The sequence below is a fragment of the Lithobates pipiens genome, unplaced genomic scaffold, assembly GCF_037356315.1.
Source record: "Lithobates pipiens isolate NorthernLeopardFrog02 unplaced genomic scaffold, aLitPip1_a1.2 Scaffold_16, whole genome shotgun sequence".
In the NCBI taxonomy this organism is placed as follows: Eukaryota; Metazoa; Chordata; class Amphibia; order Anura; family Ranidae; genus Lithobates; species Lithobates pipiens.
The window spans coordinates 324,764,080-324,836,168 of record NW_027507748.1 but is presented as its reverse complement, the minus strand read 5'-3'; the positions used below and the strand labels follow the sequence as shown (position 1 = coordinate 324,836,168).

Genomic DNA, 72,089 nt, shown 5'->3' with positions numbered 1-72,089 from the left:
CGAAGTCAGTGCTACAACTGCATTTATCGTCACAGGATTTTTGTACAATCTGTGGTCTTCCCCTTTGTTTTCACAGTGGTTTTGCACAATATTTACTGCACAGTATATTTCTTGCACCGTATTTGGAACTGCCATTTACCTTATAGGAATATATCAGTGGTTTGTTGTGCAAGACCATCACGTTTGGCACAACATTGTTATTCCTCACAGAATCTTTGCAATTGTGCACACATTTGTGGTTTTTGCACAGTATCTATTTGCACATATTTGTTTTTTTTTGCATTGTTAGTGATCCATTTGACCAGCTTATTTTTAGTTGCGCTTCTCTACTCCATTTTACTATTTATTCACATGAGTGCACGGTACACACTCCAGATATAGCTGCAATTACCTAGTTTATCATTTTTTATATAGATAGTGCAAGGGACTACAAGGGTTACTGAAGTGCATAACTTTGTGCTCCGGGAGAACTTTATGTTGCGAGTTTTATTTGCTTTTTTTTTATTAATACAACATATAGTTTGGGAGTTATGCTTTATCTGCATTACTCCCAAAACAGAGAGGGGATTCCAAATGGGGTTGTGATGGAGAGAGTGAGAGTCCAGCAGGAGAAATGTTGTGGATTGGTACTATTGATCGCATGATGACTATTAATATAAGTGGTCCGATCCATTTAGTGAAGGAGTATTTTGTTTGTGAACTTCACTGTACCAGTGTGTTGAAGCGATTCTGGAAGAATTTGAGCACACTGCACTTTATTCACGCATTGTGCACAGAGCATGTGCGATTCACATGCAGTTCCTAGTGTGAATGGGCCCTTACTGTATGTGTATGGACAGTATGTTTTGGGACTAATGATTCTACAGCTTGTATCAAATTTTGTACGTTTACACATGTTGATAAATTACTTCAGCACGATTTGCACATATTTACATTTTGATTGTACTAGAGTTTTTATTCGCTTACCAAGGTATATCATGTATTTTAATTCATTTAGGGAGTGTAGTGTATATTACATATTTATTCATATCTCAATAGCACAGCAGCTTTAGGGGTTTAGTTAGGAGTTCTTATTTTTATTTTTTTGTAATTTTTGAAGCCAGAGACTTCTTACAATCCAGAAAGGATAACAGAACGATGGAAGGTAAGACACAAGAAGTATTCTGAACATTGCAACTTTCGGTCTTACATACAATATTGAAACCAAAATACAGAGATGAAAAGGCTGTAGGTCACTTCCACAGACCTGTGGGGGCGGTGGGGATTTCAATAGGCGAATGAAACCATATAGGGAAAAAGAAAGAGCATACCTATGTTGAATAAAAACTGTTGCACTACAACCCACCCGAACATATTCCAAAAGGTCACCTCTGACAGTGGCTCTGCTATTGCAATGGCTGACAGGAACCTTATGGGGACTGCACGACTATTGTGTAATGGATGCTGACAAAAGAGGCCAGGGGATTGGGGGATGGGCATGAGCAGCTTCAACTGGAGAGTAGGGGAACCTAATAATTCAAGGTATAGGGAAAGGGAAATGGTATATATGAAAAAAAAAATTTTTTAAGTGACCAGGGGTGTGGGGAGAACTTCATCCACTTTCAGGGATCTCAACTCTGATCCTTCTAAATGAGAAGATGACCAGGCGAAGGCTAAGGTGAAGCCCACGTGAATCAGCCACCACCTGCAACTAGATGTCTGTGTATACATAATACCTCCAGGGCCTCCATTTCTCTCTGAATTTATGCTCCGTATTATGTAAGGTGGTGGACAGTTCCTCCATATGGAGGATGTCTATAACAACTTGTGATATTGTGGTACATAATGAAGGGATACAGACTCTTTCCCCATTCAGTAAATTAATAGAGTGGCTTTGTATTTCTCTCTGTCAGGTTGAAAAAGACAGGAAGCTGGGTTCCCGCTCTGATCTAGTGTTTAATCGTGGATGTCAAGTCCTTCCAAAGATATGTTATTTTAGGGTAATACCAGAAGATATGAGCCATCATGCCTACCCCCTCGAGCCATTGCCAACATAGGTCTGAGATGCTAGGATCAATCTTATGGAGTAGGCTAGGGGCCCGGTACCATCTAGCTAAGATCTTGTAACCTGTTTCTTGTTAACTATTTGCTATTGAGGATTTATGAGATAATTGGATTTTCATTGAGAAACATACTTTGGAATCATGGCATCTACAAGGGTGCTCAATAGGCCATAGGTAAGTGAGAACATGTGCCGAGTAGGTTCTCCCTTCCGACAAGTTTTCAATCTCCCCGACGATGTTTGTACCCAAATACCCTTTATCCACCAATCAGAAAGGAAAGTATTTCTGCATGTGCTGTTCGTCTTGTGATGGGATTGTGATGATAAGGACTGTTGACTTCGATAGAATAATCTTGAAGTTGGAAAGGCTTCCGTATGTTTGTAATGCTCCTAAAAGATTGGTACAGGGGGTGAGTACGGGGGTTGTCTGTCAATGGCCTAAGTTTATGGTGGCCAAGGACTTAACATACTGTATCCTGTCATGTCAGGGTTTATCCTTATGGCAAACAAACAAGGCTCTAGAGTTTATATTACAATATTTATTAGGACATTTTTAACGAAGATATTTTTAAGATACAGAATCAATCTATATGACACAGTCTATACATGTGAAACTTATTCACGGAGACGAGTGATCATACAAAATAGTTACATTTATTGGTTGACAGAAAACGAATATTTACATGAAATTAACATACAGATTGCATTACTTGATCATTTGACAATTAATGGAAATACCCTCAAAATGGGAGTGTCGTACTTTGGACTTAATCATCACCATTATCACTTCTCGGTAGAATCAATAACCTTTTGATAATTGACAATTAAACAGAATGTCTGTATTTCACACGCCCAACCGTTACTATACTGCAGGTAAGTAAGTGGTTAACAATGTGAAATAAATTAGACATTAGTTTGTCAATAAAATTGGCATCTATGCAAAAAGAAATTTATAATGAAAAATTTAATTTAGAGAAAAATCTAAAAGGCGGTTATTGATTCGGGAGAAATATTTTCAATAATAGAATATTCAAAAAAATCAATATTTAAGAGAACATAGAATAGATGATAAACATATACTTATCAATATGGTATATTTACCCATTCCGATTGGCTACTAGTGTGGATTGTTGGTTACCAGGAATTTTAAGATGGCTGCCGTGGCTTTCAACCTAGATTCTCTTACAGAGGAATTACTTTGTGTGACCTCCGAGTTCCAAGGAGCAGGGATCTTCATGAATGTAAAAATATGTATTCATGCATGGTGTATGAGTGTCAGTTGTCTGGGAGTCTTCCAGTGTCCCTTCTCAGGGGGGGTCCCTAAGCTTCCCCCTGACTCTCTCCCCCCAGCTCTCTCATCCTAGCTCTTTTTTATGGCCATCTTTCTAGTTTCTTAAATATCCTCTTAAACAAAAAGATCATAAAATTATACTGAGTTCTGCCCAGAGGGTATGTGTTCCCTCCTCATTGGCCAGAAACATGTAATGGTTAGCTTTCCCGGGAGTCTCGTGATTTTAAGGTAATTACACCTTCAACCACCAGGTGTCGCACATGTGTTTTTGTGGTTTATCTCTATAAGTGATATGTTTAATTTTTTTTTTGTACTTTAGTGAAAATAATCTCTCAAACTGGGAATTCTACTAACCACATACTATCAAATACGCTTAGCATAATTATTGATTAATCACTTGCATAAAATGGTGATATATATGATTATCAATGTATATCTATTAATCTTTAGTCCATTTAGAAAGGTCACAGGTTAGATATATATCAAACAATATCACATACAATTATTATCTATATGGATACATGTATAATTCGGGTATCCAATCAATATTTGTTTATCTAAACATAGGTTAAATTCTTATACATTCATATCATGATCATATGTTTGTCTTAATACTAATTTGTTCCTAAAACAATTCTACTAATAACCTTATACTTTCATATATATTTTCTTTATAACCGATTTCATCAACTCATCAGATACTAAAATTATAATGTCTCTGTTGGTGACTTATACATATCACATATAGTTTGAATTACTTGAAATATGTCTGACTTGTATATCCCTCTCACAGCATGTTTTGAGATGAACTCTGAGCTTCCAATAAATTATTAAATGGCTTAGTTGTGTCCTACAATAGGTTTTGTTGGACAAGGTGTCAGCTATTTGCTTGGTTGTATATTGTCCAAACAGTCTTTTACTTACGCACAAGGGGGTTTTCTAGTTAAGGGTTATTTCCATGTGATAAATACTTATGCAAGTTTGGTCTTCTCACTCTAACCGACAAAATAAGTAAACAGCTTTTTGTTTGGTGACAGAAAATACCATTGTTCCAGTCTCTTGTTTCAACACAGGTTTTGTAAAAGTTTAAAAAGAACTAATCCTTTGAATATTTGGAAAAACCTGTGAGATCCTGTACTTTGCTTTAAAGTTCTCCAAGAGGTCACAGTTCAATAATATCAAACTACAGTTCATCCACCTTTTTCTAGGCCTACTGAAATCTCTCATCTCTGCCAGTGAATATTAAATGTATTTCTTCATGAATTCACAACAATTTGAAATGTCAAAGTACTCAGACCTCCATTCCCATTAGGAATGGCAAAGTTCTCAGACCTCCATTCATTTACTCTTACTGCTGCCAAAAGACTGAAGTAGAGGGTAAGAATCCAGCAGAGCATGTATGGGCCTAGGTCTATGTGGCTGAGGGTGGACTGGCTTTTCATTCAGTCCACCCTCAGCCACACAGGCCTTCCCTGTGTCCATCAAAAGTAATAAGAGTGGGCGTTTGGTAGAATAGGCAGCGTGAATGAGGTTCAAGACCCAGATAGTGTTGTCATCTACTTTGTGAGAAGGAACAAAGCCTGCCTAATTGAAATGCACAAGCTGTGATACATATGGCGATAATCTGCTCACTAGAATTTTAGAAAAAAGTTTTAGATCTACATTAACCACTTGCCGACCGCCTAACGCCGATCTACGTCATCAGAATGGCACGGGCAGGCATAAGCACGTAGATGTACGTGTTTTGCCTCCCGCGGGTCGGGGGCCCGATCGGGCCCCCGCCCGGTGCCTGCGGCGGTCGGTTTTCGTTCGGGAGCGATCCCGGACGAGGGGACGGCCATTCATTCATGGCCACCCCCTCGCGATCGCTCCCGACGAATGGAAATCCCCGGTGACATCACTTCCTCTCCTGTAATGTAAACACAGGAGAGGAAGTGATGTATTCTCTCCTCCGTGTCGGTATTTTTCGTTCCGACACGGAGGAGAGCGGATCAGTGAGTTGCACCAACACATCCCACACACAGTAGAACATGCCAGGCACACTCACACCCCCCCTTTACCCCCCGATCACCCCCCCAATTACCCCTGCCCCCCAGTCACAGTGACACCAATGTCATTTTTTTTTTTTTTTTTTTTTTTTTTGCATTGGTGTCATTTGTGACTGTAATAACTGTTAGGGCAGTTAGGGTTAGCCCCCTTTAGTTCTAATGTACCCCCCTAACCCCCCCAATAAAGGTTTAACCCCGTGATCACCCCCCGTCGCCAGTGTCACTAAGGCTGGGTTCACATTGCAGCGGTTTATGAGAACGAATGTGATTCGCACCGCACTGCAGTGCAAATCACATCCGATCTCTGTGCGATTCGAGTTCAGCCATTCGCCGCACCCGCCGCACCCGCCACACCCGCCGCACCCGCCGCAAATTCGCACGGGACCCTTTTTTTGGCCCGCAGCAGAATCGGATCGCATGGGTGTTCACACCATGCGATCCGAGTTTGCAGATCGCACTGCGATATGCGAACTGATCTGGGGGTGTCAGTAACATTTCACTGACACTCCCAGCAGTTCGCATAGGGCAGTGTGAACTGCCGCCGGGAGGCATGCGATGCGGGAACCCGCCGCGGATTCGCGGCGTTTCCGCATCGCTCCAGTGTGAACCCAGCCTAATAAGCGATCATTTTTCTGATCGCCGTATTAGTGTCACAGGTGACGCTAGTTAGGCAGGTAGGTATTTAGGTTCGCCGCAGCTTTTTATAGCGCTAGGGACCCCCATATACTACCGCATAAAGCCCCCTGATTGCCCCCTAGTTAACCCTTTCACCAGTGATCACCATATAACTGTTACAGGTGACGCTGGTTGGTTAGTTATTTTTTTATAGTTTCAGGGCACCCGCCATTTATTACCTAATAAAGGTTTAACCCCCTGATCACCCGGCAGGTGTCATTTGTGACTAATAACTGTTAGGGCAGTTAGGGTTAGCCCCCTTTAGTTCTAAGGTACCCCCCTAACCCCCCCAATAAAGGTTTAACCCCGTGATCACCCCCCGTCGCCAGTGTCACTAAGGCTGGGTTCACATTGCAGCGGTTTATGAGAACGGATGTGATTCGCACCGCACTGCAGTGCAAATCACATCCGATCTCTGTGCGATTCGAGTTCAGCTATACAGATAGTATGGCTGAATTCGTGTCGCACCCGCCGCACCCGCCGCAAACTCGCACGGGACCCTTTTTTTGGTCCGCAGCAGAATCGGATCGCATGGGTGTTCACACCATGCGATCCAAGTTTGCAGATCGCACTGCGATATGCGAACTGATCTGGGGGTGTCATTAACATTTCACTGACACTCCCAGCAGTTCGCATAGGGCAGTGTGAACTGCCGCCGGGAGGCATGCGATGCGGGAACCCGCCGCGCATTCGTGGCGTTCCCGCATCGCTCCAGTGTGAACCCAGCCTAATAAGCGATCGTTTTTCTGATCGCTGTATTAGTGTCACAGGTGACGCTAGTTAGGCAGGTAGGTATTTAGGTTCGCCGCAGCTTTTTATAGCGCCAGGGACCCCCATATACTACCGCATAAAGCCCCCTGATTGCCCCCTAGTTAACCCTTTCACCAGTGATCACCATATAACTGTTACAGGTGACGCTGGTTGGTTAGTTATTTTTTTATAGTTTCAGGGCACCCGCCATTTATTACCTAGTCTCACTAGTGTACCCCTAAATTTAGGGGTGTCTACTTTCTAAAATGGGGTCATTTGGGGGGGGGGGTTTGTGCCATCTTGGCATTTTATGGCCTTCAAAACTGTAACGCCCTTAGAAAGCCTGAAGGCGGTGCTTGGTTTTTGGGGCCCCGTACGCGGCTAGGCTCCCAAAAAGTCCCACATATGTGGTATCCCCGTACTCAGGAGAAGCAGCAGAATTTATTTTGGGGTGTCATTTCACATATGCCCATGGCATGCGTGAGCAATATATCATTTAGTGACAACTTTGTGAAAAAAAAAAAAAGTTTGTAATTTTCCCGCAACTTGTGGCAAAATATAAAATATTCCATGGACTCAACATGCCTCTCAGCAAATAGCTTGGGGTGTCTACTTTCTAAAATGGGGTCATTTGTGGGCGTTTTGTGCCATCTTGGCATTTTATGGCCTTCAAAACTGTAATAGGTAGTGAGAAGTGAACTCAAAAAATTACGCCCTTAGAAAGCCTGAAGGCGGTGCTTGGTTTTCGGGGCCCCGTACGCGGCTAGGCTCCCAAAAAGTCCCACATATGTGGTATCCCCGTACTCAGGAGAAGCAGCAGAATTTATTTTGGGGTGTCATTTCACATATGCCCATGGCATGCATGAGCAATATATCATTTAGTGACAACTTTGTGAAAAAAAAAAAAAAAAAAAAAAAAAAAAAAGTTTGTAATTTTCCCGCAACTTGTGGCAAAATATAAAATATTCCATGGACTCAACATGCCTCTCAGCAAATAGCTTGGGGTGTCTACTTTCTAAAATGGGGTCATTTGTGGGGGTTTTGTGCCATCTTGGCATTTTATGGCCTTCAAAACTGTAATAGGTAGTGAGGCGTGAAATCAAAAATTTACGCCCTTAGAAAGCCTGAAGGCGGTGCTTGGTTTTCGGGGCCCTGTACGCGGCTAGGCTCCCAAAAAGTCCCACATATGTGGTATCCCCGTACTCAGGAGAAGCAGCAGAATTTATTTTGGGGTGTCATTTCACATACGCCCATAGCATGTGTGAGCAATATATCATTTAGTGACAACTTTGTGTAAAAAAAAAAAAAAAATTTTTTTTTTGTCATTATTCAATCGCTTGAGGCAAAAAAATAAAATATTCAATGGGCTCAACATGCCTCTTATCAATTTCCTTAGGGGGTCTACTTTCCAAAATGGGGTCATTTGGGGGGGTTTTGTACTGCCCTGTCATTTTAGCACCTCAAGAAATGAGATAGGCAGTCGTAAACTAAAAGCTGCGTAAATTCCAGAAAACGTACCTTAGTTTGTAGATGTGACAACTTTTGCGCAAACCAATAAATATACAATTATTGACTTTTTTTTTACCAAAGACATGTGGCTGAATACATTTTGTCCTAAATGTATGACTAAAATTGAGTTTATTGGATTTTTCTAATAACAAAAAGTAGAAAATATCATTTTTTTTCAAAATTTGCGGTCTTTTTACGTTTATATCGCAAAAAATAAAAATCGCAGAGGCAATCAAATACCATCAAAAGAAAGCTCTATTTGTGGGAAGAAAAGGACGCAAATTTTGTTTGGGTACAACATTGCATGACCGCGCAATTACCAGTTAAAGCAGCGCAGTGCCAAAGTGTAAAAAGACCTCTGGTCATTTACCAGCAAAATGGTCCGGTCTGAAAGTGGTTAAAAGTAGTGCAATATGTCTGTTTTTTCCACAATTTGCTGGGTCTTTGCCTTCTTTGTGAAAAGGGGAGATATTTTTGTCTTATGTATAATTTATACTGAGGATGTTGGTACCATTAGGGCTCATGCACACTGCAGTTAAAAAAAAAAAATAAAAAAAAAAAAATAAAAGCTGCTTTACAGACATTTGAGCTTTTATTTCTCTGCCTAAAAGCTTGTGTGTTTTTTTTCCCCGTTTTTTTTTTTGTGCCCTTTCGTCCGTTTTTATGGCACATTTGAGCATAAGCCTATTTTCCCACAAACCCTCCCCTCAGCTAATTTTGTGGGGTAAAACTGGAAACATTGGCTAACATGGAGAGCTCAAGAGCTCAAAGCCTGTAGTAACAGCTTCTTTGAGATGTTGTGCCTGAGCCCTTAGACACATTGAATAATTCCGGGTCCTTACATACTCTTTTTGATCAAATCAGGTTTCTACAAACATGCTAGGACAATAAAAAATATAAAAATAAAAATAAAAAAAACAGCTAGAGATCGAGAGAATACAGAGTTCAATATGCCTTGAGAATACCTGTCTTCTATCAACCAGCACCATGTCTTGGCCAAGAAAGGATACATAAATATAGTGTATGTTCTACTTGGATTTATGATCTCAGAACAGCAGCCACCCAAACACAGAGCAAAAGTCTTAGCATTGTGCCACTGCCCGTTTCCCATAAGCATACAAGTTTTAGTCACACAAAGACTTGCCCTTTAAAAGGAGTACAATATGAAACTTTTTGAAAAAATATTGGAAAAAAATATATACAAGGTATAAATTACGCTCACCAAGTGTTTTGAGAATTAATATCTGACACACTTCTGGATCCTGAGTGCCACTCTGCATAGTTGAAATCCCCTCCCATGAAAAAGACTAGTTTAATATCCCCAAATCCAGAAGGCATTTAGGGGTTGATTTAATAAGGCTCCATGCACACTGAAGCTTTTTATGGATGCCAGATTGCTGGCAGAAAAGGCTGGTTGAAAAACGTGCTTTTAACAGAGTTATGTACTAGCGTTTATGAGCGTTAGCGTTTATGGGCGTTTTTAATAACAATACACAGAGGACACTCCAAAAATCCCACAGTGCATTACAATCTCCCACAATGCATTGAAAAAATAGAACGCCGAACACTAATTAATGTGAGTTTATGAGCGTTTATCTGCGTTTGTAGTTTTTTTGGAGGTGAAAAACAGCACTTTGAACGCGAATTTCTGGCGTTCAGAAAAAAGCCCATAAACTCCACTGCTCATTAAAGCTAAAAAACATCCATGTGTGCATGGACACATAGGTTAACATGGAGTGGAGTTTATGGGCTTTTAAAAAAAACACCCAATAAACTGCAGTTTTTGAACTCCAGTGTGCATGGGGCCTAAAACTTGAGAGTGCAAAATCTGGTGCAGCTCTGCATAGAAACCAATCAGCTTCCAGGTGTTTTTGTTAAAGCTGAACTGAACAAGATGAAGTTAGAAACTGGTTGGCTACCATGCACAGCTGTACTAGATTTTGCACTCTACAGTTTTAGTAAATCAACCCCTTAGGGTCTCTGAAAACGCGACAAAATATACTGCACCGAAGACACATTATTAAAGTGCCCAAGCTCTGGAATGCAGTCAGAATTTCTGAATTCAGGTTTTGTCTGTCAAGGATACAGGTAATGTTAACCACTTGGGTACCGCGCTATTGCAAAATGACGGCAATAGCGCGGACCCACATTTCCGGGACTACGTCTATTGACGTCATCCCGGATACGAGCGGCCTGCGCGCCCCCTGAGGGGCGCGCGCGGCGCGCTCTGTGATCGGCGAGTCCGTGAGACTCGCCTGATCACCGATCCGTGTAAGGGGTCGATCCCGACCCCTTATCACGTGATCAGCTGTCAGCCAATGACAGCTGATCATGTGATAAAACGGAGCCGGTAATCGGCTAGTATTCCTCCTCGCGCTGACAGCGCGAGGAGAAAAAAAAAAAGCCGATCGCCGGCGGCCGTGTTCGGGACATCAGTCCCGATCATGGCCAGCAATTTAAACGGACACCTGCCCCCTGCCAGTGCCCACCTGCCACCCGCAGTGCCATCCTGAAATAAAGTAAGTGCCCCCCTGTCAGTGCCACCCAGCAGTGCCCATAGTGCCCACAGTGCCACCCAGCAGTGCCCACAGTGCCACCCAGCAGTGCCCACAGTGCCACCCAGCAGTGCCACCCAGCAGTGCCACCCACAGTGCCACCCAAAATCTGCCTCAAAGGTGCTGCACCCCAGTGCCGCCCATCAGTGCCCAGCAGTGCCGCCCATCAGTGCCCAGCAGTGCCGCCCATCAGTGCCCAGCAGTGCCACCTATCAGAGCCACCTATCAGTGCCACCTATCAGTGCCCATCAGTCCCATCTATCTGTGGTACCTATCAGTGCCCATCCGTGCCACCCATCCGTGCCACTTATCCGTGCCACCCATCCGTGCCATCTTATCTGTGCCCATCTTTGCCCATCAGTGCCGCCTTATCTGTGCCCATCGGTGCCGCCTTATCTGTGCCTATTAGTGCCGCCTTAACTATGCCTATCAGTGCCCACCAGTGCAGCCTATCAGTGCCCACCAATGCAGCCCATCAGTGCCCACCAATGCAGCCCATCAGTGCCCACCAATGCAGCCTATCAGTGCCGCCTAATCAGCGCACTTCAATGAAGGAGAAAAATGACCCGTTTGCAAAATTTTATAACAAACTATTAAAACATGATTTTTTTTTTTTTTGTTTGTTTAGCAAAAAATAAAACTCCGAGCTGTAACTAAATACCACCAAAAGAAAGCTCTATTTGTGGGAAAAAAATGATAAAAATTTCATTTGGGTACAGTGTTGTATGCCCGCGCAATTGTCATTCAAAGTGCATCAGCGCTGAAAGCTGAAAATTGGTCTGGGACTGAGGGGGGTTTAAGTGCCCAGTAAGCAAGTGGTTAAAGCCATGTGAGAATTGTGTGCTTCCCATATTTTGGTTCTTGCATGACTGTGCCCCTGTGCTCAATGCCAGGTCCATAAAGACGTGGCTGATGAATTTGGTATGAAAGAACTAAAGTGGTTAAATATTTTGTGGGAAGCAACTCAATATTAAAAGCAGAACCAATAGCACAGATACTTATCTTAGTTCCACAAGTCCGACACCAACATCTTCTCCGCAGGTTCTTCTGGGTGCATGTTTTCAACCGCTTTGATTGGCTGGTGTCGGAGTGCAGTCATCCTGACACTGGCAGTATACTGGAATACTGGCATGAGTAGCTCAGTGTACATGCCGCAGAGGATTGCGAACAGGCAGGTAAGTGTACTTTATTGCAGAAGAGATATTGCATGTCTGTTCTGCAATAAAACGCCTGCCTGTTTGCTTCCTTTTAGATTTTTACATTTAGTTCCACTTTAAAATCCATAATTTTGGAACAGAATGTCTAAAAAGTTCTGTATAATGGCAGATGTCCAAAAGATTCTGGCTATGCAGTGTTCAAGTGTAATTCTAAACTTACTTAACCAGGGCTTTTTTTCTGGAATGCCTCCCTTTCGAGTCACCCCTTGATCCCGCCCCCTATCCACCTCCAGGCACTGTTCTTGGATTCCATTCTTTACCCACCTCCCAGTACCACCCCTTTTAGAGAATACAGAACCAACTATCATTTTGTGGCGCTAAGTATTTTGTATAGAATTTGTTAATAACAAGGAAGACAGTAAAATAGATCTAGCAACAATAGATACCCAGCGACAATTGATCCACCCCAGCAAGAACGGACTCCCAACAGCTAGCATCAATAGACCCTCCAGCAACATTAGAGCCCCCCTCAACAACAGATCTTTCCCAGCAACGATTGACCCACCCCCAGCAATAACAGAGCACCTTCCAGCAACAATAGAGCCCCCTTGCAAAAATAGATCCCCTCCAGCAGCAATAGATTCCCCAACAGCCAGCATCAATAAATCCTTCAACACACCCCAGCACCACTTGCCATTACATAAATCCAGTTCTGGCGGTGCAGTTCGCGTTTCCACTGAAAAAAAAAAAAAAAAGGCCCTGCACTTACCTACCTGTATGTCAACATGGCATCATGGAGTTGCCCATTAAAAAGGTACACTCTAGTCAAAACTTGGAATATAACTTTAAGATGCATACATGGAGCATAACCATCCACTGATTAGTTCAGTTCTTCATGCAGACTTTGCTGTATGGCACCAGTTTCCTCCACTCCCTATAGTCTACTTTGGAGATGCTGGAACACCATCTTTGCCACCTCTCACTCATGAAAAGGATGTTGGATAAAGTGCCAGTACCAAGGCATTTCCCACAGCCACCAATCAAATTCAAGCCTCCATTGGAAGTTTAAATGTGGCCAGCATTGCAGAAGCAGAGAGAAAAGAAAATACAGTATGTACAGTGGCTAGCACATCTACCTGACAGAACTAGGGCTGTCTGTTCAGATCTTAACTCTACGACACCACTTCCATGGGGTTTGCATGTTCTCCCAGTGCCTGCATGGGTTTCCTCCCACTCCAGAACCGTGCTGGTAGGTTCATTGGCTCCTGCCCAAATTGTCCCTAGTGTGTGTATGAATTTGAGTTAGGGACCTTAGATTGTAAGCTCTTTCATATCCCAGACTGATGTGAATGTACAATATATGTAAACGGCTGCGTAAATTGTTGGTGTTATATAAATATCTCAAATATATGGAGCTGTATGGTTTTTTTTCTGCAGGTGTTTATAAATAACACAGATTAAGTTAAATTGATTAAGCATTCCAAGTATGGTTTCAGTGTACAGCATTAATAGCTCACTGAATGCTTTCAGGTTTTGCCTGGAATTATTTTTAAAGCTGAACCACAGAGAGATTAAAAAGCCCACATTTAATTTAGCAAAAAAAAAAAAAAAATTATATATTTTTATGCATTTATACAGCCGACAAGTACCTGAAACAAATCACGATATCTGTATTCTGCAATACCTTCTACACTAGATCAGGGATGTGTTGCATCTGTAGACAATCAGGTCATGCTGCATCAGTTCTGTCCATTTCACACTGATCCCCCATCAGTGAGAAGAGGAGAGCGTTGTTGCTCCTTCTGTCAAGTTACAGGCTAGGTTTGGGTGCTAGACCCGAGCTACATTATTCAACTGCAGTGTAATCTGCAAGGCGATTGCAGGACAGCAGGACCTGGCTATGGTGCCTGGCAGGAACTGCAACTGAACAGAATTACAAATCTTTTTCCAGGTAAAATGGTTGAAGTATTTCAACTGGGTGTTTAGAGGTTTACCCGAAGTTTGGCTTCCCACTACCGGTTATATATAGCAGTAGGTGGTTGCTAAGCATGTATATAGCTTCATAAAACATCAGAAAAAAATGATCACAAAAAAGGAGGTACAAAGAAGACTTTGTTCAAAAATATGGTTTTATTATCAGATTGATACCCATCATAAAACATAAAACAAACAGAAATTTTAGTTTAAACCCAGTGCAAAATTTGAGACAGTGATAGGTGAAACTCCAAATATTGACAAATAGGAGATCAACACTAGGTGGATAAAACACTGCTGTGTAGACAATGGCAGAGTAATTAATTGTAGAACTAAACGAGAACCAGTCAGGAAAAAAACTGGGTGCTGCAAATGCTGAATTTTTGAGTGTACATACATCTGGGTCGTCATATCCACCCTTTCTTTACTATTTAGTGAACCATAGACACTGAAAATCCAGGACTGCTTGTATCCCCATAGGTGTTTCATTTGGTGACTGAAGACTCAACAAATAGTAAGAAAAGATGAGGATGACAGCCTGGAGCGTGCACATAAAAAGAAAAAAAAAAAAAGAAAATCAACAATGGCAGCTTTCAAATTTCCACCCTGACAGATTCCTTTGAAGTATCTTATCATGTTATTATCAGTGTTATGATGTTTATAGTTAAAAATAAAAAAATTATTGGTGCCATGGGGGACAGATTGACTTCCGAGTCTTTTTATGCAGACTTAGACTTGGATCTCTTGCCTTGCCCACGAATGTTCAGCAACAAGAGAAGCCCAAGGCAGACAGCAGCTGGAGCACACATGGCAATTGGTTCCTGAAGTACTATAAGGGTGTAGATGGCACCTGGAATGGAAATAAAAAGAGATTACACATTAGTATTAAGGCTCCTGCAAAGGAAAGTGTGGTTTGTGATGAGGGGATTAAAAAGGAGTATGAAAGAAAGGGCAGTAAGCATGGTAGTTATCTAACGAAATTGGCTGTTCTGAAAATTTATGTCATTTGCCTACATATTGTATATACACAATTGTGAATGTCCTTGTTTAAAAGGACAGAAAATCATCCACTTGTTTCAATGTTTTTTTTTTTTTTTTTAAATGTGCCATTCTGGTACCCATTTAATCTGTGTAAAGTTCCTAATAGAAATGTACACCTACAAAATATTAAACCGGACAGGCAGTTTAGAAATGTCCTAAAACTAAATTTCACACCTTGTCATACAGTCACATTTAAAAAACTTGTTTTAATTGACATTTGTCCAACATTCTGGATGGCACATGTTAAAAGGCAAACTTAACAATTAGTAAAAAAGATGGAAGAACCGCGCTATTCAGCACCAGGAGTGGGTAAACACAAGCCTAAACCAGCTAGATATAAATCCTATATATATATATATATATATATCTTATATACCTGTATGTGAATGATTCTAGGTTGCTGCCCCCCCACAAAAATAGAATCCCCTTGCAAGGGTTTCTTTCAAGAGTGGAAATAATATAACAACCGGGGAAACTGGCGCTACCTAAAAACAGGTACTCATACCACCTAAAATAATAAATAATAAATATAAATAACACCTAAGGTTTACACCCGAAAAACCCTAAGACTTTCCTGCTCCTATTGCTATTGAGCCCAGGAAGAGATACAAAAAACACAGCTCCGCCCAGAAGATATTAAATCACACAATTTGTATAGTATGTCTCCAAACCAACGCAAATTCTGTAAGAGAAGCTAAATATCAAGAAATAATAATGCTAACTGCGATTAATCGCAAAAACGCATCAGTGCTAAACTTAGCCACCAAACTCCCCACTAGAATATAATGTGACAACCTTAATTTCAAAAAGAAACCATCCAGTGAAAACCAGAGAGAATTATCATAAAGGTACCAAGTGTAACAAGCTTAGTATGTGACTCAATGCGATTATAACTTAAAATCGCATATATGCAAAAATATAATTGTGCCAGTAAATAATTTTACCTATTTACCTAAAATCACATAGGTACAATATTATAATTGTGCCAGTAATTGAATATATATTTAGTGACAAAAATATAGCCCAGTAAGTAAATGTGAAAAAAATGTGCAAATGCTATTATAACTGAAAAAGCATAAACAATACCAGGTGAAAAAAATGTATATATATATATATATACGCAAAAGGTTGTATATAATAAGCAACCTAATCATATAGCACGACCCCTAGTGGTACAAGTGCAAAAATACTCTAAATGATAAAATTAATAACATTCATGAATATTTGAAAAATAAAAATAAAAAATATAAAAATAAAAATAAAATAAAAAATGAAAAATAAAAAATAACTGAAATAAAAAAATATATAATATTAATAAAAAATAATAAAACCAAAAAACAGTCCAAAATAAATGTTCAATAGTGCAAATCCAAAAAAATGTTCATCAAGTGACTTTAGTGCTTCCTGTGCAATCTTCACCGTGACTTCCGTGCTCCCCCACCAGGAACCCCACTCACCAAAAGAAAATACCCCTGCAGGGGTTGTTCACCTTCAGAATCAATCTCCCGATGTCCGGCTCTTTACCTCGTAATTGGTGACTGAACGTATCCAAACGGGAATTCCATATATCCTCATAAGAAAAAAATTGGAGTCTCCATAGTGTAATCCATAAAAAATTAATTTATTTTTACAAAAATGATAAAAAACATAAGAACAGCCATAAAAAACAAAAAGATAAAAGTTCTATATATGACCACAACTCTCATATAATGAGAAAAACTGTGGAAACGCAGTCCACCAAAGGGATTAATATATTAGTTCCTCCGAATATTCCGGTATTGCTCCAGAAAGTAACATATGATTAGACAAAATGAAAGAAAAAACGCTAATTTGCGCTCTGTCCCGGGGAAACCAGAAAAACCTCCTACAAATAGAGACCTCTGAATGGGATAGAGACCTCCCTTCAGGGCAACATACCGGGATTTACCCTTGTGAAGGTGGTAGCTCTAATGCTGCACTCCCCCTTGGGATAGAGTCCTTATCGCGTAATTTTCAAAATCCCCGCGGATGCCGTACGGTGGATACGCAGTTTGCGCTCCACCTGCGTTCCAACCACCGTCGGCGATCCGGAAGTGACGTAATCAGCGTAACTCCGAACGCATCGCCGACGGTGGTTGGAACGCAGGTGGAGCGCAAACTGCGTATCCACCGTACGGCATCCGCGGGGATTTTGAAAATTACGCGATAAGGACTCTATCCCAAGGGGGAGTGCAGCATTAGAGCTACCACCTTCACAAGGGTAAATCCCGGTATGTTGCCCTGAAGGGAGGTCTCTATCCCATTCAGAGGTCTCTATTTGTAGGAGGTTTTTCTGGTTTCCCCGGGACAGAGAGCAAATTAGCGTTTTTTCTTTCATTTTGTCTAATCATATGTTACTTTCTGGAGCAATACCGGAATATTCGGAGGAACTAATATATTAATCCCTTTGGTGGACTGCGTTTCCACAGTTTTTCTCATTATATGAGAGTTGTGGTCATATATAGAACTTTTATCTTTTTGTTTTTTATGGCTGTTCTTATGTTTTTTATCATTTTTGTAAAAATAAATTAATTTTTTATGGATTACACTATGGAGACTCCAATTTTTTTTCTTATGAGGATATATGGAATTCCCGTTTGGATACGTTCAGTCACCAATTACGAGGTAAAGAGCCGGACATCGGGAGATTGATTCTGAAGGCGAACAACCCCTGCAGGGGTATTTTCTTTTGGTGAGTGGGGTTCCTGGTGGGGGAGCACGGAAGTCACGGTGAAGATTGCACAGGAAGCACTAAAGTCACTTGATGAACATTTTTTTGGATTTGCACTATTGAACATTTATTTTGGACTATTTTTTGGTTTTATTACTTTTTATTAATATTATATATTTTTTTATTTCAGTTATTTTTTATTTTAATTTTTATTTTTATTTTTCAAATATTCATGAATGTTATTAATTTTATCATTTAGAGTATTTTTGCACTTGTACCACTAGGGGTCGTGCTATATGATTAGGTTGCTTATTATATATATATATATATATATATATACATACACACACACATACACACACACACACACACACACATATACACATTTTTTTCACCTGGTATTGTTTATGCTTTTTCAGTTATAATAGCATTTGCACATTTTTTTCACATTTACTTACTGGGCTATATTTTTGTCACTAAATATATATTCAATTACTGGCACAATTATAATATTGCACCTATGTGATTTTAGGTAAATAGGTAAAATTATTTACTGGCACAATTATATTTTTGCATATATGCGATTTTAAGTTATAATCGCATTGAGTCACATACTAAGCTTGTTACACTTGGTACCTTTATGATAATTCTCTCTGGTTTTCACTGGATGGTTTCTTTTTGAAATTAAGGTTGTCACATTATATTCTAGTGGGGAGTTTGGTGGCTAAGTTTAGCACTGATGCGTTTTTGCGATTAATCGCAGTTAGCATCATTATTTCTTGATATTCAGCTTCTCTTACAGAATTTGCGTTGGTTTGGAGACATACTATACAAATTGTGTGATTTAATATCTTCTGGGTGGAGCTGTGTTTTTTGTATCTCTTCCTGGGCTCAATAGCAATAGGAGCAGGAAAGTCTTAGGGTTTTTCGGGTGTAAACCTTAGGTGTTATTTATATTTATTATTTATTATTTTAGGTGGTATGAGTACCTGTTTTTAGGTAGCGCCAGTTTCCCCGGTTGTTATATTATTTCCAAACTTAACAATTAGGGTTGCATCTATAACGGTGGCGATACTAAGCATTTGCGCGAGTAGCGATACTCGTGCAAATGTACCGATACCTACTGGCTCGGTTCTTTCAGCTGTCAACAGGTCGAATGTACACAAAAGAATGCTGCAATTATATATGTTGTTAAGGAGCGGGCTGTCATGTTCTTAACAACTGATGACTCATTTATCTGTCAGCGGGCCTCCCCGCTGGCTGACAGATAAATGTAAATAAAACCAGGGGCAGCTGCTATTAGGGCCCCCTGTAGGATCAGAGCGCTCTCCTGCTGGGTCTGCACTCCATCCCCAGCCTGCAGTGCAGCAGGAGCATGAGAGGAGAGAGCCAGGACGAAGAGAAGCCAGCAGCTGGATGTGCAGCATGAGGAAGGGATCCATGAGGTGGGTGCAACCGATGCCCTACATGGAAGTCCTGCTTGCCCCGATATCACCATCCTCCACCTCCTCCCAGACTGTCTGACCTATTGGGGGAGAACAGGCAGCAGTGCTGCTCTTTTTCAGTGAAGGCCACCTCCTCCCAGGTAATGGGAGAACAGTCAGCATGTCTCACATAGACCTTCAGCAGTAGAGCAGTAGGTAGTACAATGGGGAACTGGTGTCCAGGGGGGCGCGGGCACAGTGAAGAACCGGTATGTAGGAGATACAGTGGGGGAGAATGGTGGGTGGGTGTGTGTGTGTGTGTGTGTGTGTGTGTAAGGGGGTGGTATAGTGGGGAAAAGGGGTTAAGGGTGGTACAGCGGGGAATAAATGTGCAGGAAGGGGGAAAACACAGGCATTCAGGGTGGTACAGTGGGAAATACGTGTCGGTAATTGGTATCGGCAAGTACTTAAAAACAAAAAGTATCGGTACTGGTAGCTTAAAAAAATAAAAAACAAAAAGTGGAATCGGTGTATCAATATTTACAATGAAACCCAGGAACAAAAAATGTTATATATTGCATCTTACAGTCCTTTGTTGAAAATGTTCTTAGCTTGGAAAAAGAAACCTAATGCAGACACCATATCAAATCCAGAAATAATCTGTTGATCGTTCAAAAAATGTCAGGTCTTTGTCACTTCCTGTGAGCTACACTGAAGAATAGCTTCCTTCCTAGCTATATTATGTAAACTGTCAATCACCCTGCTCCCCATGTAATGGCAATGAAGAGATACGGACGTGTGTGTAGTCCATACCAGGAGAGCATCATTGTTACTTTCAAAGATACAATGGGAGGAGTGATAAAGCCACAGCAAATGTGATATTTGCAGGTGAAAATAAAGCAAAAGAAGCTTGAAAAAAAAGAAAAAGAAAAACACCACACCAAAGACTAATAAGCTGCAATAGATTAAATTTTTGGTTTTGGGCATATATACACTTTAATGCCGACCAGGAATTCCTGCTTATACTAGTAGAGAAAATCGAATGTCCTTTCTGACCAGACATAAGGCTTTAAAATAATATCAGGCCATAACTTTTAGCAGGTAATCTCCAAAACACAGTTACATTAGTAGTACTCTAGTTTGCTATAGGGCCATAAAGAACGAATATCTTTATAGTCTATCAATGAGTTCTATAAAGATATTAGATTTGCTTTATAAAGTGATATTTCAGTAAGGCTTCCTTCACACTTTCAGCGTTTCTGCCCGCGATTGTGAATCACTGCAAAACGTGGGACACGCTTTTCATCCTCGTTACTTTTAATAACACCCAAATCACGGTGCGATTTTTCCGTGATTGTCGCTCCATGAATGATGGTAAAATTGCACAAACAGAATTGTGGGACGTCTGTCACCCAAAAGAAGTCCACGGCATTGCATACTATGAGTAGCTACTGAAACCTACCAATTCTGCAGCTCGCTCCAAAGGCCACAGTCAGTCACTCCATGAGTAAGCTAATAAATGCCGTGGTACTCAAAAGCAGTTTTGTAGCTATAAAATTATTAATGTAACATGGCAACTGCTAAAGAAAGAACTTTTCCACTTCTCCCGCTACATAAGATAGTTTTCAATTATCATAGCAGGTCTACAGCCTCTGAGGAACAAAAGTAAATAAATAAACACCCCACACAGGTACTTTAACTGTTCGCTTTCAGGCCCAGTTCACACTGGTAGGACATGCACACTGACTTTGAAAGCACATTTCGAATTACATGTATAAATCAATTGTTCCCTTTGAGAGCCGTCTTAACTAGTCTGACTTGTGTCGGTATGACTTTGGAAAAGGTTCCTGCACTATATTGGTTTGACTTTGGTCCAATTGCAGCCCGTTGAATATAATTTAAGTCGTATCCACCATCTTAACTATCTGCTTGTGACATCTGACATGGATTACAACAGCAGGAAAAGGGAATTTATGTCACACCGAGCTTGTTTTGATTGGTCAAAAGGACAAGTCGCACTATTTCAAAGTTGCTATCTAGTTACTATCCCGTTCATTAAAGTGGGACGGAAGTCGCAGGGCAAAGTCAGTGTTGCACGACCTCACAATTGCTGGTAAATTGCTGAATAGCAAAAAAAGTCCTGGTTATAAAAGGGGTAAAACCTTCTGGTGGTCAAGTGGTTAAATAAACATTTACCCGTTAATTGCCAGCCAAAATTTGTTTTAACGTTAATATTTACTAGGCGTGGATAACGACACATGTAGTGGATATTTTGTGCCGTGCCTTCCAGATGCTGCAGTTTGCCAGCTTTAGGGATCCATCACTACAGGGATTGGGCTTGGGTATATTAGAACGGCATTTCCAGCGTCAGACAGACATTCTCCTTGATAAATAGCTGCTGATGAAACATCTAGGGGCGGAGCCGGATACTGGTAGTAGTTCTGGATTGTGTCCGCGCAATCTTACTGTCTTACTCTTTCCAGAACCTCCATGATACTTTCCGTGTTTGTAATACAGTGCTGTGAAAAAGTATTTGCCTCCTTTCTGATTTTTTTTGCATATTTGTCACACTTAAAATTACTCAAACAAATATTATTACACAAAGATAACCCGAGTAAATACAAAATGCAGTTTTTAAATGACGGTTTCATTAAGGAAAAAAGGCTGTCCAAACCTACCTGGCTTTATGTGAAAAAGTAATTGCCCTTAAACCTAACAACTAGTTGTGCCTTCCTTTGCGGCAACAACTGCAATCAAGCATTTGCTATAACTGCCAATGAGTCTTTCACATTGCTGTGGAGCAATTTTGGCCCACTCATCTCTGCAGAATTGTTTTAATTCAGCCACATTGGAGGGGTTTCCAGCATGAACTGCCTGTGTAAGGTCATGATACAGCATCTCAATTGGATTTAAGTCCGGGTTTTGACTAAGCCACACCAAAACCTAAATTTTGCTTTGTTTGAACCATTTGGAGGTGGAGTTGCTGTTGTGTTATGGGTCATTGTCCTGCTGCATAAACCGAGTGCACTTGCGCTTGAGGTCACGAACTGATGGCCGGACATTCACCTTTAGGATTTTCTGGTAGAGCTCAGGGTTCATGGCCATCATGTCCACGTCCATCATTTATGGAAAGGCGTCCAGGCCTCAAAGCTGCAAATCAGCCCCAAACCATCACTCTACCACCGCCATGTCTTGCTGTCGGTATGATGTTCTAGTTATGAAATGCTGCATTAGATTTATGCCAGATCTAACAGAATGCACACCTTCCAAAATGTTCAATTTTTTCTCATTAGTCCACAGAATATTTGCCTGAAAGTCTTGGGGATAATCAAGATTTTTTTATTTTTTTTGGTAAAATGTGAGATGAGCCTTTATATTCTTTTTGGTCAGCAGTAGCTTTGGCCTTGGAACTCTCCCATGGATGCCATTTTTGCCCAGTCTCTTTCTTATTGGTGAATCATGAACACTGATCTTACTTGAGGCAAGTGAGGCCTGCAGTTCCTTAGATGTTGTTCTGGTTTCTTTTATGACCTCCTGGACGAAATCGCCATCATGCTCTTGGAGTAAATTTTTGCCGGCTGGCCAGTCCTGGGAGGGTTCACCACTGTTCCAAGTTATCTTCATTTGTGGATAATGGCTCTCCCCATTTTTCACTGGAGTCCCAAAGCCTTAGAAATGGCTTTGAAACCCTTCCTAGGCCGATACATGTACTTTACTTTGTTTCTAAGCTAATCTTGATTTATTTTTTGATTGTGGCATGATGTGTGGCTTTTTGCCAACTGTTAGCATGCTTCCCTTTGTCAGACAGCTTCTATTTATGTGATTTCTTGATTCAACAGGTCTGGCAGTAATCAGGCCTGGGTGTGGCAAGTGGAATTTAACACCGTTCATTCGTCATTCAGCATGGGAGAGGGCAATTACTTTTTCATAGGGCCAGGCAGGCTTAAACAGCTTTTTCCCTCCTTAAGAAATTAAATGAAATAAAAACTGCATCTTGGATTTACTCAGGTTATCTTTGTGTAATATTAAAATTTGCTTGATGATCTGAATCATTTAAGTGTGAGAATGATGAGATGAAAAAAAAAAAAAATATCAGGAAGGGGTCAAATTCTTTTTCACAGCACTGTATATGCCTGCTAACAATTGATCAAATGTGAGTACCGTATTTTTCGCTCCATAAGACGAACCTGGCCATAAGACGCACCAAGGTTTTAGAGGGGGAAAACAAGAAAAAAAACAGCCGTTATTGCAGCCCTACCATTGCCATCACTCGGGCTGCTCTTTCTATGTCAACAAGCCGGGAGATTGCCCGGCACTCACGAGGGCTTGGGATGTTTTTCCTCCGCTCTCCTGCCTCTCTTCCCATACTAACATGGCGGGGGGCATTACCGTTGTTGGCGGAGGGGCGGTGCCTGATGTACATTCGGACCATAAGACGCAGAGACATTTCCCCCCATATTTTTTGGGGGGATAAAAAGTGTCTTATGGTACGAAAAATATGGTATATTTTAATTGTATTCAATAAAATTATATGGATGGTATCACACTATGCAAGTATTTTCTGGTATCGTTATGTCAGTCTGGGGCACGGAGGAGATGAAGGAGGAGAAAGTAGTATTTAAAAAGGGAATAGCTTTGCGTACAACATCTTCACTGGAATTATACTAGCTGTGTCTGCTTAATCTATCATAAGATAGGCATGCACTTCTGGTAAGAGTGTGGTGAAGGGCACACTTTTCTGGATTTGTAATTACTGTACTGGAAGATTCATGTGGTGCTGGAAATTTTTGGAGAATACACCACTAGGTTTTTCTGGGCCAGTTCAGTGTAATAAAAAGCAAACAATGCTGAATTTGCACTGGAGGGAAGGCATAGATTAGCCTGAACTGAGACAAGAGAAGTAAAAAGGTATCCCAAGATCCTTGGTCCAGGCTACAAATAGAGGTAGTTTGTGGTACAATCTGGAGGCTAGGATTTCTACATTCAGAGTCCCCCATTTCTGATATTAGATTGAAGATGTCTGGGTGAAGGGCAGAAGTATTCCATTTTCTAGTTGTTCGCTCCTAAATATGAACTGCAGAGATCATTGGACAGTTGGATTCTGTCCATCAGATTATCTGGTTTGCTTTCTTCATGGCTGCAGGACTCCTGGTGCCCCCTGATAATTGATGTAAACTGCACCCCGATTGTCCTTACAGAATAGGGGCCCGATATTGCAGAGCCATCCAAACTGGTCTGAGCTCCTGGAGTTTGATAGGGAGGTTGGCTTACACAGGTGACCATGCTCCCTGGACCCTAAGGGTTTGTACGTCCTTCCCAGCTTTAAAGGCTAGCATCTTTTTCACTGTTCAGTGATAGAGAAGGAAAGACTTCCCTACTGCTAAAGCTGGGCTGGAGATTCACCAAGTTATGAAATTCCTTGCTTGGCTGGACAGTAGCATGTGTAGGTCAAGAGAAGTTCATGCTAGTTCCAAATCGACAAGATGTTGTGTTGGAGAGGTCTTGAATGAAACTGGGCAAAACAGTAGAGCCTCAAAGTATTCCAGGCGAAGGGAAGCCTGGAGCATCTGAATTATTCTGTGGGCAGTTGCTGATAGGTGGAAGGAACAGGAGTTCTAAAGGTCATCTAGATAGAATTTGGAGCTTTAAAATGTCAAAGGTTAAGAAGGGCAAGAAGAGGTTTTAACAGTTTTGTGAATATTCTGGAAGCAGGCGGTAGGCCAAAAGGGCAGTACAACAATCTGCAAATGATTGTCTGCCACTGCAAAGTGCAGAAAGTGCTGATGAGGTGGATAAATGGGAATTTGCAGATTTTGGAATTTAAAAAGGGATTTGTTAAGGGATTTTAGGTCCACAATAGGATGAATACCCTTCTTGGGCTTTGGTACAGTAAACAGGTTTGTGTCTTCTCTGCAACATCAAACAGAAAAAATATAAGGAAAAAAAATATATGGGGTTGGATGACGTAATTCTTACAAAGCGCATAGGGAGGAGCGACACGCTGACGGGTTTGTCTGAACGTGCGTCGGCCGGCACAGTATTGATGCAATACTGTAAGTGTGATACTTTTTAACTTGTCCAATAAATTAAAGGTTTTATACTATTGGAGCTTTCACATCTTTTACATGCTACATGTATCCTTGTTTGGGTCTTTTCACCAATGCGGGCATCTGGAGATTAGCAAGGTATCCAGGAGCAAGCTGTGCCTATACTATAAGCTTTTCCTGATCCTCTGTAATGGAGGATCACAGAAGTCTGGTAAGAAGTAATTCTTTCTAAAGGTGGTGGACTCAACACAGTCTCTTGCTTTCTAGTGATTGAAGATATTTCTTCACATATGGGATGGACTTCATCTTTTAGTTTAGCACGAGTGTATGTCACATTTCACCGTTGGTCATATCAAGACTTTCTTTGCTTGGATTGCACATTAATTACTAATATTTATTCACAATTTTATATTGGACTTTTCATTTTCATTTATTTTTAGTTCACTATTTGGTTTATATTGCAAGATTATATTCATTTATTAATTTCACATGCACATTAAGGCCCCTTTCACACTGGGCATTTTTCAGGTGCTACAGCGCTAAAAATAGCGCCTGAAAAAATCTGGCCCCTTTCACTCCAGTGCAAAAGCCGGAGGGCTTTCCCACTGGAGCGGTGCGCTAGCAGGACGGTGAAAAAAGTCCTGCTAGCCGCATCTTTGGAGCGGTGTATTTTACAGTCTTCTTTGTCTTTTACAGTCATGGTCAGAAGCATACAGGGTGACCCTCGTCTTACAGTGCCCGAGACTGGCAGAGTGTGAGGGAGAGGAGGCTGCATTGACTTTTTTTTTTTTTTAATGGAGGAAGCCTGAAGGAGCAGGACATAAAAAGGTAAAAGTTTTTTTTCTTCTGGGTACTCCAAGCATAGACAAGTAGTTAACTCCCTTGTATTGCATGGAGAGGCCCACTCATTAACACATTAATTAACATCATAACTGAAATACCAGTCTGAGGAAAAAAAAATTATGAAAAACACAAGCAGTCATGAAGGGTTAAATACTTTAAAAGGGAACTAAATTCTAGTATTCCAGCACTTAGTATAATTTAAGTAAAAAAACGGAAGTGCATTCAGTCTAGAGTTTGTCAACACCTCTAACTGCCTCCTCCTCATTACAAGTGGAAACATGCGATAAAATTATGGCCAGTAAAGAATATCACCAATCAGATGCAGCTGGATGACTGGTGAATGAGGAATGGAATGAGAAGCAACGCTCTGCACATTACTATGCTGATGACTATTCACTGGCTCCCCCTGCTGTGATGAAGATAAATGCAAAAAGCAAGATATGAACACTTCTGCAGCAGGAAGTATAGAACGTGTTACATATGATGCAATATTTATTATCCAGGTGAAAGCTCACAGGCTGGTTCAGGCCGCAATACTTTAAATTATTTAACTAGAATTCTGAATACTCTGCAGATGTACATTTTTAAGCTAACGGTTGGTGTGGTTTGAAGAGCAAGCATTGTTGCGCAACCCTTACAACCAACCAGGGACGAACCACATAAAGCGCACACATATACATACTGTATAATATGGTTCTTTAGTACATTCACAGAACAGATGCAATTCTGTATAGAAAAAAGGGAATAATTGCAGCACACTAGCACCAAGATTTTTCACATTTGCTTGTAATCATCGGAAGAATCTGAATTGGTGGTTTTCCATTCATTGTGGACAAAGCTAGAAAAGGGTCAAAATTTTCTTCTTCTTTTAATACTGTTCCAAAGCCTTGCACATGTGAGTTTCGCTTTAATAAAAGCATGGAGTCAAAGGAGCTTTAACAACTTGACATCCGCACTATGGCTGAATGACGGTCACAGCGCGGATGTGAATTCCCGGGAGGCCGTCATATGACTCTCACTGAGACTCAGGTGATCACTGATCTGAGTTAGGGGCTGCTCCCGGCCCCTTATGTGATCAGCTGTCAGCCAATGTCAGCTGATCACATGATCAAAACAAAAGCTCGGTGATAGCGTGAGGAGGGAAAAAAAAGCGGACAGCGTAGGAGAAAAAAAAACATAAAAACAAAAACAAACAATCACAGGCACACCTTAACCACTTTGCTGGTTTAAGACCAGACCACTTTTTGCGATTCGGCACTGTGTCGCTTTAACTGACAATTGCGAAGTTGTGCGACGTGGCTCCCAAACAAAATTTACGTCCTTTTTTTCCCCCCACAAATAGAGCTTTCTTTTGGTGGTATTTGATCACCCCTGTGGATATTTTTTGCGCTATAAAACAAAAATAGAGTGACAATTTAAAAAAAAAAAAAAAAAACATTATTTTTTACTAATGTATATAAATTGTATATAAACATTTTTTTTTTCCTCAGTTTAGGCCGATACGTATTCTACAAATTTTTTCTCAAAAAGCGATTATTGATTGGTTTGCGAAAAATTATAGCATTTAGAAAATATGGGATAGTTTTATGGCATTTTCGAAAAATTTTTTTTACTAGTAATGATTACGATCAGCGACTTTTATTGTGGCGAACACATCGGACATTTTTGACACATTTTTGGGACCATTGTCATTTATATAGCAATCATTGCTATACAAATGCACCGATTCCTGTGTAAATGACACTGGTAGTGAAGGGGTTAACCAGGGGGTGGCAGTGTAGGGGTTAAGTGTGTCCTAGGGGCGTGTACTAACTGTGGGGGGCTGGGCTGTGAGTTAGTGAACACTTATCTTTGCTTCAATCACAGGGAGCAGAGATCAGTGTCACTTGTTGCTAGGCAGAACGGGGAGATGCCGTTTATTTTCACATCTCCCTGTTCAGCCTCCCCGTGAGACAATTGCGGGACCCATGACCGAACCCACGGAGTCCCGACCGGCACGCACGCGATGGCAGGGTGGCAATTACAAATGGACGTACCTGTACGCCAATTTGCCTGCCCGTGCCATTCTGCTGACGTACATCATCGTGCGCTGGTTGGGAGGTGGTTAAAGGGTCATCGGCCAATTATGCCTCATTTATGTCATCTGATAGTGCCCACAAGTGCCACCTATCAATGCCCACAAGTGGTGCCAATCAGTGCCACCTAGAAGTGCTGCCTATCAGTGTAACCGATCAGTGCCCATCACTGCCACCCATCAGCGTACATCAATGACGGACAAAAATTACCAGTTTTAAAATTCGGTCTTTTTACATTTTAACAAAAAAATAAATAAATAAATAAATAAAAATAAAATGACAAAAATTTAATTTGAGTACAGTGTTGTATGACCGCGCAATTGTCATTCAAAGTGCATCAGTGCTGAAAGCTGAAAATTGGTCTGGATAGGAGTGGGGTTTAAGTGCCCAGTAAGCAGTAAGTTAATAAAGCCCAACGGGAAAACTTGCAGTCACAACTTCAGCCCCGGAAGGATTTACCCACTTCCAGATAAGGCTTTTTTTGCGATACGGCACTGCTTCGCTTTAACTGGAAATTGCGCGGTCCTGCGCTAATGTACCCAAAAAAAAAATTGATGTCCTTTTTTTCCCCCACAAATAGAGCTTTCTTTTGGTGGTATTTGATCACCTCTGCGGTTTTTACTTTTTGCGCTGCAAATAAAAAAAGAGAAACTATTTATTTTTTGTTGTTTTTAGTAGTAATGGCGGTGAGCTGAGACTTTTAGCTGGACTGCAGCATTCAAAATATGACACTTTTTGGGGACCAGTGACGTTATTACATTGATTAATACTATAAAAATGCACTGATCAATGTATAAATGACACTGGCAGGGAAGGGGTTAACACTAGGGGGCGATCAAGGGGTTATGTGTGTTCTAACTCTATTGGGGAGGGGGGGGGGTTGGCGGCCTCGGACATGAAAGGGATCGCTGTTCCCGATCACTGGGAACAGAAGGTCTCCGACATGTCTTCTGGCAGAATGGGGATTGACCTTATTTACACTGGCAGATTCTTGTTCTGCCTGTGTACACAGCTATTGTGGGTCCGCCAGACACAAAGGCACGTACTCCTCGAGCATGCAGTGCGCAGGAAAGCGCCCGCTATCACCCATGCATGGACCGCTGTACAGCTACGGCGATTCGCGCAGCAGAGCCGACCTGCCGCAGTATAATGGTGGCAGCTGACCGGCAAGCGGTTAAACAAGCTGCTACCGGGTTTTCAACAAGTTTGAGTAAAACTGAACCTGCTCACAGTTTTTTTTATCACTTAAGGACCGGAAGGATTTGCCCCTTTGTGCTATACAGCACTGTGTTGATTTAACTGACAATTGCTCGATTGTGCGGCAATGTACCAAATAGAGAGAGAGATGTCCCATTGTTTTCTATGGGAAGGGGCGCTTTAGGAGCGGTAGATACACCGCTCCTACAGCGCTCCAAAGATGCGGCTTGCAGGACATTTTGACTGTCCTGCAAGCGCACCGCTCCAGTGTGAAAGCCCTCGAGAGACAGCAGCGGCTGTTTCAGGGTGCTTTGCAGTCGCTATTTTTAGTGCTGTAGCTCCTGCAGAGCGCCCCAGTGTGAAAGGGGCCTTACAGATGTTTAGGTAAAGTTTACTGTATGCACTGCTCTTATACAAAAGCTGGAGCTTGTGTACAAAATTACTACCCCCCCCCCCCCCTTCTAAGTATATATGCTTCTACATAGTTCTCCATATAACCATTTGTTCTTTTAAAAACCAACCACTTTTCCCATATTACCTGAAACCTGTCTGAACCTCTCTTCTCTACTGTTAGATCTTCCATATTATTTATGTAATCAATTATTTTAAACCATTCCTTTACTGTAGGTCCATCTACTTCCAGACATTTTTTTGGTATTATTCCTTTATTCAATAGATGTGGTACTAATGTATTTTTATACTGTTTTATTGTTTTGTTGGTATTCTGAAATAAGCAACTCTACGGGTCACCTATAACCTCTTCGGCAATTTCCGCCATGTATTGGCGCACCCCCTGCCAATATTCATGTACCATTGGGCATTTCCACCAAATATGTGTCATGGTGCTCTGTAATCTCAAACACAATGGGGATTTTCCTACTTGGTATTTATGTGCTTTGTCAGGGGTAATATACCATCAGGCTAGACATTTATAATTTGTTTTTATACTTCTGATATCTACCGAATAGCCGTTTACAGCTCTTAATATTTTCTTTAATTGATTTTCTGTTAACCTTGTTCCCAATTCCCTTTCCCATTTCTCTCTGAATGGAGGTATTCTCGGCTCTGCTATTCCTGCGATTATTTTATAAATCTGTGCTATAAAAAGTGTTTAAGGCCGCTTTCACACATGTGGACCGTATGTCCGTATTTCATCCATCCATTTTCTAAATGAAATACGGACATACATGCATTCATACATGCATTCCAATGGGATAGTGGGTGTTAGCAGATGAACACATTGTGCAGGGACCACCCTGTCATCTGCCAGCTCAGCGGGGATAAACGGAGCGATCCCCGCTGAGCAAGCGGATGTTCACGGGGGCGGATCATCACGGACCCATCCCATGTGAAAGGGGCCGAACAGGTTTCCTAGAGTTACATATTTGTCCCATTGCATTTAACTTTCCTTCTAATCTTATCGGTTGTGGGAGCATTGCTACAAAGTGCTTGAGCTGTTAGGCTACTTTCACACTGGGACGGGAAGGATGGGGACAGGGGTTTGTTAGAGGCACTTTAGCACTGTTATAGCGGCGCTTTTTGGCCACTAGTGGACACTTAAAGAGGAAGTAAACCCTTCCAAACAACTTGGACCTATAGGTAAGCCTAGATTAAGGCTTACCTGTAGGTCCAAGCAATATCTCCTAAACCTATATGGTTTAGGAGATATTTGCCCGAAAATGGGCACCGCTGTCTACGGCGCATGCGCCGTAGACAGCGGCGCGCATGCGCACTAAATGCGGCAAATCCAAGAATGGATTTGCCAAATTTGTCGACTCCCGTGCGCATGCGCGGGAGTGACGTCATCGCGGTTGCGCCGCTGTGATTCGTCGGAGCTGCGAGACGCCACAAGCAACATGGATGCGGCGGACTACAGGGATCAGCGGCGACTTCGCTGGCTCCTGTGTCAGGTAAGTGACACATAATGAGCTACTATGCGATGCATAGTAGTCCATTATGCTTTACCTTTGCAGGGAAAAAAAGAGGAAGTAAACCCATCAGGGTTTACTTCCTCTTTAACCCCAGCTAAATAAAGGCTTAAAAGCGCTGCTGCTGAAACGTTTTGCAGGCGCTTTGGCAGCGGTGCCCATTGATTTCAATGGCAGGGGCAGTGGAGGAGCGGTGTATACAGTGCTCCCGCACCACCCGAAAGATGCTGCTTGCAGGACTTTTTCCTAACGTCCTGCAAGCACACCCCCCCCCCCCCCCCCCCCCAGTGTGAAAGCACTCAGGCTCTCACACTGGGGCTGTAGGGGAGACGTTTTTCAGGCACGTTACAGGTGCTATTTATAGCCCAAAAGTGCCTGAAAAACTCCCCAGTGTGAAAGGGGTCTAAATACCTCCATTCATTTAATTTTATCATATCTCCCATGTGTTTCAATTCTTGAAGTGAACACAATTTTCCTTTTTTAATGATATCTCATAACTGTGTGGTCTAAACCCATTTAAATTGTGATTTGTTCCCTGGTATAAAAAAATGTTTGTGCCCGACAGTGATTTTAAAAGTTGAATTATATTCCCAATTTGCCAACTGATATATTCTATCCCATATTCGAAAAACATTTCTGGTTAATTCAGGTGCAGTTTTATTTAATGTTCTATTTTTATTATCAGTCAGTTCTACTAGTTCATAACACACAGTCCATATAGCTTACACAATTAGTTTAAATATCTGCAGCTGTGCAAGAATTTTCCATGGAATTCTTTATGTACAAAGCCACTTAAGAGGCTGTCACTTTAACCCTGGCTCACCAGTCCTGTGCTACCATGCCACACTGTGGACTTGCCACAAGACACCCATGCTTTTTGATAAGATTCTCTTCCTCTCCCTCCTCACTCATTGGCTCTTGCTGCTGTCAATCAAATCCAGTGACGAAGGAGTGGAGAAAAGTTTCAGTGGTGGCTGGTGCTCAAAATTTTTGGGGGACACAAACTGAAAAATACTGCCCCCCATCAATTGTGGCATGTCGTTCGGCTTTCACCTCATTAACACCCATCCCACCTCCCAATCGGGAGACAGGTCTCACTGCCCTGCCTGCTGGCAGAGAGGAATGTTAGAGTGAAAATAGCGAAAATTCATTTGCTATGCCACACAACAGGGTGGGATCGGGATGCAGTGCTCTGCGCCCCGAGCCCATCCTATTCTGAAACCTATAAGAGCATCTGGCTCTAATCACGTGCTTCAAAATACACACCCCCTGCCTATCCCGCCATAGTAGTTCATGTGTTCGGCATCCTGAAAGGAGCCAGGCACATGAATAGGGAGGTGTTGGGGGCGGCTCCCATAATGCATGGGCCGCCACTATATACAGTGCAGCTCAGGATCAAGCCCACATGAGTACCCCCCCCCCACAAAGCGGCTTGCTAGGGAGGCAACTTAAAGGCAGGAGCAGCCAGAAGCGCTGGTGGGGAACCCTAAAAGAGGAGGATTGGGGCTGCTCTGTGCAAAACCACTGAACAGGACAGGCAAGTATAACATGTTTGTTATTAAAAAAAATATATATTTTACAATCACTTTTAAATGATTATCCATGGGCTTGCAAATCATCGATATGAAGCTTCTATCTGTATATATCTAATTGCAGTCGCACATTGTATTCTTTAAAAATGTATTGAAAGAAAAAAAATGTGTATTCATGGAAAATATAGCTGGTTTTAGCATGCAAGCTCACCATATAGATTCCTCGGAGCTCTTACCAAGTTTCAACTGCCTTTCTGGACTTCAGACGACCTTCTCCCACTCTGGAACAATTGCAGCTATAGTAACCAGCCCAAATATTTAATGCAATATTTAATCCAACAGACTGTGTTAGTAGCCGTGGAGGACCATTGCACATACTGTGTATATGCCTGGTTTAGCACCCTGAATAATAATGTTCATTTGTATCATCTTTCCCCTAATACAGAGTATTAGTATAATAAGTATTAGGGGGTAGTTTTTTTTTTTCCTCTAAGAATTTAAGTTACCTCAAACGAACTCCTTCATAGCTGCATTTATGTTCGGGAATTTGTATGAATACCATCTGGCCCACCTGTCACTGATTTACAGCTTCAGTGCATACTTGCGTTGGTCCATATGTCCTTATTCCAGCAGCTTTCTCATAATTTGATTTCTTGATGGTATGTCCTTCTTCAGTACTGTATGATGTATGGTCTAAGATTGCAATGCACCTACTTGTAATATTTTTACATATAATATGTACTTTTGATTTTACATAGTGTGAGTCTATTCGATTGTTGCCCCTGACAAAGGGAATTCTTTGTCCCGAAGCGTGTTGGGTTGACTGGACCACGTGGGAATACAACATCAAGTTCTATCCAATTTTGTTATTGATTTTGATAATTTTGTATGATTTTGTCATTTGTATTTGTATTTTGTACATTTATATATTGTTTTACTAAAAGTGTATGTATTTTGTAATCTTTAAATCGTGTTGTCTTTAAAGTGCCATCCTTGAGGGAGGTATTTTCCTTTTTTCTAATACAGAGTACTGCAGCAAATACTGTGGAAGCAGGTAGTTTCCCCAAACCCCTTGCACAACTGTGCAAATCAGTCATAAAACACATTTTTATTTCTCTTCTTTATTTCGGTGACGAGATCTGGAAAACATAACCTAATAGCAGCCCTTAAGGGCTAGTTTGGAAAACAAAACGCCAATGGATTTTTCTCTGGAATCCACAAATTATGTTTGTTCAATGTAAAAATAAATACAAATCCCTTTGCGCTGCTGTGAAAACGTGCAAATTAATCATCCAACAACTCGCGGCTGCCAACACTTATACCATGTCTGTTTTTTTAAAGGCATGGCTATTAAAAGTGGTTGTAAAGTTTTTTTGTTTTTTTTTTAACTTAATACATTCTCAGCATTAAGGTAAAAAACCTTTTAATAGTAGCCCCCCCCCCCCCAACCTAAATAAATACTCACATGAACCCCATCTCCATCCAGTGCGGCAGCTCTTCTCTCTTCCTGCTCTCACAGGCTTGGCTGAGCCAAGCCATTGGCTCCTCTTGCTGTCAGTCAAAACCTGTGAGCAGAGAGCAAGACAGGCTGTGTGACTGAATAGACGAAAACAGCCCGGCTCAGGACCGAGCATGCACGAGTGCCCCCATAGGATGCAGCTTCCTATGGTGGGCACTCAGGAGGGGAGAGAAGCGAGGAGCGCCCAGAAGAGGATCGGGGGTGCTCTGTGCAAAACCATTGCACAGAGCAAGCATGACATTCTTTTATTATAAAAATATTTAAGAAAAACTGGGTATCTCACCAATCATGATTACACAAAGCACAAAGTTGCTGATTTCTCGCAAAATCTGAGGACCGACAGCCAACAGTATTCCAGCTACCAGTTCCACCCATCCCACTGCCTGCAGGTACTGATATGGATCTGGCTTGAATCCAAAGTCCTTCAGGGGGAACACATCTGCGAACTTGACAAACTGCGATTTCTGCAGGCAGAAAGAGGGAGCAAAAAAATAAAAATAAAATGTAATAACTACATGTCAAATGTTATACAAAAAGGCAGTTCAGAAAGATTATCAATGCTGTGAATGGTATAAATTACTCATGTTGTTCTCCTATCCTGCCTGTATGAGTACAGACAGCTTACATTACACCTGTCATGGAGGCTTTGGCCACAAACAAACCATGCGGTGTAGTGTCATATTTTGCTCCCCATCGTAGAATGCACCGGAAGTGATGTTGCGGCCAGAAACGTTGCACTGCGCATGCGCAATGGGTTCCAAATGCTTGCACCATGCGTTCCAGAGGATTTCCGACAATGTAGTTCAGTGAAACCGTCAGATAATGTCACGGGAGTGAGGGGAGGCAATTGTGACATTAACTTTAGACAGAGCAGAGAGTGGCGGAGAGAGAGCAGGTAACTGTGGCTCAGGGAGGGGATTATCTCCCCTCACTTCTGACATTATCTGACTGTTTCACTGGTCTGCATTGTCGCAAATCATTTGGAACGCATGGCGCAAGTGTTTGGAACGCATCGCGCATGTGCAGTGCTAAATTTCTGACCGCAACATCACTTCCGGAGCATTCTATGACAGGGAGCAAAATATGACACTACAGCGGCAAACAAAAACCCAAATCCATAATTCCTACACTTTTTCCAGATTAGTCATTTTTTGACCCCCATTTACTAAAGGAGTACAGTTCATTTGCAAAGTGCATTTGCACTTATCTTAGAGCCCACAATTTTCACCAGCAAGCCGCAGTGAACATATGGACCTCTGGTGTGCATTGTGTGGTACCCTGCATGGCTTGCTTCCCCCACCCCCACAAAACTCACATTGCAAAAAAAAATGGATAGATATAGATATAGATATATCTATCTATCTATCTATCTATCTATCTATCTATCTATCTATCTATCTATCTATCTATCTATCTATCTATCTATCTATATATATATATATATATATATATATATATCTCTATCATGTGCAGTGAAAATTAAACAAAACAGAGTTTTTAATCACACATGATTGAGCCCAGCACTTCATTCAACAAAGTGGAACTAAACCTTCCTATCCGGTAAGGACAGTACGGTCATAGCTTCTATTTAAAATTGTGGTTACCATGGTGTTGCATATATCAGTATATCACTGTTTCGCAACCTTTTTTTCCAGTCGAGGCACCCTTTCAAATTATGTAAATCATCATGTGTACAAGCCATTAGTTTTGTTCTATCACAGGTGTCTAGAAAGCCAGTGTAGGCCTGACCCAAAATGATGGCGAGGTCAGATGACAGCCGCCACCAACCAGCATGCCTTCAGCAAGTGTTACATATCTAACAATGTGGCTGGTAAACTGAGCAATGACCATATGCAAACATCATCCAATCTCTGAGATGCCCTGCACACACTAGCATCGCAAACAGGGCACACGCTTCATACCCACGCTTATTAAAATGACTGCCGATTAGTATCTGCCTAACTTGTTTTGCAGTCCCCCTTTTATCTGCACTGCTGCACTGCCCCCAATTCCCTTCAGCAACAAAACTGTAGAATTGGGGCCAAAGGTAACAGTCAAAACTAAACATCTAGATAATCAAGATTTTGTGAATGCGGATGTCTGTCGGGCAGAGCTCTGTTACTGTATCAGATTTTTGCTTAGCTAATCAATTTCCTTACATACATACGAGATGGACAGATAGGCAAGAAGCCATCTATTCTCTGCTTTATCCTACAGGTTCTCAGCTAGTGGTACGTGTTCCCCTAGGGCCACTTATGACAGGTTTATTAAGAATTAAAGAATTTAGAATCCCAGTTTTTACATTTTAGAGCATAATATAAATATTTTAGTTTAAAGTGGTTGTAAACCTTTACAAACCACTTTGACCTACAGGTAAGCCTAGATTAAGGCTTACCTGTAGGTCCAAGAAATATCTCCCAAACCTATATGGTTTAGGAGATATTTGCCCGAAGGCGGGTACCGCTGTCTACGGCACATGCACCGTAGACAGCGATGCGCAGGCGCACTGAGTGTGGCATCATCGATGACGACGATGCTGCGCAATGCCGCGCTTCTCGGCTCCCGTGCACATGCGCGGGAGTGACGTCATCGGCGGAGCTGTGAGACCCCACCGAGAAGATGGATGCGAGGGACTACAAGGGATAGCGGTGACTTCGCTGGCTCCTGTGTCAGGTAAGTGACACATAATGGACTATTATGCGATGCATAGTAATCCATTATGCTTTGCCTTTGCAGGGAATGAAAGAGGAAGTAAACTCATCAGGGTTTACTTCCTCTTTAAGTGTTTTTAGCCATTATCAAACCACAAGGGATTGTTTAGAAAATAGTTATATACAATTAGAGGTCACATACACAAATGCACATATCCTAAGGGATACTTGAGATAAACTAACACAAGGGGGGTACCGAGTGTACACACGGGTATGGAAAAAAAAATACATCATTTATTAAAGTAGAGAAATACTGCTTTACCAAAATGCTTTTACCCAGTGGCAGTGCAGTTTGTCATCTTGGATGGACGGGAGTCCATTGTGCATGCGCACTCCCATTGGCAGCTGGCACCTAGGTGTTGGCTTACCAAACCATCCTGGTTGGGGGCTGAGTGGACCGGACCTCTTAGCGGTTAAAAGTCAGGGGTGTGACATGGCTGAGATCACTTCCTTCACTCACCAATACTATGCACATCACAGATTTCCATTGCCGTTCAGCTGTTTGTAGATCAAGGTAAATATGCTCTCCCCACCCTAGCACTCACCTGGTGCTTTACCTGCATTCCTTGCCCTTTTTGTCTTACTTAAACATTGCTTTACACACATCCTTTTTTTTACCACAGGGGTTGATTTCCCAAAACAAACACATTTTTTCAGGATTCACTTCCCTATTCATATGTCTGCTCCATTATTGGATCAGGTTAGTTCACATATGTTTTTATACAAATAATTATATAACTTGTTTACTCTGCTTATTTAGTAAAGGTCTGACATATACATTTATGCTAGAGTATACATGCCCTTATATAAACATTTTACTACTAAATTATATAACTTGTTGTTCATCCTACTAAATTTGCAAATCATTGAGACATATACATCTACGTTTACAGCTGATACCTATCAAGTTACATACTAAGACAATTAGCACCATTCACCTTCACCCATGCCATGTCTCCTGCCTGGCATCCCCCTGGGGGTACCTGTGCTCATCTTCTCCCCCTCAGCTCCCATGCCATACTCTGGCTGCTTCCGTCCATTTGGAGGTTCAGCGATGGAAACCCTGGTTTCGTTCATTGGCAAGTATTTGGGCCGTTTTGCTCTGGCCCATTCTGCCATTGTTCTTACATTTACCACTGTGACACATCTTTTTGTCTATTTAGATACACTTGATCCGCATCCGCCCCTGATGAGCGAGCTATGATCTCAAGAAACGCGTGTCGGGTTATCTGATGCGTGCATTGGTATATGCTACATTGTATAATGTTTGTATCAAATTGATTTATTCTTTTTACAAATCCATTGGCTGAGCCAGTATATTATATTATCCATGTATGTACAATTATTTTAATAAACATTTATACTACTATTACTCGTGTTACTCAGTGGCTAACTGTGACCACCTCATTTAAAGTCCCAGGGAGACTCTCCTATTTTTGTATATGTATATAGGGATGGAGGGGTATCACTGGTGACGGCAGACCTTTCATTTAGTTTCAACTCTTGGTAGCTAGTACATCATTTAAGCCAGAACTCCGAGATCAGCAAAAATCCCCCATTAGTACACCCCCCCCCCCCCCCCCCCCCAACACACACACACACACACACACACACACACACACAACAGTAATTACATTTGTGAAAATTCCTTATCAAAAGAGAAAAAAAAAGTTGAATTTAATTTTCGGTAAGTCCTCTCTGTAGTTCAAAAAATGCCTCATCTATTCTGCCAAGGAGGAGCGGTTAGAACAGTGATTGCATCATATCCTCTCCTCTCTCTTTACACTATCAGAAAACTACATTTTCCCTTCATGTTTTGCAAATAGCAATGGATGTGGGAGGTACGTTAGGCCTGTACATATAAATGTGATTAAGCCCACTTCAACATAAATCACACCCCTCATTCTGCAGCCAGCCACACTACTCAGCAACACACAGCAGGATAGGCAAGTTACAGTCCTATAAATGCAAAGCATGTTTTTTTTTTTTTTTCCGTGGAGAGAACAAAAAAAAAAAAAAAGTGTAGCGCTAACTTACTAATCAATAACACAATAATGGTGGAGCCCTCTAATATATGGAAAGCTCAATAAATTTCAATATTATCACAATACCGGTCTCTGTGATATGTAATGTCACATATAATACACATAACTCTGAAAATAAGACATAAAAAAATTACTGAAAAACTTGCAGGTATGGTGGAAACCCCTTCTACAGATATCTGGCGGTGGCTGGTGTCCACTGCTCATCAGTGCAGCCTTTCAGTGCCCATTAGTGTTGTTTCTCAGTGCCACCTTAGTGCAATTTATCAGTGCCCATATGTACGGTCTCATCTGTGCCCACCAGTGCAGCTTATCAATGCCCATTAGTGCAGTCTCACAAGTGCCCACCAGTGCAGCTTATCAGTGCCGTCTCACTATTGCAGCTTATCAGTGCCCATTAGTGCAGTCTCACCCAGTGCAGCTTATCAGTGCCCATCAGTGGGGTCTCACCAGTGCAGCTTATCAGTGCGATCTCATCAGTGCCCATCAGTGAAGTCTCACCAGCGTAGCACAGGGATAGTTACCAGAGGTCATCCACATGACAGAGCGAAGATTTCAGGCTGTGACAGGTGTTGTATGTGAAAACACACTCTCCATAACGTCCCACCTCCCGGGCCGACATTGTGATAGACAGATCATTGTTCCAATGAGGCACAAACTGGGGGCTGTGAGAACCCCTCCACCTACTACAACAAGAAGGGCAGAAATAGAAATCCCTGCTCAGCTTGAGAGAACTACTGGTGGGTGGTGACAAGACCGCTGGCTGAGAGTACAGGAGGAAATAGCAGCCAGCGGTCTTACAGGAAATCACTGGGCAATAATGTTTTTTTCAGCCATATCAGCAGGCTATTGCAGAGGAACTACAGGGTTCAGGAAGAACATGGATGGCATAGTTGGTACAGGTAGGAGATCAGCAACAAGGACATGGAAAATAAAGTTTTCCCTGGGAGTTCTGCTTTAAAAAGTATAAGTAAAACTACATAGAGGTATTTGACAAACCAGAGCTTAATGATTATTTTTTTGTCAGGCAAGCATATGTGCAGTTGTACACTATTCTCTGTAAGAGCTTTGTTAATTACCACCCAAGGGAGTTTTCTTTACACTCACAAGAAAAACTCTCCAGTTCTTTAATACTTTTATTAATCTTTTTGCACAAAATGTTCAATTACTAATGTGAAATGATGATGTTAAGATTTCACATATAATCAAGAAGAAAGAGATTTTTCAAGCAGTTCAAAAAGTTGCAATTTACACCTTTGGAGAGTCATGTATTATTACAATACAATACGTTGTATAGGAGGATAAATTTTCATGAATTTTTGGTCTGCTCATACATAGACCTGACATGCTACTGGTCCTATAGTAACCTTCACTGAATACAGAGGTGAACGGAGGTCCACAGCCAGCTGCTGACAGAAGCTCAGGTTGTGAGGATCTTAAATCTTCAGGTTCTATGGTCACCCCCTAATTCTCTAGACCAGAAGGTTGCGTTATGTTGGGAACCAGTTATACAAACAGGCATGCTGAGACCAACATATTTCTAGGGTATATCTTGGTAAAGGTCTTACAGTGCAGATATTCAATGAGTATCTATAATATTGGGTCCTTCTAGAATCTCTCCTTAACCAGTTGATGGCATGACATATGCCGTGTCAAGGAGGTGGGCCTTCTGCTGTAACAATGTAAAGCTTTGGACCCACTCTGAAGATCCATGGTGTGCTGGTGACATTTTCTCACCCTCTTCAGTTCCAGCCATTGATCACAGCAACACCCACTTAAACATCCATTTCTTCAGGAACATGTACATTGTGAGTAGTTGGGGCATTAGTGCTAGAAACCTGCTCCATTATACACTCCTAGCATGAAGACTGAGCTGCTGCTGACACAGTCCCTGGTGTCATACGAACGATTGGGAGCTGGGAGGACCACCTCCCAATCACATTATCGATATAATAGCCTGTAAATCAGAGCTTAGTCTCTATTAAGTATAAGAGTCAGTATCAAGGTCAGGGTGAAAGCTCAGGTATAGTATGTTTTAGGTAGCATTAGTAATAATAATAATATTTAAAAAAAAAAAAAATTAAATAAAAAACACACTATTGTTTCTTGGCACGTCTACGAGTACAAACAAAATATACACATGCTGAATATGACATCACAACTAACATCAGGAGGAGGAGGAGGAGAACTTTTGTTGGTGACAATTTATACAATTTTACTAACATATGCCAAAAGTTGCAAACCTATGTTTAGGTGTTAAGCAGTCAAACTTCACCTCACTGGGGCTGTCTGCAAAAAAAAGGTGGGTTTCTGGGTGTGTAGAGACACTTATGATGTCATTTCCCAGCTTACTTGCCCCTGTAAATTTTCATCTAGGTCTTTTTTAATTCTAAAAAAGAAATACAAATTTCTATAAAAAATAATTATTTTTTATCATGTCGAACACTGGATAACAGTGGATTAAATTATGTCTTTTGACACACTGATCAACGGGGATTATTTAAAAGTGGAGTTCCACTCATATAAAAGTCAGCAGCTACAAAAAGTGTAGCTTATTAAAGAAGTGACTTATTAATCAGACACTCACCTGTCCCACGGTCCAGCGATGTGGGCGAACAAAGCCCCGCTCCCCTCTGCGGCGCCGGCACTCTGACTGTGGGACAGCCGGGTGCAAGCCACGCCGTGGAATGGTCGGACAATCTTTTGCAACCCATGACGTGTCCCAGAAGATTGCAATGAAAACTGATTGCATACATTTTAATATATGTAGGCCTCAAGTTCAAGACCATATACAATTTACATAGGCTCATGCTGGCAACAAAAAATTCTGTACAGGTGCAGAATGTACAATCATTCTAGAACAGTGATGCCAACTACACATTGTTGGTTGAATGAGTCGTTCATGCAGCAATGACGCAGGATGACTCCGGCCTTCAGCCATTCTAAATAAAGGCCAAGGTCGTTTTGCCCCTGTCCAACACAAAAACGTATTCAGGGGAGATGTAAACATTAACAACGTGTGCACAGCATTGGCAGCAGAGAGCAGAATGATCTCGGCCTTCAGTCCCTTTAAATTAGTAAGTGCTGAGGCCGTTCTGTGCCTGCGTCATCAACTATGCTTTCTTTGTTTACAGAAGCAGCGGTGGCGGTGTGTATGGCCACATCCATGTAGGCTGTACACACGTAAACATTGTGTTGTTTCATTGACTTCTCAGCATATATGTGGATTTCCGCTTCCTTTTTCAATATAGCTTAATACCTGGTACAGGTTGTTATATATGTATGCATGCTTTAATTGATCATGTTGCTACACAGAAGTATCAATATGAACATTTGATGTCATCTGATCTTTTGACATTTTTTGACATTGGGCTAATTTTTGAGTGCACATACACTCATTTTTTTACCAACACTTTTATATGTTGGTTTGCACTTTTCAATCACATATTGTATTCGCTCCCTAGGCGCACACAAATTTTTTAAGCGCTGCACTTTCTCATTTTTATTTTTCACATGTAAACATTTGCCTAAACATTTATATGCATACAGCATAAAATACACTCAAAATCTTGTTTTGGTTTTCACAGGTAACCACTACTGACCAAAACAGACATGGGTAATTGGGCCCACAGTATACAAGACTGATGACTTGAGGTCTGTATACACTACAAATCTGAACTCAGCATATTTAATGCTTTATGTCAATAAGTCCTTAAAGAGGAAGTAAACCCTGATGAGTTTACTTCGTCTTTGATTCCCTGCAAAGGTAAAGCATAATGGACTACTATGCATCGCATAGTAGTCTATTATGGGTCACTTACCTGACACAGGAGCCAGCGAAGTCACCGCTGTCCCCTGTAGTTCCGAGCGTCCATCTTCTCGGTGGGTCTAGCTGCCCCGGAGCTGTGATTCGCCGGAGCTGCGATAACGTCACTCCCGCGCATGGGAGCCGACACTCGCGGCATATCGCTGCGGCCTGCCCAGAGCATCTGCACGCCGCTGTCTATGGCGCATGCGCCGTAGACAGCTGTGGCTGTCTTCGGGTAAATATCTCCTAAACCATATAGGTTTAGGAGATATTTCTTGGACTTACAGGTAAACCTTAATCTAGGCTTACCCGTAGGTCAAAGTGGTTTGTAAGGGTTTACAACCACTTTAATATACCACACTTATATCATCACTGCTGCAGCCAATTGTTTCCAAAGCCACCTAATTAGTTGAAGGAAAAACCAGCTACATAGCAAGTGTCGGTTCACACTGAGGCAGCACAACTTGCAGCGCGACTGCCTCAGGCGACCTGGACACGACAGCTGCGGCGACTTAAAAAACAACTTCTCTATAGAGGTCAATGCAAGTTGCCTCAAGTCGCACAGGAACCTTTTTCTAAGTCGGAACGACTTGTGTCGCTCCAATTAGACTGGTTCCATTGTACAGAATGGGACGCGACTTGTCAGGCGGCTAAGTCGCCTGACAAGTCGTCCCAGTGTGAACTGGCACTCAGGGTGCTTGTTTCAACTGTGATATAAACACACATGTATCTAGCAGGTCTAACTTCAGCCAAATCAGTATTGTGGCATAACCTGCAGTATAGTAAGAGTATAGTATGAGAGTATGAACAAAAGAACACTTATAATCACTCCATGAAAAAGGGATATTAAAGCGAGTCAGGATACATTTTCACAGTAAAGAACACGCCATCCAACAAAAGTCAGCGAATGTGCAAGGAGTAGTCTAGGCCACCATGAGAACTATGGCATCTCCCCCAGAGTTACAGGCTAATGACTGAAAATGTGGCAAGAACATGCATATAACAACTGATCATGATGCTTTACTAGATGCATTAGACTAGTGGCTAAATGAAAGCAAGCAACTGTTAACTTACATTCACTGGCCATCTTGCTCTTGCCTACAGTTTGCCAGAAGGCATAACGGAAACTCTGAATTCATCTGAAATAAGGTTAGCATCGAATAGGCTCTAAAGAGACCAAAACAAGCTTTTTTTTAGGCCCCCTGTTTGTTTCAAGCCAAATACTCACTTCATCAGAAACCCCACCCCTACTGTGAAGCATAGTGATATCATCATACTGTAGGGATGCTTCTTACCAGCAGGTCGAGAGAAAGTGGGCTGTATAAGGTATTTACTGACAGAAAAAAAAAATAAAGGTTTTACTATCCAAAGTTAAAACAAAAAAAAATAAAAAAACAAACACACACACACACACGTAGAGGATTTAATAGCTGGAAAGTTGAAAATATGACTGAAGGTCCACTTTAATGTTCTGGAAGTCAATAGCTTGATCCACTAGAAAATTTGTGGATGGCCTTGAAAAAGAATGTCCACTGTATAACTTTTTTGTTACCTTGACAGAGCTTGATCAGTTTTGAAAATGGGAAAGTGGAAAAATTGCAGTATTCTGATGTGCAACTAGATGTGGAGACCATTTCTGCCACATTCCTTTTACCTGTGCAGGCCAAGAGAACACCAGTTTGACGTGCCTGAAAAATCATCATGCTTCTGGAGCCTAAGGGGACTGTGCCCATATACACGGGAGGCACATGAGTGCCTAAAAGGACCATCCCACTCTACAATGAGGAAAAGAAGACCTGGAACCCAGCACGTTACGTGAATGCACATTTAGGTCTTTTTAGATTTTCGTTATTATTACTTCAGTAATGCGTTAGGTGTGGATGGGAGTGTTGGTTACTTTGGCAGAACTTAACTTTTAAACATGTATAATATAAAATCAAAATATCATTCACAGAGAGGATGCTGTCCATAAACAAAATGACCACTAGATAGAGCTGTAAGCCAACATTCTTGAGGAAACACGGTTGCTGTGAAGGATGCTAGGCAAACAAAAAGTTAAAAATGGTACTGTAAAATGAAAATACAGTAAGATTTCAGATTACCAAAGTTTGAGCGGCAGCTAACACATTTTCACAGTGCAGCACAGAATACATTAGATCATACAATGTGCACGTTTCAATCTAAAACCCATTTCATCTGAACTAGCTTTTATATTTAACCACTTGGGACCCGCGCTATTGCAAAATGACGGCAATAGCGCGGACCCACATTTTCGGGACTACGTCTATTGACGTAGTCCCGGTTACGAGCGGCCTGCGCGCCCCCTGAGGGGCGCGCGCGGCGCGCTCTGTGATCGGCGAGTCCGTGAGACTCGCCTGATCACCGATCCGTGTAAGGGGTCGATCCCGACCCCTTATCACGTGATCAGCTGTCAGCCAATGACAGCTGATCATGTGATAAAACGGAGCCGGTAATCGGCTAGTATTCCTCCTCGCGCTGACAGCGCGAGGAGAAAAAAAAAAAGCCGATCGCCGGCGGCCGTGTTCGGGACATCAGTCCCGATCACGGCCAGCAATTTAAAAGGACACCTGTCCCCTGCCAGTGCCCACCTGCCACCCGCAGTGCCATCCTGAATAAAGTAAGTGCCCCCCTGTCAGTGCCACCCAGCAGTGCCCATAGTGCCCACAGTGCCACCCAGCAGTGCCCACAGTGCCACCCAGCAGTGCCCACAGTGCCACCCAGCAGTGCCACCCACAGTGCCACCCAAAATCTGCCTCAGGTGCTGCACCCCAGTGCCGCCCATCAGTGCCCAGCAGTGCCGCCCATCAGTGCCCAGCAGTGCCGCCCATCAGTGCCCAGCAGTGCCACCTATCAGAGCCACCTATCAGTGCCACCTATCAGTGCCCATCAGTCCCATCTATCTGTGGTACCTATCAGTGCCCATCCGTGCCACCCATCCGTGCCACTTATCCGTGCCACCCATCCGTGCCATCTTATCTGTGCCCATCTTTGCCCATCAGTGCCGCCTTATCTGTGCCCATCGGTGCCGCCTTATCTGTGCCTATTAGTGCCGCCTTAACTATGCCTATCAGTGCCCACCAGTGCAGCCTATCAGTGCCCACCAATGCAGCCCATCAGTGCCCACCAATGCAGCCCATCAGTGCCCACCAATGCAGCCCATCAGTGCCCACCAATGCAGCCTATCAGTGCCGCCTAATCAGCGCACTTCAATGAAGGAGAAAAATGACCCGTTTGCAAAATTTTATAACAAACTATTAAAACATGATTTTTTTTTTTTTTTTTTTGCATCTTTTTTTGTTTGTTTAGCAAAAAATAAAACTCCGAGCTGTAATTAAATACCACCAAAAGAAAGCTCTATTTGTAGGAAAAAAATGATAAAAATTTCATTTGGGTACAGTGTTGTATGACCGCGCAATTGTCACTCAAAGTGCATCAGCGCTGAAAGCTGAAAATTGGTCTGGGACTGAGGGGGGTTTAAGTGCCCAGTAAGCAAGTGGTTAATCAAAAAAAGTTCTGCCAAGTATTGCACCTAAAACCGCTATTAAAATTTAAAGTTAGATTTACTAGATATTGCCAAACTGCAACACCCACCAGCTTTTTTTTTTTCCCCACCTCAGTGACTCTGAAGGCTAAATGTTTGCACTTGTATTCCAACCGTCTAGCAGCAGAAGCAGTACGACTACTAAGGTGGATGAGGAGAGCCTAGGACAGTGATGGCGAACCTCTGAGCCAGAGTGCCCAAATTGCAATACAAAACCAACTTATTTCAAAGTACCAACATGGTGATTAACCACTTAAGGACCAGGCCTCTTTTTCAGACTTGGGGTTTACATGTTTAAAACTTTTTTTTGCTAGAAAATTACTTAGAACCCCCAAACATTTTATATTGTTTTTTTTCTAACACCCTAGAGAATAAAATGGCGGTCATTGAAATACTTTTTTTCACACCGTATTTGCGCAGCGGTCTTACAAGTGCACTTTTTTTGGAAAAAATTGACTTTTTTGAATAAAAAAATAAGACAACAGTAAAATTAGCCCAATTTTTTTTTATATTGTGAAAGATAATGGTACGCCGAGTAAATTGATACCCAACATGTCACGCTTCAAAATTGCGCCCGCTCGTGGAATGGCTCAAAACTTTTAGCCTCAAAAATCTCCATAAGCGACATCTAAAAAATTCTACAGGTTGCATTTTTTACGTTACAGAGGAGGTCTAGGGCTAGATTTATTGCTCTCGCTCTACCGATCGCGGCGATACCTCACATGTGTGGTTTGACCACCGTTTGCATATGCGGGCGCTACTCACGTATGCGCTCGCTTCTGTGCGCAAGCTCGTCGCGACGGGGCGTTTTAAAAAAAACTTTTTTTTTTCTTATTTATTTTAATTGATTTTATTTATTTTTACACTGTTTAAAAAAAAAAAAAAAAAAAATGGATCACTTTTATTCCTATTACAAGGAATGTAAACATCCCTTGTAATAGAAAAAAGCATGACAGGTCCTCTTAAATATGAGATCTGGGGTCAAAAAGTCCTCAGATCTCATATTTGGGCTAAAATGCAACAAAAAAAAAAAAAAGAAAATCTGACATCTAAAAAAAATACCTTTAAGAGGTATGGGCGGAAGTGACGTTTTGACGTCACTTCCGTCCTCCTATGGTATAGAGACGAGTGGGGGCCATCTTAGCCTCACTTGTCTATGCCCAGCAGACGAAAGGACCCGATCGCCTCCGCCGCTACCGACGGCTCCGGTAAGCGGCGGAAGGTGCGGGAGGGCGGCGGAAGGGGGGGGTGGCACTTCTCCCGCCGCCGACCACCGTTATCGTACAGCCGACCGCCGCCTGAAGAGATGGATATCTCGGTTGTGGCAGCAGCTGCTGCCGTTACCGAGATATCCCTCTTCAAAAATAGGACGTACATCGTCGTGCGGCGGTCGGCAAGTGGTTAAACCTGAATACCTAGGTTTAAGTTTAGAAAAAAACAACTCGTACAGTTGTCCAAATTAACAGCTTTTGTCTTAAAAAGAAAAAAAAAAAAAAAAAAACACAATAACAGCTTTCAATTATACATTTTATTGAAAATGCTGGGCACTGGTAAGGATCCATTTGCTGAACCTCTCAGTGATGGCCTGTCAGTGTGTGCTTTTTCCAGTTGTGCCCACAGAGAGGGCTCAGTGTGCCGGTTGTGGCACGTGTACCATAGGTTAGCTAGCCATCACTGGCCTAGGACTATGCCCTAACAAAAAATACATTTTGTTAGGGCATAACACGCACTTTTTTCCCATTAAAATCAGGGGAAAATCACGGGTGCGTGTTATACGCCAATCCTCTCCGCGATTTCTGATAGATTTTTGGGCTTTGGGCGGCCGGTTCACACAGGAGCGACTCAGATCCGACTTCATGTCGCCCCAAGTCACCTCAGGTCGCACAACATGTAAAAATCAATGTAAGTGAATGAGAGCCGTCTTAATGCACACTACTGAAGTCGCTCCGACTTCAGAAAAGGTTCCTGTACTACTTCTATCCGACTTGTAGGCAACTGGTACCCATTGATTTCAATGGAGGTCGCCTCCAAGTCAGATCTCCGTCTATACAGAGGCGACTCTCAGAGAATTATCAGCTCTCAAAAGGAGTTCCCCCCTGAGAGCTCATTCTCTGATTGGCCACGGCAAGTCGCCTGGCCTGGGGCGACTTAAAGTAGTGTTGTAAGTCGTGTCCAAGTCACGTCAAGTCACGTCAAGTCACGTCAAGTCACGTCAAGTCACGTCAAGTCACGTCAAGTCACGTCCAAGTTGCCTCCAAAAGTCGTGTTGCCCCTGTGTGAACCGAGCCAAAGTTGATCTAAAAACAAAAAATGTTTTTAAGCTTGAATGGTTGAAAAGGATGTCAAGTGTTTTTTTTTGGTTTTTTTTAGCGGTCTCAGTTTTGCTAAGTTCACAATTGAACATTTTCTGAAAAGAGATTCACAGTAGAATGGTTTTCAGAGTGCAGATAAGATGCCGAAGTCAGGCATTCAGGAGGCGGCTCCCTAATTCCCCCCCCCCCCCCCGTTTTTTTCTTGTCAAACTGCAATTTTCAATGGGACTAATACACCACAACTCAAATGCTTGGTGCAGTGTGGCCCAGCTGACCTGAATGAGCAAACTTGGCAAGCTGTGAACTTGACATACTGTGTCACAGCAACATGCAGATTATACCTTAGATCAGAGCATCTCCCGGCGCTCACCTATGCCCAGCTGACAGATACAGCAGGCGGGGCTAAGCACTGCCGCTGACATCAATCAGCCAGAGAGGAGGGGAGGAGAGAGATTTCACATTTCACGTGTGCATCGGGAGATGCTCATAGGCACATAGGAGTTATTTAACAGAGGAGATGGCATGCTTATACAATAGATATGAGAGCAGCAGGAAGGGAGGATCATGGAGTGGATAGAGCCAACAGGCAGGCGGGGGGGGGGGGGGGACATAGGAGAGCAGAGAGCAGGGCTGATAAAAGCATGTAAACCGACCGCTGTGTCAGGGCTCAGCAGCGATGATAAACTATGGTCAGTTTACAGAAGGGCGGGTATAGCCAGGCAGGATCAGCCAGGTATTTCAGATGATACGGGGGCCAAATGACACAGCACAAGCACTGTGCTGTATAACATGCTTTAAAGGGAACAGCATCTTTTTTTTATTTTTATTTTTTTATTCTTTTTTTTTAGGGCAACACTTTAAGCCTTCGGGAAGTACAAAGAAGGAATCAGGCTGACAAATTGCAGCAGCTGACTTCAAGTAAATCTTGACTGCATGAGCCACATCAAAGATATGAAAACATCTGTCCCTGGGCATCTAACGCTTAAGCCTGGTACACACTAAGTATTTATTCGTTCAACCCAGCGGGCTGAACAGCAAAAAATAAATAAATAAAAAACAAAAGAAAAAAAATTGAGATTGTCCTACTAATACACATGACATTAGTGCGACAATATCCCTATTGTGCAATTATTTTCTGAAAGAGGGACTCCCCCACTGCTTCACATGTGGTTTTCTAGCATGTCTCTTCAAAAAGTCGATCTTTAGACTAGTTTGTCAGATAGGCTGCTGTATACACTGACCAAATGTCGGCCAGTTTCTGTTGAACCAGCTGAAATTCAGGTCATGTATACCCAGCTTTAGGATAGGAAGAAGGTTAATACAATGTCCTGGATAAAGTGATTGTAAAGTCTCCTAAAAAAAAAAAAAAAAAAATTATAATATATCTCTATCTATAGATGTTCTACTTACCTGCTCTGTGCTGTTGGTTTTGCACAGGGCAGCCTGGACCCTCGTCTTCTCAGGTGGCTCTATGCTGCTCCTGGCCCCTCTCTCCTGTTGAGTGCCCCCACAGCAAGCAGCTTGCTATGGTGGCACCCGAGTAGAGCTGCAGCTCCATGTTCATTCAGCCCCGCCTGCTCTCTCCCCCGATTGGCTAACTGAATTCAATTGACAGCTGCGGGAGCCAATTAGGAAGGAGGCTGCAGGATTTGTGAACATCACTGGACAGAGAGGGGGCTCAGGTAAGTATTAGGGGGGTGCTGAAGCAGCTGCTATACACAGAAGGATTTTTATCTTAAAGTGGTTGTAAACCCTGTTGCACCACTTTTACCTACAGGTACCGTGAATACCTCCTAAATGTGCACGATTTAGGAAATATTCTGTATATGTGCTGCTGCCAATGTCATCAATGCACGCACACTGAACAAACGGGCTACTGGTGCAGTTTCTTCAGGACTCGTGCCTTGACCAGCAGCTCACGTTTGCAAATACGTGGGAGTGATGAAATTGCAGCTTCGGACAATCAAAGCGCTGGAGCCTCAAACCCGGAAGTAACTCTGGTGGAAGATGTCGGCTGTGTACTCGGAGTGCTGACATGGATTCAGGGCATCATTCTGATTTGCACATCATAATGCATCAGGATTAGGGCTGTTACTGATTAAAATTTTCATGTTCAATTGATTGTTTTTTTTAAAATCGATTAATCAACTAATTTTGATTAATTATAACGCACATACAGATCCAACTACTTTTAGCTGATCTCCTTGCATTGCAACTCTGCATTAGTCAGTGGTAAATGCGGTATACAATCACCCGACACTAGTTAGTTTTCACAATCCATGACTTAACTTCACAGTTCACACAAATACTTTTTAAATTCAAACTGTAAGTAATTGTTTTTATTAAACTAAAATACACCTCCCTTATGCAAGCTGGAATTTTCACAGAATTCAAATAGCAATAGTAAATCTGAAGGCAACTAAAGAGAGATGAAATAGCAGTCCAGAGAGACGATAAACAGCCAGATCCACAAGGCAAAAAGATCACAGCTTATCAGCCTCTAAGGATAACAATGTTAAAAACGGAGGTTATCAAATTTGCCTATACTTAGCTCACTGAATTATCCCAGTTAACCACATCCATATTTACCATCACTGTCCAGTGACGTCACCGGACTCCTCCCCCCTTCCCTCCGTTAGCAAACGGAGGCACTTGGGGAAGAGTTGGGGGGAGAAGTCCGGATCTCAGACGGAACTCCCTGAAGCCGGTGGAGAGGAGAGTACCAATCAAAAAAATTTACGACTAATCAAGGAATTAATCGTTAATTTTTCGCAGCCCTAATTAGGATATAAAGAAAAGAAAAAAAAAACACCACACACACACACACACACACACACACACACACACCTTCTGCCTTTACAACCCCTTTAAGACAGAAAAAAGAGATATCACGTTAGGTAAAAAAAAAAAAAAAAAGAAAAAAAAAAAAGGGAAGGATGCGGCTGTAAAATGGTCATTGTACAGCACTAGGAATGCGTCATTACAGGCAAGATCAGCCAATTCTAAAACTCTGCAATAAGCAATAATGGCAACCGAAAAATAACTTTCCGTATCAGAAAAACGAAGGCAGGTTGTGGTTTATGTGTTTTTCCAGCACATTTTGCGTTTTTTGAAAACGCGTATAGGACATGTTTTTCTGGGGTTTTTTTTGTCTAGTAGGAAAATATGACAGTTCTGTTTATGGAGCGTGGTTTTGGTGCGACTCTGGCACTCAAGTTGCATCAAAGTCACATAAAAAGTAGTGCAGGAACCTTTGTGTGTGAATTTAGGAGCCACCTAAAAAAGTTAATAACCAGGCTTTTTTTGGACTGGTAGGGCTTTGTGTTCAGTGACAAAGATGGCCAACTGTTGATCTCAAAAGGGGGAAATAGCAGGACACATCAGGCAGGAAATAAACTATTCCTGGGGCAACGTGGTCATTCCTCTCACACAGTGCCCGCCCCCCGTCCCATACATTCCTCACTCCCCCACCCCCCCTTCTCATACAGTTTCCTCCCTCCTCTGTTCCTGTTAGTGGGGCCCTTCTCACCTGGGAAGTAGAGTTTGGCCAACTCCCAGGTCCCACCTCAGCTGCCCTCCCTTGCAGGGATTGGCCGGGTAACTCTCGACCATCGGGTAGAGCTGGGGCCCACTGCCAACGCCTCTGTGCGATGTTCTCGCATTTTTCCAACCAGCCAATCACGGAGGCGAGCTGGAGACAGCGGTTTCTCCGTTGGGGGAGGGTCAAAAGGGGGCAGAAAGCTCTGGCCAGTGGAGAGACTGACAGGCTACCCAATCAACGTTCTCCTTGGCTTGAGATATGTAGCCATTGGAGGAGATGAGCTCTGTGGACAGCCGCCTGAGGAGTTGCTTGCGCCTGTTGCCACTGGCAGCGATTGATGGGCTGGCGGGAGCCTGGGCCTTAATTTCTGGTCATCGTAGCGACCTGGGCTTTGGCATATGTCTGTGACTATGTCAGTATTACATTGTATATCCCTGTATTTCATGGTCGTTCAGGTGCTTATCTAAAATGTTTTGGAAATTATCGATGCTCCTCACTGAAACCACTGCCTGCGGAAGAGAATTCCACATCCTTACCCCTCTTACAGTAAAGAGCCCATTACGCAGTTTAAGGTTAAGCTGTCTTTCTTCTAATTTTAGTGAATGGCTGTGTGTCTTATTAAAATTTCCTTTTCGCTGAAAAGTTTTATCCCTATTGTGGGGGTTACCAGTATGGTATTTGTACATTGAAATCATATCCCCTCACAAGCATCTCTTCTCCAGAGAGAATAAGTTCAGTGCCCGTAACCTTTCCTCATAACTAATGTCCTCCAGACCCTTTATTAGCTTTGTTGCCCTTCTCCGGACTCTCTCCAGTTCCAGCACATCCTTCCTGAGGACCGGTGCACAGAACTGGATGGCATACTCCAGGGGCAGCCAGACCAGAGTCTTGTAGAGTGGACGAATTATCATTTTACCTCTGGAGTTAATCCCCTTTTTAATGCATGCCAGTATTCTGTTAGCCTTGCTTGCAGCAGCTCGGCATTGCATGCCATTGCTGAGCCTATCTACTAGGACCCCCAGGTCCTTTTCCATCCTAGATTCCCCCAGAGGTTCCAGTGAGTAGATTGCATTCATATTTTTGCCACTCGAATGCATTATTTTACATTTTTCTACATTAAACCCCATTTGCCATGTAATTGTCCACCCCATTAATTTGTTCAGATCTTCTTACAAGGTTTCCACATCCTGCGGAGAAGTTTTTTCCCCCCTTAGCTTAGTATCGTCTGCAAATACAGAGATTGGGCCGTTTATCTCATCCCCAGGTTGTTTACGAATAAATTAAATAGGATTGGTCCCAGGACAGAACTAAGGGCCACCACGGACCCTTCTGAGTACTGCCCATTTATCACTTACCCTCTGAACTTGCCCCTGTAGCCAGTTTTCAATCCATGTACTCACCCTATGATCCATGCCAATGGACCTTACTTTGTACAGTAAATGTTTATGGGGAATTGTGTCAAATACTTTTGCAAAATCCAGATACACCACATCTATGGGCCTTCCTTTAGCTAGATGGCAGCTAGTCTCCTCATAGAAGGTTAATAGATTAGTTTGGCAAGAACGATTCTTCATGAATCCATGTCTATTACTGTTAATGATACCGTTGTCATTGCTAAACTCTTGTATATAGTCCCCTCCAAGAGCTTGCATACAATGTTAGGCTAAATGGTCTGCAATTCCCAGGGATGCATGTTGGCTCTTTTTTAAATATTGGTGCTACATTGGCTTTTCTCCCAATAAGCTGGTAGCATTCCAGTCAGTAGACTGGTCATAAAAATAGGAGCAATGGTCTGGCAATTACTTGACTGAGTTCCTTAAATACCCTTGGGTGCAAGCCATCAGGTCTCAATGACTTAAGCTTTTCAATTCTATTTGTAATAACTGTCCTCTGTTAGTCATGAGGGTGCTTCCCTGTGACAGGTCATGAGGATAAACATTGCAGTTTTGGTTATATTGAAGCCCCCCCCCCCCCTTCCAATTCCCTAGGGAATACTGAGATGAAGAATAAATTCAATACCTTTGCCATCTCTCCAATTTTAGTAACCAGATTCCCTTCACAATCTTTATGGGACCAATAGGATCTAACCTCCCTTTCTTACCATTTATGTACCTAAATCATTTCTTGGGATTTTTTTTACTCTCTTCTGCCATGTGCCTTTCGTGTTCTATCTTGGCCACCCTGATTGCACCTTTACATTTCTTGTTGAATTCTTTGTAAAGTTGGAATGCTATCTCCTTATTTGGTATTCTGAGGTTGCAAATAGGACTTGTTACTGTACTTACCTCGAGTTGAGGTTCCCCCAATACTACCCTTTTGGAATTTGTTCCGCGCTGACTATATCCCCCCCCCCCCCCCCCAGTTGCCTAGTTTAAAAGGCCCTCTAACTTTTCAGCCATCTTCAACCTCGTTTAGGTGCAGTCCGTCACTTCTAAAGAGCTGGTAACCAACTGAGAAGTCCGCCCAGTTCTCCAGGAACCCAAACCCTCCTTTTCTACACCAGCTCCTCAGCCACTTGTTTACTTCCCTAATCTCCCTCTGTCTTTCTGATGTGGCTCGAAGTACCAGTAGTATTTCTGAGAAAACTACCTTGGAGTTCTTTTTCTCAATTTCGCTCCCAAGTCCCTAAAATCGTTTAAGACACTCCATCTACCTGACTTTGTCATTGGTGCCAACTTGCACCATGACCACCAGGTGTTTCCCAGCCCCTCCCAGTAATCTGTCCTGCCAGATCCATAATTTTACTCACATTATAACATTTGTTTTAGGTGTTTTTTTCTGGATTTTTGGTTGATATCCTATCATTTAAAATACACCTATGATAAAACCGACAAACCCCTCATTTCTTTGTAAGTGAGCTAACTTACAAAATCTGCAGGGGATCAAATAATTATTTCCCCCACTGTATATTAATGCATGTGATAAAAAGGAACCTTAAGCCTAGAACATATGATGAGATTATCGGACGAATAATTTTTATTTTTTTTTTGCATGCTAGTCTCATATTGAAAATGAAGTGGTTACTAAAGTTACGAAATTTCTCAGACGACAGAATACAACTTCGTATATGATGTAATGTATTGTACTCTTTAATTTTCGAGCATGTGTGGTCCTCCGATTTTAGTGTGAATACTGATTTGTTTAAAACAAAAAGTATATGATCTGGTATCGTATGAGAAATATTTTCATGCTTGTCCCTTCAGACAGTGTTGGATGACATGTCATCATTGGCTAGTAAAGCTGTGTGCCAATGATCAGATTATCTTATGATCAAAAGTTATTTTTGTCATCAGATTTTCTGATTGTGTGCACTAGGCATTAGCATGAATGCTCTTTGAAGGCAGAGCCTGATGTGAACGCACATTAAGTAAAGCAATGCGTAAATTATCAAAGCTTTAAAAGATGGCTGCTAATGGTCGTTTCAGTTGCACTAGTTTTCACAAACAAGCCCTGTGCCTGTTGGTTTAGAGTACAAGCATTTTTAGGCTTCATGTACACCTGGCCATCATTTGCATTGGGGGAAAAAAAAAAAAAACCCCGTTCCTATCCTGAAAGTGATTCTTCTGCATTGAGGGAGGTTGAAGCTTTCCTAACTGCAGCAGCTCCTAAACTCCCACTGACAGCGGATTAGAAATAATGCGCGTTCAGCTGAACTCGCATGATTTCATACCGGCATGTCAGTCCGACTATGAGATTTTAGTGACATCTGTATGGGTTGCTGCACAGATGGCTATACAAATTGCACCTCGAAGTCGCCAAAAATAGTACAGAAACTACTTTTGAGAATCTGAGCGGCGCCGCAAAGATTCGACAATAGTTGCCAACTCGGCATGCGATTTGACGTCTCAGATCGCATTTCAAATCGCATCGATGTGAACCTAGGCTTCGGAGCTGCTAGTGTACATGAAGCCTTTGTGTGTATCCGACAAGCTCTTGATGGCAACAGTCCAACGATTAATTCCATCTCTTCCATCAGAACTCCATGGTCATTAATACAGGGAAAGAAAAAAAAAAAGAAATTATTTGCAGCAATATACTGTTACACTGTTGCTATCTCTTCTGAGGCTGGGCAAAGTTTGCAAGGCCAAAACAGATAATGATGTTAGGCACTGCCGGAACTTTGGACTTTTTTGTAATGTGCTGCCACGTTTGCATATTTGCCATCGCCTGATAAAAAAGACATCTAAAAGCCAATTTTAGTTTATTTTGGAGAGAGTAGGGAAGGGTTAAAACACCTATGATTTCTACCCATTTTGGGGGAAAGAGAATTTCTCTTTATCCCTCCCTTGCAGACACATTGTAATAATTATTTTCATTATTCGTTACTACAACAGCTGTCCCAGAAGGAAACATTTTTTTCTGTTCAGCCTACAGATGGAGCACTGCAGCAGCTACTGGTATTTTGACAGCCTTCTCCACCAGCTATCAAAAATCAAAACAGGGTTGGGTTGATTGATGGTCAGTGCTGTACAATTTTCTGCCCATCGCCTTCAATTTTTCAATCAAGACATGTCTGGTGGAAGGCAAATGAGGACCCCACACTGACTGAATTTTGGCTTGTTTATCAAGACCCAGTTGAAATTTGCGCCAACATTAGTCCACCCTTTCAATTGTTTATTGTACAGCCATATTTAGGGTAGATCATGAGACATGCTGCATAACCTAAACCTCCACTCTCAACCACCAGCAACCCTCGGGTTACTTAGGTGCTTCCATTGAAGTCCATGTGCCAAAAACATGTGACCCTAATCCAAAGAAGCTTCTGTACTTCTTTGGTGTGACAAGTGACAGCACATCACAGATGTGAATGGACCCCATAGTATACAATGGAAATCTTCTTGTCAAGCATTGCAGTGCTTCTAGAAACGCACAACAAATATCTTGGGTATGAATAGGAGGCACTCACAGATTGCATTTGGATCCTAGTGCAAGCCCACCAGGAAGTTGTCACTATACTGGTCCAATCACAACCATCCATTACACTCCCTGCCATGCAGCTGCATGTATACATGCCCCTCATATGTCCATCAAGGAATGCAGATGACTGGCCCAGTAAAGCGACTGACTCATCCCTATTGTTTACCAGGACAAGAGATGACTCTCTCTATGGTTTAGTTTAAATTTACTGCCTTCTTGTCATCACCCCCCCCCCCCCCCCCTTAAAGTGGTTTTAAAGGCAGAAGGTTTTTTTAGGCTAATGCAGTCTATGCATTAGGATAAAAAAACTTCTGTGTGCAGCAGCCCCCCTCAACTCTCATTATACTTATCTGATCTCATCTCGATCTAGCGATGTTGCACGTGAACCTCGTCTGCCCAGGACACTCCATTGTGTGAAAAACACAGCCGTGGGTGTCATTGGCTCCCACTGTTGTCAAAGTCAGTGAGCCAATAAGGAGAGAGGGAGAGAGCAGTGCAGAATGGACAAAGAGCAGTGGCTCGGATGCCCCAGAGTAAGCAGATTGCTGTGGGGGCACTCAGCAGGACGGAGGGGCCAAGAGCACCGGCGGGGGACCCGAGAAGAGGATCTGGAGTCCCCTGTGCAAAACACAGCGCAGGTAAGTATAGACACGTTTGTTTGTGTTTTTTTGTTTGTTTTGTTTTAAAAATAAGACTTTAGTATTACTTTAAACAGAACACAGAAGCAAAGCAAGAAAAAAGCTGGGTGTACATGGACTGAAATTTGGCTGGCCCAGCAGGGAGCGGACAAATTTTGATCCATGGGTGGGCACTGAGGTTGTACATAAATTGATCTTCCAAATCGACTTCTGTACAACCGCTCTGATGGATTTTCTCTGCTCAATCAGCACTGCAGGCTATAGGCTGCAACACTGATCTGTGTATTCTCATGGCCTGTTCCATCCAAAAGTGAAACTTCCACTTTAAGCGCTCCTGTGCACTCCGGGCATGTAATTTTTTTTGGGGGGGGAGGGGGGGGGGGGGTAGGGGGTACCAGGTTTTGATATGTACTTCCTGCTTCCGTCACCTCGACGCCCTCTCTGCAATCTTCTGGGACACGTCACAGGTCCCAGAAGATTTCCCGGCCACTAGGAGAGCGCAGAGTGACTTTCGAACGTGCAGCTGGCTGTGAAGCTGCAAGCTTACAGCCGGGTGCGTACAGCTGCAATGACGACGTTGCGGAGAGAAGGGGGAGAGGAGCGAGGTTTCAGGCGGCCGCATCGCTGGCCAGGCGAGTGTCTTTATTTAAAAAGTCAGCAGCTACATTTTTTTTAAAATAAAATAAAAAATAAGGCCAGCCATATACCCCTCACATACAGTATTGCCATCAGCGCAACCCATTTAAATGAATGGGGCTATCCTGCAACTGTGTGCAGCGCATGTGGTTCAGTGCAGGATTCCGGGTGGTCTTCCAGAGACCCTCTGAAAAGCAACTCGCTGTGGCCAATAGAAATAGACCTAGGAGGGACACAGGCCGCAACCCTCCCCAGCTTTCCTGAAAAGAAAGAAAAAAAAAACGGAAAAATAAGCAAGTATATGATAGAACGAAGGAGAGCACATAGTGTATTCTACAATGGGCTCTGCCACTGCAGTCAAGCCAGCCATGGTTCGCAAATGCATGGTCTAGCCAAAAAAAAAAAAAAAAAAAAAAAAAGTGGTGTGTGCGCCTATTACGATGAGTACGGTACTGACAAAACACACAGCCCGCCCCGAGTTTACGGGGGTGGGGCTGCGAGGCCAGTCGGCACAACCCCTTCACGGCTCAGATCAGTCTCTACAGCGGCTGTCACAGCCCAGCAGAGTGAAGCCGCCTCCCCCCTCATGCAGAATCGTTGTGCCGGGTCCCGGGTGTGCAGACTGGCTCGGATGAGAAGCCATTACCTTGGGCTCTCCGTGTGTGTTCTGAACGGGGGCTGTATTGTGTTAAGGGGGTCTGTGCACTGTAGGGAGGTTGTGTACTGGGGGGGGGGGTCTACACTGTAGTGGTGGTCTGCACTGTAGGGGGTCTGTGTAACATGCAGGGAGTCCAGAACTGTTAGGGGGGGTGTCTGTAAGGGGGGGTCCTGAGGTGCAGCAGGGAGCTGTGTAACGTAAAGGGGTCCAGAGGTGCAGGGTGCTGTGTAATGTAAAGGGGTTCAGAGGTACAAGGGCTGTGTAATGTAAAGGGGTCCAGAGGTGCAGGGTGCTGTGTAATGTAAAGGGGTCCAGAGGTGCAGTTGTGGAGAGGGCGTACACAGTAGTGACAAAAAGATATTGAAGGATGCAGGGGGCACAATGTGATGTTTTTACATTTCAAGGTGGGGGGGGTGTCAGATATAGGATCCGCCCCGGGTGCCAAATGCTCTAGGTACGCCCCTGCGGTAATTTCAGTAACAGCAGAGAGAGAACTTGCTTTCAGAGTGTTTGAGTTGCCCATGTCTGTCTGTCTTTTTCTCTCTCGCTCTCTCTTGAATTCTTAATTATTCTTATTAATTTCTCTCCCGCTTTCATTCTTTATTTTCTTTTCTTCTGTTTCTTTCTTTTTTCTCTCTCTCTCGCTTTCAATCTTTATTTATCTCGCTTTCATTGTTTTATGAAAACGTTTACAGCACAAGCGTTTATTTTTTTTAATTATCTTTCTCTTTCCTAGCTTTACCCTTTTTTAACCACTTCCTTACTGGGCACTTAACCACTTAACAACCGGAACATAGCCGAATGATGGCTACAGGGCAGTTGCTTAACTCTGGGAGGCCGTCATATGATGTCCTCCCAGAATTCCACTCTCACCCGCCCCCTGGGGGGCGCACTCGAGAGCATCCATGACCGCCGGGTCCTGTGGGGAGAGCGTCCTGTGGGGAGTGCTCATAGCGGCCGTTTGCCATGTGACCGCTCCGTCAAATGACGGAGCGATCACTTGTAAACAAACCGGCGTCATGTTATGACGCCGGTTTCTCCCTCCCCTCTCTGTACTGATTGGTACAGTGGAGGTGGAAGAGATCGGTGTCAGCAGCGCTGTGGGCTGCATCTGCAGTGCCCACATCGCTGCTCACCGAAATTTAACCCCTCAATTCCCTGCTAATACTCTGCAATACCCTGCTAATACTCGGAGATACGTCCCTGCGCAAATACCGTGTGAGATAAAAAGTTTCAACAACCACCATTGAATTCCCTAAGGGTCTTTGCTAAAAAAAAAATATAATGTTTTGGGGTTCTCTGTAATTTTCTAGCAAATAAATGATGATTTTTACATGTAGGAGAGAAATGTCAGAATTGTCCAGGGTGCTCCAGAACGCCTGATGGCGCTCCCTGCATGTTGGGCCTCTGTATGTGGCCACGCTGTGTAAAAGTCTCACACATGTGGTATCGCCGTACACGGGAGTAATAGCAGAATGTGTTTTGGGATGTAATTTGTGGTATGCATATGCTATGTGTGAGAAATAAACTGATAATATGACAATTTTGTGAAAAAAAAAAAAATCTTGATTTTGCAAAGAATTGTGGGAAAAAAATTACAACTTCAAAAAAAAACTCATCATGCCTCTTACTAAATACATTGGAATGTCTTCTTTCCAAAAAGGGGTCATTTGGGGGGTATTTGTACTTTTCTGGCATGTTAGGGTCTCAAGAATTGAAATAGGCCGTCAGTACTTCAGGTGTGATCAATTTTCAGATATTGGCACCATAGCTTGTGGACTCTATAACTTTCACAAAGACCAAATAATATCCACCAATTTGTACTTATTTTTACCAAAGATATGTAGTGGTATAAATTTTGGCCAAAATGTATGAAGAAAAATTACTAATCTGCTAAATTTTATAACAGAAACTAAGAAAAATTCATATTTTTTTTAACAGAATTTTCGGTCTTTTTTCTTTTATAGCACAAAAAATAAAAATAAAACAGCGGTTATTAAATACCACCAAAAGAAAGCTCTATTTGTGTGAAAAAAGGACAAAAATGTCAAGTGCGTACAGTGTTGCATGACTGAGTAATTGTCATTCAAAATGTGAGAGCACCGAAAGCTGAAAATTGGTCTGGTTAAGGGTGTTTAAAGCGGGAGTCCACCGGGACTCCACGTTTTTTTTTTTTAAAAGCCAGCAGCTACAAATACTGCAGCTGCTGACTTTTAAATAGTGACACTTACCTGTCCAGCGCGCCCGCGATCGCTCGCTCGGCTGCCGGGTCCCGCCGCCATCTTGGGTATGGGAATCAGGAAATGGAGCCTTTCGGCTTCATTTCCCGGTTCCCTACTGCGCATGCGCGAGCCGCGCGGCGCAATCCGGACGGTCCCCGCTGCCTCTGGGAGCTGTGTGTTTCCCAGCAGGCAGCGGGGCACTTGCTGAAGGGGGCGGGCGCTTGCGGAACGGGGGCGTAACCTACACTCGTTCCGCAGAGAGCTAGCCCGGAAGTGGGTGCAGTTACCTGGATTATCCAGGTAACTGCACCCCCCTCCCCCCTGAAAGGTGCCGATTGTGGCGCCGGAGGGGGGGGGGGGGATTCCGATGAGCGGAGGTCCATTTTAGGGTGGACCTCCGCTTTAAGCGCCCAGTGGTCAAGTGGTTTAACCCCCCTCCTGCCCAGACCAATTTTCAGCTTTCAGTGGTGACTCACTTTGTATGACAATTGCGCGGTCATACAACACTGTACTCAAATGAAATTTTTATCATTTTTTCTCACAAATAGAGCTTTCTTTTTGTGGTATTTAATCACAGCTGGGTTTGTTTTTCTTTTTTTGGCTAAACAAGCAAAAAAAAATTGAAAATTTTGAAAGAAATAATGGTTTTAAAATTCATAGTTATAAAATTTAGCAAACAGGTAAATTTTTCTCCTTCAATGATATGCGCTTATGAGACGGCACTAGTTGGTACTGATAGACACAGATAAGGTGGCACTGATGGGTGGCACTAGTAGATGACACCAATAAGTGGCACTGTGGACTCTGATGGGTGGCACTGATGGATGGTGCTGGTGGTCACTGGTAGGCAGCACTGTTGTGTAATGGCAGGTGGCACAGAAGAGCATTGACTCGCTAATCACAGAGTGCACCCTGCAGGCGGCGCGCAGGCTGCTCAAGCACGTGAGGACGTCCTGGGACACTCTCCCTGCAGTTCAGGTCTGCACTGTAGACGTCTTTCGGCTATAGCATGGGTCTGTAGAGGTTAAAACACATTGTCTTTGACTAATGTTTTTTCTTTATAGGTCACATCTCAATACATTGTTTTATGTAAATGTTTACAGCACAAGCAGACAAAATAAAGTGTCTCCTTCTAAATACATTTACTGCATATGTTTTTGGTTATCTTGTATTCAGTGTCCCATACATTATACACACCCCATGTGATATAGGACATTTTCGACTCCAGAGGCCCTTAACCACTTACAGACCGGACCATTTTGCTGGTCAAAGACCAGACCACTTTTTGCGATTCGGCACTGCATGGCTTTAACTGACAATTGCGCGGTCGTGCGACGTGGCTCCCAAACAAAATTGACATCCTTTTTTTTCCCCCGCAAATAGAGCTTTCTTTTGGTGGTGTTTGATCACCCCTGCGGTTTTAATTTTTTGCGCTATAAACAAAAATAGAGAATTTTTTTTTAAAAACGCATTATTTTTTACTTTTTGTTATAATAAATTTTCCCCAAAAATATATATAAAAAAAAACATTTTTTCCCTCTGTTTAGGCCGATACGTATTCTTCTACATATTTTTGGTTAAAAAAAAAAAAAAAAAAAAAAAAAAATCGCAATACGCGATTATTGATTGGTTTGCGCAAAAGTTATAGCGTTTACAAAATAGGGATAGTTATGGCATTTTTATTAATAATTTTTTTTTTTTACTAGTAATGGCGGCGATCAGCGGTTTTTATTATGACTGCGACATTATGGCGGGCACGTCTGACATTTTTGACACATTTTTGGGACCATTGTCAGTTATACAGCAATCACTGCTATATAAATGCAGTGATTCCTGTGTAAATGACACTGGTAGTGAAGGGGTTAACCAGTGGGTGGCAGTGTAGGGGTTAAGTGTTCCTAGGGGTGTATTACTAACATGTGTGATTTGAACACCGTTTACATATGCGGGCGCGACTACCGTATGAGTTTTCTTTGCTGTGCGAGCTCGTGGCGACGGGGGGGGCGGTCGCGCTTTAAAATTTTAGTTTTTTTTCTTATTTATTTTATTAATTTTAAAATAATAAATAGTTAAAAAAAAATAATAATTTGATCACTTTTATTGCTGTCACAAGGAATGCAAACATCCCTTGTGACAGTAATAGGTGGTGACAGGTACTCTTTATGGAGAGATCGGGGGTCTAAAAGACCCCCGATTCCTCCTTTACACTTCAATGTATATTTTTTTTTAATCCAGCAGCATTGGCAGCCGAGTAAACGGGAAGTGACGTCATGACGTCGCTTCCGTGTTTAAAAATAGGAGACTGGAATGACGTCCCTTCCTAGCCGCTGGAAGCGGCGGATGTGAGATCGGTGCTCCCAAGAGCGGCGGGAGGGAGGGGGGGGACATTCGCTCCCGCTCCTCCGGCATAACAGCCGAGCGGCTTTTAGCCGCATCGGTTGTTATGGCTGGAAAGCCAATCGCCCGCTCAGAAAAACGGTACTGGGATGATGCCTGCAGGTGCGGGCATCATCGCGGTATAACCCCCGGAAGCCGAGTACGCACATTTACGTACGCTCGGCGGCAAGGGGTTAAGTGCCCAGTAAGGAAGTGGTTAAAAAAAAAAGGATAAAGATAGAAAAGAGAAAGATAATAAAAAAAATAAACGCTTGTGCTGTAAACGTTTTCATAAAACGATGAAAGATAAATAAAGATTGAAAGTGAGAGTGAAAGAAAGAGAAAAAAGAAAGAAACAGAGAAGAAAAAAAATAAAGAATGAAAGCAAGAGAGCGGGAGAGAAATAATAAGAATAATTAAGAATTCAAGAGAGAGCGAGAGAGAAAAAGACAGACAGACATGGGCAACTAAAACACTCTGAAAGCAAGTTCTCTCTCTGCTGTTACTGAAATTACCGCAGGGGCGTACCTAGAGCATTTGGCACCCGGGGCGGATCCTATATCTGACACCCCCCCACCTTGAAATGTAAAAACATCACATTGTGCCCCCTGCATCCTTCAATATCTTTTTGTCATTACTGTGTACGCCCTTTCCACAACTGCACCTCTGGACCCCTTCACATTACACAGCACCCTGCGCCCCCTTTACATTACACAGCTCTTGTACCTCTGGACCCCTTTACATTACACAGCAGCCTATACCTATGGACCCCTTTACATTGCACAGCCCTTGTACCTCTGGACCCCTTTGCATTACACGGCACCCTGCACCTCTGGATCCCTTTACATTATACGGCACCCTGCACCTCTGGATCCCTTTACATTATACGGCACCCTGCACCTCTGGACCCCTTTACATTATACGGCACCCTGCACCTCTGGGCCCCTTTACATTATACGGCACCCTGCACCTCTGGACCCCTTTACATTACACGGCACCCTGCACCTCTGGACCCCTTTACATTACACAGCAGCCTACACCTCTGGACCCCTTTACATTACACAGCAGCCTACACCTCTGGACCCCTTTACATTGCACAGCCCTTGTACCTCTGGACCCCTTTACATTACACGGTACCCTGCACCTCTGGACCCCTTTACATTGCACAGCCCTTGTACCTCTGGACCCCTTTACATTGCACAGCCCTTGTACCTCTGGACCCCTTTACATTGCACAGCCCTTGTACCTCTGGACCCCTTTGCATTACACGGCACCCTGCACCTCTGGACCCCTTTGCATTACACGGCACCCTGCACCTCTGGACCCCTTTACATTACACGGCACCCTGCACCTCTGGACCCCTTTACATTACACGGCACCCTGCACCTCTGGACCCCTTTACATTACACGGCACCCTGCACCTCTGGACCCCTTTACATTACACGGCACCCTGCACCTCTGGACCCCTTTACATTACACGGCACCCTGCACCTCTGGACCCCTTTACATTACACGGCACCCTGCACCTCTGGACCCCTTTACATTACACGGCACCCTGCACCTCTGGACCCCTTTACATTACACGGCACCCTGCACCTCTGGACCCCTTTACATTACACGGCACCCTGCACCTCTGGACCCCTTTACATTACACGGCAGCCTACACCTCTGGACCCCTTTACATTGCACAGCCCTTGTACCTCTGGACCCCTTTACATTGCACAGCCCTTGTACCTCTGGACCCCTTTACATTGCACAGCACCCTGCACCTCTGGACCCTCTTACATTACACGGCACCCTGCACCCCTTTACATTACACGGCACCCTGCACCTCTGGACCCCTTTACATTACACGGCACCCTGCACCTCTGGACCCCTTTACATTACACGGCACCCTGCACCTCTGGACCCCTTTACATTACACGGCACCCTGCACCTCTGGACCCCTTTACATTACACGGCACCCTGCACCTCTGGACCCCTTTACATTATACGGCACCCTGCACCTCTGGACCCCTTTACATTATACGGCACCCTGCATCTCTGGACCCCTTTACATTATACGGCACCCTGCATCTCTGGACCCCTTTACATTATACGGCACTCTGGACCCCTTTACATTATACGGCACCCTGCACCTCTGGACCCCTTTACATTACACAGCAGCCTACACCTCTGGACCCCTTTACATTACACTGCCCTTGTACCTCTGAACCCCTTTGCATTACACTCCACCTCTGAACCCCTTTACGTTACACAGCTCCCTGCTGCACCTCTGGACCCCCCCCTTACAGACACCCCCCTAACAGTTCTGGACTCCCTGCATGTTACACAGACCCCCTACAGGGCAGACCCCCCACTACACAACCTCCCTACAGTGCACAGACCCCTTTAACACAATACAGCCCCCATTCAGAACACACACGGAGAACTCAAGGTAATGGCTTCGCATCCGGGCCAGTCTGCACACCCAGGACAACGATCCTGCATGCAGGGGGAGGGGGCTTCAGTCTGCTCTGCTGTGACAGCCGCTGTAGAGACTGATCTGAGCCGTGAAGGGGTTGTGCCGACTGGCCTCGCAGCCCCACCCCCGTAAACTCGGGGCGGGCTGTTTGTGTGTGTGTGTTTTTTGTCAGTACCGTACTCATCGTAATAGGCGCACACACACACACCTTTTTTTTAGGCGGCTGGGTAGACCGTGCATTTGCAAACCACGGCTGGCTTGACCGCAGTGCTCTGCCTTGTATGAAGCCTCGCCTCAATGCACAGGAGGGAAGACATTCAAGCGCCAATGGTGAAGTAGAGTCTGACACCACAAACACAGCACAGCCAGCTACCCACTACAGTAACGCAGTACGAGGAGGAGGGAAGCACACAAGAAGTGTCCGTGCAGGCCTTGTTTTCAGCTGCCGTTCATTCCAGTTATCCACAAGCACAGCAAGCTATTACCACACAGGTGAGCAACGCCCGTTCCCGCCACAACGCTGGCGAGGAACCCCACACGGGCGCCTCACACACGCAGCAACCATTACCACACAGGTGAGCTACGCCCGTTCCCGTCACAACGCTGGAGAAGAACCCCACACGGGCGCCTCACATACCCCACCCCGAACTCTACTTACCATGTGCTGGTAGACCTCGGCTGAGACCTGGTCCGTCAGTTTAAGCAGTCCGCTGAAGGCAAAGAAGCAGCCCAGGAGAACTCTAATTGCAGTATAAACAACGGCCATGGCTGCCCCCTCCCTTTCTCTGTCTCACACACACAGCATATAGACTGGTGGACCTGAAGGGGCAATGTATCATACAGGGAGGAGGAGACCTGGCGACTCCCTCCACCCAGCTTCGGTCATACATAAACTTCACAGCAATCTCATGTGTGACACAGGGCTCCCTTTAGAAATTGTGTATATATACAAAAATCATAAGAGTTTAATATAAAAGTGTTAACTTATTAAAACTAAGAATATCTATCAACGATTACAGAATATATTTTGATATTTCTATCTTTCAAAACTATCTGTATTGTACTTTTTTTTTGGCATATGACCAGGGGCGTAACTAGAAATCACAGGGCCCCATAGCAAAAGGTTGTATGGGCCCCCCCCCACAAACAGCCCCCCCCCCCCACAAAAAATGAACTAATGCCACTGAACAACAGATTATTACACTCATGTGACACAGTACCCAGGCAACAGCTTAGTGTGTAGAGTGTATACAGCAAACTAATTTTGGAGGGCTGGAGGGTGGATGTTATCTATGTGTACCTGCTATCAGTATGCCTTGGGTTTTGCCAGTGTTTCCCACAATACAGTAGCCAATATTTGTTTGCCCATACTATAATAAATACGTATATGATGCCATTATACTGTACACTGTGAAGTCTGAATATGATTGCATCAGCTACAGACTGTGTATCAGGCTGGGTTCACACCGCTGCGGCAGCGAGAACCGGATGTGAGTCGCACCGCACTGCAGTGCAAATCACATCCGATCTCTGTGCGATGCGAGTTCAGCCATACAGATAGTATGGCTGAATTCGCATCGCACCCGCCACAAACTCGCACGGGACCCTTTTTTTGGTCCGCAGCAGAATCGGATCGCATGGGTGTTCACACCATGCGATCCGATTCCTGTCCAAGTTTGCAGATCGCACTGATCTGGGGGTGTCATTAACATTTCACTGACACTCCCAGCAGTCTGCATAGGGCAGTGTGAACTGCCGGCGGGAGGCATGCGATGCGGGAAAACGCAGCGCATTCGCGGCGTTTCCGCATCGCTCCAGTGTGAACCCAGCCTAAGGCTGGGTTCACATTGCAGCGATGCGGGAATGCTGCGAATCCGCTGTGGGTTCCCGCATCGCATGCCTCCCGGCGGCAGTTCACACTGCCCTATGCGAACTGCTGGGAGTGTCAGTGAAATGTTAATGACACCCCCATATCAGTTCGCATATCGCAGTGCGATCTGCAAACTTGGACAGGAATCGGATCGCATGGTGTGAACACCCATGCGATCCGATTCTCCTGCGGACCAAAAAAAGGGTCCCGTGCAAGTTTGGGCCGGATGCGATGCAAATTCAGCCATACTATCTGTATGGCTGAACTCGCATCGCACAGAGATCGGATGTGATTTGCACTGCAGTGCGGTGCGAATCACATCCGATCTCATAAACCGCTGCAGTGTGAACCCAGCCTAAAACTGTCTGTCTACAGCTTGAGCCAGGCAGCAATTATTGCAGGACACACTATCTGACTGACACACTGTGTTACACAAATGAGACTGTGCCAATTACAGGCCACACTGACACTGTTACACATCAGACTGTCTGTACCCTCTCTTCTTCTCAGCTCTAGCTTGAGCCTCCATTCCAAGCTGCAGACCGTGTGGGACAGCAAGCCAAAGCACTGCGCTGGCTCCTCTGCACCATTGTGGGTGGGACTGGAGGAGGGAACGACATCACGATAAGGCAGACAATTCACCGCGCCTGTGCTCAGCACCTCATTCACTCATTGGCTGTCACGGCACCTGTCACTGGGCACACAGGAAGCAGCCTAATTGTAATCGTGATGGGCATTGGTGGAGTCTGGTGGATGACGGTGTCACTTCCAATTCAATTGGCAGACACAGACAGCACTGGTCGGACAGCACACTGCACGGTCAGCAGCAATGCAGAGTCAGAACACACAGAGGCATCACTATGCGGCGGAGCCGTGGCCGCCGCCGGGCCCCGCAGACTGACATGCCACACTCACATGATGTTTCATCAAGGTCGGCCTGCATCCTCCCAGCTAGTCTAGGCAGCAGTGCGTCTGTAGGCAGCCACCTAGCAGGAGATCGCCCTGCATTCCCAAGTGAGATGTCTGCATTCCTCATCCTTACTGGGCCCCTCTCAGCTGCGGGCCCCATAGCGCCCGCGTGTGTCGCTATGGCGGTAGTTCCGCCACTGCATATGACAAAGCTTTTTGTACCAAATAAAAATAGTTTGTAAACAAAAAAAAGATATATTAAAGAAATATTGTTACAAAAAAAAAAAAAATCATTAATAGCGGACACAAACAGAACATAATTTACAAAATTCCTGCTAATTCTAAAAGATACAACTGCATTGCGTTATTAAATAACCGCTTCAGCCCCTGAAGATTTAGCTGCTCAATGACCAGGCCATTTTTTTGCTATTTGGCACTGCGTCGCTTTAACTGCACGGCTGTACAATGCTGCACCCAAGCAAAATCGCCATCCTTTTTCCCCCACAAATAGAGCTTTCTTTTGTTGGTATTTCATCGCCTCTGCAGTTTTTATTTTTTGTGCTATAAACAAAAAAACGAGTGACAATAAAAAAAATATATCTTTTACTTTTTGCTATAATAAATATTAGGGCTGTTACAGATTAAAATTTTCATGTTCGATTAATCAAATTTTTTTTTTTTAGTAGATTAATCGACTAATTTAGATTAATTATAATGCACATACAGATCCAACTACTTTTAGCTGATCTCCTTGCATTGCAACTCTGCATTAGTCAGTGGTTAATGTGGTATACACTAAATACAATCACCTGACACTAGTTAGTTTCCACAATCCATGACTTAACTTCACAGTTCACACAAAGTTTTAAATTCAAACTGTAGCAATTGGGATAGCATGACAATCCCTCCACCTCCGGTCTAACTAATCACTCTCACCTCATGGCATGGACCCCTGTGCAAACAGGTGGTCATGCAAGCAGGTATGAAAAGGGTTAACACAGACTATAAACTTCTCTCACGTCTCATTAGATCTCAGCAATGACGCCAGGTCTTGGGTAGAACGAAAAGATCTAAGTGCTCACCGCTTAAGTATAAGATTTTATTTTTGTGTTCAAACACAAACTACTCACATAAAGATGATAAAAACACAGCATGTAAAGCCGACAATCGTGTTAGTTCCATAGGGCAGCAACGGGTGACGTCTTACGTAGCCCCTCCCCCGTAAGCGTTATGTTCAATCAGACGTCACCGGACTCCTCCCCCTTCCCTTCGTTAGTAGACGAAGGCACTTGGGGAAGGAGTCCAGTGATGTCATGGATATCGTATTTCACCGACGGAACGCCCTGAAGACCCGGAAGCTGGCGGAGAGGTGAGTACCGATCAAAAAAATGAATCCATTAATCGAGGAATTAATTTTTAATTTCCACAGCCCCAATAAATATCCCACGTTTTTTTTATCAAAAAACGTTTTTTTTTTCTCAGTTGAGGCCGATATGTATTCTTCTACATATTTTTGGTAAAAAAATAAATAAAATCGCACTAAGCGTATAGTGATTGGTTTGCACAAAAGTTATAGCGTTTACAAAATAGGGTATAGATTTATGCCATTTTTATTATAATTTTTTTTTTACTAGTAATGGTGGCGATCTGAGAGTTTTATTGTGACTGCAACATTGCGGCGGACAAATTGGACACTTTTGACACATTTTTTGACCATTGACAATTATACAGGGATCAGTGCTATATAAATGCACTTATTACTGTATAAATGTCACTGGCAGGGAAGGGGTTAACACTGGGGGGCGAGCAAGGGATTAACTGTGTTCCCTCACTGTGTGTTCTAACTGTAGGGGGGTGGGACTGTCTAGGAGGAGAGAGAGAGATCGGTGTTCATACATAGTATGAACACACAATCTGTCTCTACTCCCCTGAGAGAACTGGGATCTGTGTGTTTACACACACAGATCCCGGTTTTTGCGATGTCACAAGCGTTCGTGGGTGCCCAGCGGTCATTGCGCCTGGCAGGCACTCGCATCGGCTCCAGACACACGATGCGGGCGTGCGCCCCCTGATGGCCAAAAGGCAAAGCGACGTAAAGTAACTTTGTTTCGCCCAGCCGTGCCATTCTGCTGCAGTAAAACTGCAGTGACTGGTCGGCAAGTGGATAAAGACCTGTGTGTAAATGAGGTCTCGGGGGTCAATCACATGGGTGATGTGGCCTGTACAGTGTGATTCAATGTTTTGTTTTTATGTGGCTGGAGCTGTGTGCAGGTGGTCTGTGTTATGCTATTGAGACACAGCAGATGTACAAACAGCCACAGGTGCTAATTTGACAGTCATGTGAATGCAGTGTATTGTCAGAGATGGTCAGACTGCAGATGTACTACCAGAGATGGTCAGAGACTGCAGACGTACTACAGGAGTAGGGTTGTCACACGTATGGAAATGATCCAGACAGTCTGGGTTTTGACACTTGTACCCAGATTTCTGTCCTTCTCTAACACGGACACAGCAGTACACCTCCAGCCACAGCCGTCTCCCTCACTTTGCTTTCTCCACCTCGAAGTGCCCGCTGTCCAACCTCCTCCCCCCCCCCACCAGTCAGCCAGGCTGTGAATCCTTTTGTAAATTAAGTCTGTGCTGTGCTCTCCATAACACAACCTACCGCCGCCACCACCACTGAGAGCAAGAGTTGTAGCAGCATGGAGGACAGAGCGAGGAGTAAAAGGGATTTTTTACTCCTTATCTGCTACTGTGAGTCAACTCCCTCTGCACTGTGACCTGGGCTGCTGTGTGTGTAACTCTCTGAATGTCTTCACTGCACTACACTACCATTCACCTTATTAAGAGGAAGGAGGGAGCAGATGTCTGTGTTCTTCCTGACCAGATGTCTCTTTCTACCAAAGGGGGATTATCTTATCACCCCTCACCTATTCATGGATGGGGATTCCCCTTATCACCCCTTCAATCCTCCTAGCTGGGGGTCTATTTTAACTTGTGGGGGAGAAAGGGGAGTTCCTATGTTCCTGGGTGGGGGTCACCCTTATCACCCCCCTGCAGTCCTAGTGGCTGGGGGTCTTCTATAACTGGAGCAGGGAGGAGGGCTAATTCCTGTATAAATGGAAGGG

General features: G+C 43.2%; 1 protein-coding gene across 1 annotated transcript; it reads right to left on the bottom strand.

The window, feature by feature from the left end:
• Positions 1-14,137: 14,137 nt before the first annotated feature.
• On the bottom strand, positions 14,138-67,018 carry TMEM35B (transmembrane protein 35B). Its single transcript, XM_077481737.1, has 3 exons — positions 66,841-67,018; positions 34,579-34,759; positions 14,138-14,850 (listed from the first exon to the last, which is right to left on the bottom strand). The coding sequence occupies exons 1-3, from the start codon at positions 66,946-66,948 to the stop codon at positions 14,720-14,722; spliced, it is 420 nt and encodes a 139-aa protein (XP_077337863.1). The 5' UTR covers positions 66,949-67,018; the 3' UTR covers positions 14,138-14,719.
• Positions 67,019-72,089: the final 5,071 nt, after the last annotated feature.

What these genes read in the sequence shown, in the direction of transcription:
- TMEM35B (XM_077481737.1), bottom strand. Translation starts at nt 66,948, where the DNA reads ATGGCCGTTGTTTATACTGCAATTAGAGTTCTCCTGGGCTGCTTCTTT. An exon ending in CCGAGGTCTACCAGCACATG is followed by an intron (nt 34,760 to 66,840) that starts GTAAGTAGAGTT and finishes TTCTGCCTGCAG; the next exon opens with AAATCGCAGTTTGTCAAGTT. An exon ending in GCTTTGTGTAATCATGATTG is followed by an intron (nt 14,851 to 34,578) that starts GTGAGATACCCA and finishes TTTCCATTCCAG; the next exon opens with GTGCCATCTACACCCTTATA.